Source organism: Lissotriton vulgaris, chromosome 4_1 (genome assembly GCF_964263255.1).
Source record: "Lissotriton vulgaris chromosome 4_1, aLisVul1.2, whole genome shotgun sequence".
Classification (NCBI taxonomy): Eukaryota; Metazoa; Chordata; class Amphibia; order Caudata; family Salamandridae; genus Lissotriton; species Lissotriton vulgaris.
The window spans coordinates 874,930,726-875,002,814 of NC_141691.1; positions in this window are offsets into that span (position 1 = coordinate 874,930,726).

Genomic DNA, 72,089 nt, shown 5'->3' on the forward strand with positions numbered 1-72,089 from the left:
CTGAAGATGTTGTCGCATCGAGAAATTGGAGCATATGAATGTTCTGATCGGTTATCATCAGCAAGTCTCTATGCCAAATCAAGAACAATATTTGGGTGAGTCTAGGTCTTGCTGCAACACGAAACCGAGTTTTGAAATCTGTACAAGAATTTGAATATTTGGCGGAGAAAGAACCAAACAGTACAGATATTTTGAAGACAAGCATGTTGGATACATACTATCCAAATAGAAGTACTCACCTTGAGAACACTTGTTTGTATGAAGTTCTGCAAAACTACAGTTATAAGAGGAACATCACAGAAGATATCAATAATAGAAAATATGCTGTCATTGGGTATGAAGGATGTCTAGTGAAGCTGAGAAAAGGCCATTTGATTAATCATCGAAAATTGAGTTGCGAAGCTCCAGACAAAAGAGAATTTTACTATTTAGCTCTTTTGCAACTCTTTAAGCCAAGGCGTACAGAAGAGGAACTACTTGGAGATTTTCTCTGTTATGAAGACTCTTTTAATGCAGAAAAGGGGGTGGTGATGAACAGAGTGTCTGAATTAAGCAGACCACTCTTACCCAGTCCAAAGATCAGGGCTTGATCCATCACCGTTTTTTAGCTCACTGCACCATCCCAGCTCAGAACTTGGCTATATGCAAATTAGTCTGACCCTGGCCCAGTGCATCATGGGAACAGGGCAGACCAAACTACCAAGCCAATTCTTATACTGGGAAGGAAGCAAGCTACCGTGGACCGGTTTCTGGCATTTCAGACGTCTTCGGCCCGGCTTGCTTGAATCCTGATGGTGCAATGAGCTAGGGACTCACATCTGAGTATACCCTTCCACGCTTATGGTGGACAAAAATGATTCAGAAAAGGGGGTGGTGATGAACAGAGTGTCTGAATTAAGCAGACCACTCTTACCCAGTCCAAAGATCAGGGCTTGATCCATCACCGTTTTTTAGCTCACTGCACCATCCCAGCTCAGAACTTGGCTATATGCAAATTAGTCTGACCCTGGCCCAGTGCATCATGGGAACAGGGCAGACCAAACTACCAAGCCAATTCTTATACTGGGAAGGAAACAAACTACCGGGGACCGGTTTCTGGCATTTCAGCCGTCTTCGGCCCGGCTTGCTTGAATCCTGATGGTGCAATGAGCTAGGGACTCACATCTGAGTATACCCTTCCACGCTTATGGTGAACAAAAATGATTCAGAAAAGGGGGTGGTGACGAACAGATTGTCTGAATTAAGCAGACCACTCTTACCCAGTCCAAAGATCAGGGCTTGATCCATCACCGTTTTTTAGCTCACTGCGCCATCCCAGCTCAGAACTTGGCTATATGCAAATTAGTCTGACCCTGGCCCAGTGCATCATGGGAACAGGGCAGACCAAACTACCAAGCCAATTCTTATACTGGGAAGGAAACAAGCTACCGGGGACCGGTTTCTGGCATTTCAGCCGTCTTCGGCCCGGCTTGCTTGAATCCTGATGGTGCAATGAGCTAGGGACTCACATCTGAGTATACCCTTCCACGCTTATGGTGGACAAAAATGATTCAGAAAAGGGGGTGGTGATGAACAGAGTGTCTGAATTAAGCAGACCACTCTTACCCAGTCCAAAGATCAGGGCTTGATCCATCACCGTTTTTTAGCTCACTGCACCATCCCAGCTCAGAACTTGGCTATATGCAAATTAGTCTGACCCTGGCCCAGTGCATCATGGGAACAGGGCAGACCAAACTACCAAGCCAATTCTAATACTGGGAAGGAAACAAGCTACCGGGGACTGGTTTCTGGCATTTCAGCCGTCTTCGGCCCGGCTTGCTTGAATCCTGATGGTGCAATGAGCTAGGGACTCACATCTGAGTATACCCTTCCACGCTTATGGTGGACAAAAATGATTCAGAAAAGGGGGTGGTGATGAGCAGAGTGTCTGAATTAAGCAGACCACTCTTACCCAGTCCAAAGATCAGGGCTTGATCCATCACCGTTTTTTAGCTCACTGCACCATCCCAGCTCAGAACTTGGCTATATGCAAATTAGTCTGACCCTGGCCCAGTGCATCATGGGAACAGGGCAGACCAAACTACCAAGCCAATTCTTATACTAAGAAGGAAACAAGCTACCGGGGACTGGTTTCTGGCATTTCAGACGTCTTCGGCCCGGCTTGCTTGAATCCTGATGGTGCAATGAGCTAGGGACTCACATCTGAGTATACCCTTCCACGCTTATGGTGGACAAAAATGATTCAGAAAAGGGGGTGGTGATGAACAGAGTGTCTGAATTAAGCAGACCACTCGTACCCAGTCCAAAGATCAGGGCTTGATCCATCACCATTTTTTAGCTCACTGCACCATCCCAGCTCAGAACTTGGCTATATGCAAAGTAGTCTGACCCTGGCCCAGTGCATCATGGGAACAGGGCAGACCAAACTACCAAGCCAATTCTTATACTGGGAAGGAAACAAGCTACCGGGGACCGGTTTCTGGCATTTCAGCCGTCTTCGGCCCGGCTTGCTTGAATCCTGATGGTGCAATGAGCTAGGGACTCACATCTGAGTATACCCTTCCACGCTTATGGTGGACAAAAATGATTCAGAAAAGGGGGTGGTGATGAACAGAGTGTCTGAATTAAGCAGACCACTCTTACCCAGTCCAAAGATCAGGGCTTGATCCATCACCGTTTTTTAGCTCACTGCACCATCCCAGCTCAGAACTTGGCTATATGCAAATTAGTCTGACCCTGGCCCAGTGCATCATGGGAACAGGGCAGACAAAACTACCAAGCCAATTCTTATACTGGGAAGGAAACAAGCTACCGGGGACCGGTTTCTGGCATTTCAGCCGTCTTCGGCCCGGCTTGCTTGAATCCTGATGGTGCAATGAGCTAGGGACTCACATCTGAGTGTACCCTTCCACGCTTATGGTGGACAAAAATGATTCAGAAAAGGGGGTGGTAATGAACAGAGTGTCTGAATTAAGCAGACCACTCTTACCCAGTCCAAAGATCAGGGCTTGATCCATCCCCGCTCAGAACTTGGCTATATGCAAATTAGTCTGACCCTGGCCCAGTGCATCATGGGAACAGGGCAGACCAAACTACCAAGCCAATTCTTATACTGGGAAGGAAACAAGCTACCGGGGACCGGTTTCTGGCATTTAAGCCGTCTTCGGCCTGGCTTGCTTGAATCCTGATGGTGCAATGAGCTAGGGACTCACATCTGAGTATACCCTTCCACGCTTATGGTGGACAAAAATGATTCAGAAAAGGGGGTGGTGATGAACAGAGTGTCTGAATTAAGCAGACCACTCTTACCCAGTCCAAAGATCAGGGCTTGATCCATCACCGTTTTTTAGCTCACTGCACCATCCCAGCTCAGAACTTGGCTATATGCAAATTAGTCTGACCCTGGCCCAGTGCATCATGGGAACAGGGCAGACAAAACTACCAAGCCAATTCTTATACTGGGAAGGAAACAAGCTACCAGGGACCGGTTTCTGGCATTTCAGCCGTCTTCGGCCCGGCTTGCTTGAATCCTGATGGTGTATTGAGCTAGGGACTCACATCTGAGTGTACCCTTCCACGCTTATGGTGGACAAAAATGATTCAGAAAAGGGGGTGGTAATGAACAGAGTGTCTGAATTAAGCAGACCACTCTTACCCAGTCCAAAGATCAGGGCTTGATCCATCACCATTTTTTAGCTCACTGCACCATCCCAGCTCAGAACTTGGCTATATGCAAATTAGTCTGACCCTGGCCCAGTGCATCATGGGAACAGGGCAGACCAAACTACCAAGCCATTTCTTATACTGGGAAGGAAACAAGCTACCGGGGACCGGTTTCTGGCATTTCAGCCGTCTTCGGCCCGGCTTGCTTGAATCCTGATGGTGCAATGAGCTAGGGACTCACATCTGAGTATACCCTTCCACGCTTATGGTGGACAAAAATGATTCAGAAAAGGGGGTGGTGATGAACAGAGTGTCTGAATTAAGCAGACCACTCTTACCCAGTCCAAAGATCAGGGCTTGATCCATCACCGTTTTTTAGCTCACTGCACCATCCCAGCTCAGAACTTGGCTATATGCAAATTAGTCTGACCCTGGCCCAGTGCATCATGGGAACAGGGCAGGCCAAACTACCAAGCCAATTCTTATACTGGGAAGGAAACAAGCTACCGGGGACCGGTTTCTGGCATTTCAGCTGTCTTCGAACCCGGCTTGCTTGAATCCTGATGGTGCAATGAGCTAGGGACTCACATCTGAGTATACCCTTCCACGCTTATGGTGGACAAAAATGATTCAGAAAAGGGGGTGGTGATGAACAGAGTGTCTGAATTAAGCAGACCACTCTTACCCAGTCCAAAGATCAGGGCTTGATCCATCACCGTTTTTTAGCTCACTGCACCATCCCAGCTCAGAACTTGGCTATATGCAAATTAGTCTGACCCTGGCCCAGTGCATCATGGGAACAGGGCAGACCAAACTACCAAGCCAATTCTTATACTGGGAAGGAAACAAGCTACCGGGGACCGGTTTCTGGCATTTCAGCCGTCTTCGGCCCGGCTTGCTTGCATGTTTAAACTACACTTTTGTATCTGTGAAAAAAAAGTTATAATTAGTAAAATATATATTTTAAAATAGAAGAAACAGGTCAAGAGGTAAAAAATCAAAAAAAGTGTACTAAGAAATAAAGCAAGAGTGAAGGATACAGAAACAGAAATAGAGTAATGTAGAAAGACAAAAAAGAGGGGAAAAGAAATAAAAGAAGAACAAATTACTGAAGAAAAGTAAGATACTAAAAGAATGTGAGATACCAAAACGAAATCAGGAAAGAGAAGAAAGTAAAAGGAAAATGAGTGAAAGGAGAGGAGTCTAAATGAGGATCCATTAATAAGAAAGAGGAATGGAAGATGACTGAGAGTGAGTGAAGGGGACTGACAGAGTGAAGGGATGAAAGGAATGAGGTTAATATAGAACGATAGAGGAAAAAGGAGTGAGGAAGTAAGTACACAGAAAGACAAAGGGAAGGACTGAGTTAACTGCAGTACAATGAGTAAAGAAAGGAAAAAGAGTAAAGGAGCAAAAGAAGGAAAGAGAGGGGAAGAGAACTAAAGCAGTGGTACTGAGAGAATGTGAGAAAGCTGAAAATTGGTGCAAGGGAGAGAGAAAATGCAGACAGTTGAAATTGGATTGAGGAGTTGTGAAAGAAGTGGAGCAAAGGAACAGCGATGAAACAAAGTTAAAAAAGGCAGTGTAAGTGAGTAAAGAGAGCTAAATAAGGGTGGAAAAAGGAAAATGAGTGTGAGACAATGGGAATACAATATAAATTACACAATGCAAACTATAGAATAACTTCTACAATATGTTACATTGTTTATTTTTGCTGTTCTCAGAATATATTGAATTTCACTTAAATTAGTGAGTTCAAACTCTTCATCATATAACAGCAGGAAAAAAAAACACAATCTAAAAGATTGTGTTTAAAAAAAACATAAAAACTTACAACTCATATATGTACACTAATCTTTGATTCACTTACTTTTCCGTGAGGCCAAATAGAAGATAGTGAAGGTCCTTTTGGTGGAAAAAAAGTCTGCTGTTCTCTATAACTTCCATTTCATCGACTTCCTATGAAAAAAGATCTAAGAACATCATACCTTACACTTTCCTTACGGCCAAATCATGTCAGATATATGAGTATTTTTTACTATGAGATCCACTTACAGTACCTATATGAGATAAATAATTTTAAACATTAGATTAACTAACTAACTTTTATTAACTATTCCCGTCTTCAAAGTCCAATTCCCTTTACTAAAACGTTGGTTTTAAAAACACTAGGTAAGAATTTTTAAAGTCATAAGGCAAACGTTGTTTATAGGTCAAATGAGAATCATTGCAGTAACTCCAACCTTTTTTACATTTTAAGTAGCATGCATAATGTCCTGATGTTGTCGAAGGACCGTCATGATAAATAATAGCTTCAGTTGTAAAGGTTCTTCCTGAAATTGATAACTGAGAAGCCACAACATTTTTGATACAAGTTGTCAATTTAGTTTCATCAGGTCTACATCGTTGGAAAACTAAAATGATATACTGACCATAACTTTGTATAAATAATGTGGATAGCATTGGACACTTACATTGGGTACACACCATATTATGATCTGCTGCTTTAACTAGATTTTTAAATGACACTGATTTACAGTCTGGTAAAGTCAAATATATAAATTTTTCAGTGTCTTTTCTAGTATTACTTGATAAACTACAATCGTGGCAGCCATGCTGCCATTGATAAGAAAGGCTGAAAAGATTATCTACATCTACACCTTCATCTTCCAAAACACCAAACATATACATTAAAAATTCCTGACAATCCTGCTCAATGTTCTGTGAAAATTTATCTTGACCAGAACACATATCTAAAATATTTCGAATTTCTGTTACACTTTCTATTTTTGCTCTATCACTGCTACATTTCTCAAACACAGAATTCAATAAACCACACAATCTTTGATCCCGATTTTCAACAATCTGTTCTTGTAAAGTTTGAAGAAAAAAAACAACATTAACCACTACATTAGCATAGCAGTTGACACCAGAACTATTTTCAAACTGAAATCCAACAACATTTTCATCACAATCCTTTACAGTCTGGTAAAGTCAAATATATAAATTTTTCAGTGTCTTTTCTAGTATTACTTGATAAACTACAATCGTGGCAGCCATGCTGCCATTGATAAGAAAGGCTGAAAAGATTATCTACATCTACACCTACATCTTTCTGTTTTGAATTACAGTTTCATCTACTTTTTGTCTTTTTGCTACTACCTCACTGCAATCATTCTCATTTCTTCTTTTTCGGCCTACCACACGTTTTTCAAACAGAGGATATTGAGGCAAATGTGGAGCATACTCTCCTCTTAACCTATTGTATTCTTTAACACAATCTAGATCTGCACAAATCTTTGTCTCATCACACTCAATCAAGTACAATCCTGATAAAGTTCTGACTCGGGATAATGCCACATATGCCATACCCTCTTTAAACACAGATCTTCCAATGTTCACCAAAGCACGATCTACACTTGAACCTTGAGATTTATGAATTGTTACTGCATATGCCAAACAAACAGGAAACTGTTTTCGGCGAACATATAAGTCTTTTACAAGTAAAAATCTAGCAGAACAACGACTGATTTGTTGTACTTTGTCAATACCATCAAATTTTATTTTTAAAAATTCAATTCCATCTCTATTTCTATAATTCACAAAATCAACAACATAACCCATTGCTCCATTTACCAGACCTCTTTCAACATTTAAATTCCTTCTCAAAATGATACGACAATTTAAACACGCATTCAGAGTCTTTTCAAAACCAGCTGTTTTAGATATACTCTTCTTTAATGAATCTAATTTTGATTTCAAATTTTCCATTCCCAATGTTGTTTGTCCTCCATTTTGTGTCTCGATTCTACCGAAACACAAAATTGAGGACTCCCGTAACGCTGCCGGTGCGCGTACTGGGGCGCGCACCAGTAAGCGCTCCCTAAAAAAAGGTGGGAACGTAATTTACAGAAAAACCACTAGAGACACTTTCATGAAACATAGAATAGGCCCAACTACATAGCAATCCCTACCATTTACCCAAATTTGATGGAATTCCATTGAGACATTTATGCTGTAGGCCGGACTAAATATCCTGAGGTAAATTAAATGACAAAAACACATATGAAGTGTTAGAATTGACAACCAATTAAAATGTTACTTTCATTTTCTACTATTATTTCATGACATTTGATTGGTTATGTACCTGAATATATATAAAGAAAGAGAGAGAAACACAGCCATTTTGACTACTACTTCCTGAAGTACATTTCAAGAGCATTTTCACTGACAACTTAAACTTCTTTTTGAAAGGTAAGATGTTATTTTAAAAACTGAAGTATGTTGTGCACATTAAGATAATTTGGAAAACATTTTCTGATAGTTATATACTATCCCTCTGTAATAGTTATAGAATAAGATAGACTTCTTTGTTATAGTTATGGATGGAGTTAGGCTTGTCTTGTATAATTATGATTTTACTTAGGGTTTATCACATACACTTTTTTATATTTCTACTTCCAGTCTGATACCATACACTGCCCAAAGATAAAATCACTGTTAAAAAAACCAAAGTACCTGTCTGAACTTAAACCCAACAGTGCCCTATCTCTACTGATATATTTTTTTTAAATGCAAATTACAGCACAAAAATGGAAGGAGGACAAAAAAATTCCATCGAAATTGTTCTGGAGAGCAACAATAATAAAGTTATTGAACCCAATGACTCAGAATTCATGGATGAATCACGGGACTATGAACTACTTCAATGTGTACAATCAGTAGATTTCCTGATTCAAAATGAGGACATTTCTGACAATCAAATATTAGAAGTTCTGTTAAATTTGGAAAAGGAATCTGAAAAATAAATTTATATTTAATAATTCAAAAATTGTTTGAGACATTATTCATTTTTATATGTATTTCTTAAACTAGTACCAAATTGATTATAATGTAAAGTCAGACTTAAAATATACTGTGCAACTTTTTTGTGTTACATAGTAAGTTTGCTCATAGTTACTTCCTTTCTCCCACTATATTATCTCCAATGTGTATTTAACATCTCTTTATCATCTCCTGCCTCCATATTGGTTCTGCTTTCCTGACAGACTATGCTATGAATTCCATATACCACAATAACTTCTGTAACAAAATGCAAGATATCTACAAAGGAGACGGTGTATATTACATTTTAGCCTCTGCATTGGTACCTACATGTTGGTACTTAAATAAATAAAAAAATAAAAAAACAACAAAAAGAACAATTAATAAACATACAATATTTGAAAAGTCTATCATTCTTTTTTCCCCATAGTACGCTCCCCGGTCCGCTTCCCGGTGCGCGTACCGGGCACTCCCCCCGCAAAAAAAACAAAAAAAACATTATTTTTTTTGCCCCGCGGGGCCCTTTTAAAGCCCCCACATCAAACCTAGGGGGTCAGGGAGGGTCTACTCTGCCCCCTTATGGTCATTTCCCCCTTTGTTTTGGCCACCTCTCATGTCTCGATCCTACCGAGACACAAGATGGCGGCCGCTCCGGACTGTTTAGAATGATTACAGACACCCGAGAGCCAATCAGCTTTCCGTGCGCAATTCACGTGGCGCGCCCGGTGTGCATACCGGGGCGCGCTTATAGATATATATATTTTTTTGAACCTAAATTACTCTAAATCCACTGGAGCACATATTTTGAGACATAGCAAAGGCACATCGGGCTACCAGTCCCTTTCAATTTTGCCAAGATTGGTGGAAATCCATTCAGCCGTTCGGGCTAAAAGTGAGGTCGACCGCCCTCTGGAAATTAACATGGGGAAAACGTGTTTTGGGACCCCCTTTTATCTCGGCCCCCGCTTGACGCATCCCCCCCAAACTTTCAAGGAAGGACCGGAGCTCGACAAGGCCATTTTGAGGAAATTTTCAGGCAGATTCGTCGCCAAAGTTATTCCAAATAGAATTTTGAGATTTAACATTGAAAAAAATCCTAACTATAACTACCTGCTGGCGACCGCCAGTAGGTAATATATATATATATATATATATATATATATATATATATATATATATATATATATATATATGTATATATATATATATATATATATATACAGCGAAACCGTTATTCCAAAGTCTTTCCTCACCAGAAAAGAGCAACGCTGAGTAAGCCCAAATTTAGTGAAATCTTCAGTGGTTTATTGTGCAAATAATTCGCCAGCCATCCGCCATGATGCGTTTTGCCTCCCAAACGAGGCTTGATCACATGACGTGACAATGAAACAGACAAGGGGTTACATACTCAAAATGAGGGCGTAGCATATGAGGCTTCATTTGAAGTGAACAGTGCATATTAAAATCGTTTCACAATGTCCTAGGTTAGGAACATGATTGAGGGCAAGTGCCCAATTACTCAATCCCCACGTGGATTAACACATAGAGTTAAATCCATCATTAATATATACATAGTTATTTACACATAAATGTGTATATCAAGAAATAAATACATATTGTTCTATAGAAAACATATAAATATAAATATCAAAAATATATTACTCTGTAGAAAACACATAAATATATACATTTAAAATTCATGTATATACATCTTGTGGGGAAAAAAATTCAAACCGTTCCAATCATCAGGCTTTTACATGAAAATGTATGCTGTTGCTAATCAGTTTCTTGGAAATGCTCAAGTGAGCGATTAATCCACAACACAAAGGGGAAGCCTTCGCCCCATCCGCCTATATTCTTTCCACAATTCACATGTATATTCTGAGAAGATGATAGTATATCCTAGTTATTTATGGTTTTTAACAGGATGATACTAACTTCATTATTTCTTAGTCATGTGACACATATTGGTTCTCTGTCAACAGGTTTTATCAGCAATGTTGAGGAATATTTATATTTTAACATATTTATTGATTTATGTTTTTATATTTATTCTAAATTGCTGCTTTTTGACTTTTTGATTAACCAAATTGTTTTAATCAATAAATTTTCTTTGCAAAGTCCTGCATATATCAGTGATTATGACAGTATGTATTCCATGTTTATGCTGAAACTACTGTTAAGATACGGCATGTTGTACTTTAAAAGGAGTACTCCTCCCTTTAAACGTTGTCATGTGATCAAGGCCTCTTTAGGCTGAAATGCGTTATGGCGGTTTGGTGTTGAGCACAGAATAAATTCATAATGCTCCAGTTCTTGGGTTCGCCTAGTCCTTGATGCCATTTGCCATTTTTGTTAAAGACGTCCTTTTGCTATATATATATATGGTATATGTATATATCGTGGTTCAGCCGAGAGGATCGCACCACCAGTATAGCGCGCCATTGCTGCCCGAAAGTGAACCGCTTTGGAGGACCCGTGCAAACGGAAAGGGTTCAGCAGGCGACACCGAAGACTGGCTTCGGGATGGTGTCAAAGCAGCCTTTCAAAGGAGGCATTGCTAGAGAATCAGCTGTGAGAAAGGAACAAGAACAAGCATTTTTTAAAATTAACGGCATCACCCACTGGAGGCTTTTAAATGAAACGTGCAACAAGAAACCACAAGTCCCAGCAGACATCTAAACAGCACACGAGTGAGCCCCTTTAAAAACAACAGGGTGGAACTTGTTAATTAACTGAAAGGTCTGTGGAATCCTGTCACAAAATCCTCTGAAGAAAGTCAATGATGACTGAAACGCGTCAGGATGTTAATGTGAGCAAATAAAAGATTCTTATCATTGCTGAGAGTGCGGCTCGTTTTCCCTGTCTCGAGGAGAAGGGTGTTGTTAATATATATATATATATATATATATATATATATATATATATATATATACATATATATATATATATATATCTCAAAACAAAACCCTTTCAGGCACAAAGTGACGCATAAATTATGCAAAAAAAGAAGGAGAGAACTCTGGGTAGTTCTCCAGTTTAGGGGGAAAGCAGCTCCTGTTAGAGCACTCTCAACACCAGCGGCACTCTAGATCTGCTCACCTCAAATGTCTGTTTTTCTATCAAAGTTTTTAAGCATAGGATTAGCACAGTGCTATCCATGCCGAGAAAGAAAATGACAAAGTCTTTTGCCATTCATACCGCAAAGTCTTCAAGCATAGGACTAGTACAGTGCTGTCCTTGCCGAGCTGTAAAATGAAAAAAGCCATTTATCACTCCAGGCACAATAATACAGCATTGAATTGGTAAAATACCAACTCAAGCCAACCTGAAATGAGTAAAAGCAACCCCGGACACAGTGTTTCGCTCTAATTAGAGCTCTTCAGAGAGGTATAGCTTTGTCAAGACACAAGGGAGCACCCAATATTAAGTCAAAACAAAACCCTTTCAGGCATAGAGTGATGTATAAATTATGCAAAAAAAAAGGAGAGAACTCTGGGTAGTTCTCCAGTTTAGGTGGAAAGCAGCTCCTGTTAGAGCACTCTCAACACCAGCGACACTCTAGATCTGTTCACCTCAAATGTCTCCACCATCTCTCCTATAGATGCCTTGCATGTTGTAACGCAAGTTGTTGTGATATATAGAACCCATACCATAGTCTCTGAGGAAAGCAGAAACAGACTTATTCACATGTTTCCTTGCTTTCTCAATCTGTGGACAAAATTGGTTGGACCAGTTCCATTTTTGCCTTTGGCATATATTAGAATATACCAAGGCAGTTTTTGGTAAAAGTGATATCAATTGCCCAAAGTTGTCCTTTAAAAGCATTTCCAGACCTACCACCACAGTGCACAATTACCACCCTACCAGACATGTATCCCATATGTTTGTGGTTCCAAAGTTATTTCCTCATCCCCAGCTTTTTGTGGGGGTAAGCCTCACCTCGCCCGGCAATTGCTCGGCGTATGAGGCTCCGCTCTATCCGTCGGTACCTCATCGCAGTCTGGGATATATGTCTGGTAGGGTGGTTAATGACCACTGATCCATTTTCTTTGTATTAATATATTATTTTTGTTCTCACATGAATTGACATATTTGCAGTAGCACACATCATCTCTTAGGTCCTGAAGAAAGCCGGGTCATTAACCCTCTCGGCTGAAACATGTTGACCTCACTCCTAGCCAAATGATAGTAAAAATTTTCCCAAACTATCAGGCGGTTTTTATTACATGGCATTAGGACAATCCCCAATAAACATATTTTTTGTCCTTCTAGTCATTTTTATCACACTTGCACTTATCACTTGCACTGCACTCCACCGGTCCTTACACCTTGGACAAACATAGAGGCCGAGTCATCCAGAGAGTAAGAGGTCCAGTACCTTTGTACATGTAGCCCGTGTACTATCTTGGCTATATGTGACCCTTCTCTCTTGGTTCTCCAGATGACAAAGTTCCGCCAAATGGGTGGGCTGATGGAAACCTTACTCTAGCCTGGGATGGGATAAGCTATGTATAACAGGTGAACTGTATGGGCTCCATCATAGGTACCTTCTGTCACACTCTTCAGACCGTTGTTCTTCCTTTAGTTAGTTAGGTTCGTACTTAGGGGTATGGAGTACAACTGGTCTCTAAATATTGCCCCCTAGACCCCCACCCACTTTTCTTGTTAGTTATGATTAAAGATCCAACAATAATAATACTATTAATAGCAAAAAGATATTTTTGTTTCTGTCAAAAGTTATGGTGCACTGAACTTTGAATGGCAAATCATAGGGAAGAAGCCAACTCCTGTGCATAATATTACACATCACGTATGAATTACCATTTATGGCAGGTAAATACAGATCACTCCTTGTGTTCTGTCCTCGCCCCCTTGATCTGAATGATGTGGTGGATCTAGAGAACCGCAATAGTCTGTTTGTATGTAGACAAACCCATTAAAGAGTAAGATAAACATGACTGAGGCAGAAAGACATTGTAGTCAATTTTGCAGTTGAACACTATAGGGACCTGCACAGATTGCCTCCACCATACCTCAGTGAAGCGGGGAACACAGCTATGTCCAGGAAGTCACTGAATGGTTGAATGCTTTGAGGGTGGAAGTTTGGAATGATTGGAACATCAGGGAAACTGGCAGGATGAGATTAGGCTTGTAGTGAAGATGTTTACCGAATGGAACATGACAAAGGCAGTACCTGGTTGCGGACTCAGATCAAGGATTTGCCTTTCACCACATGAATATATTCTGTTCACCATGTACTCTACTCTGCCCTGCTGTATAGCCTTCCTGTTCCAGTGAATCCAAACATAAGTAAAGTTAAAATGATTAGACCTTGACATTTCACCTATCCCATGATTTTGAAATAAGGCCTGTCTGCAGCCAGTTGATATATCCACCATCACACACAACCCACTTAGGCCTGTGCCACACAGGCTACCCCCTCAAAATTATACAGATAAGACAAGAGATACATATGCTCATCTCTTCAAAATTTTCTTTCACAGCCTCTTTCCATGCTATACTGCAAGCAACAGCTGCAAGAGTAGGAGAACCTCTACACAATGCAGAGCCACAACCAAAACTGCCAACCACACACCAATGTCACACAGGCAAACAAATTTCACTGCTATAACTGTCACATCCACTCACCTTGGCTACATGCAAATTATGTTTTTCAAGCTCCCAACTCTCCTAATTGTATCTAAACATGCAAAGATGTATGCAGTTATGTATATATATCTAGGTATGGATGTATGCATGTATATCTATATATATATATATAGATCAAACACAAAACACAAACTAAATGAGTGATAGGAGAGGTAGTTAGTGTGTAGACTATTAACACGCCAGAATTTAGTTTTCTTTGAACAGTTGATTCTTCATCTTTTTAATAAACTGAAGCAATGTTGGGATGGCCCTCATGGATATGGGAATGTTTTCCAAGATCCTGGGTGCATAGATGGGAAATGTCTGCTGATCCTGCGTGCATAGGTGTAAAAGACCTGCTGCCTTGTTTTTTTTCTATTTTTCACTTCTGCAATATGAAAGTGTTCTGTTTGAAAACCTACAGAGATGTTGAGCTTATCTGCATGATAAGTGAGGTTTCTGTTCATGATGGCTTCACAAAGGATGCTGCTGGCTTTCCAGAAAGTGCAAGTCAAAAATGAGAGCCAATTGAGTTTCGTCAGGACAGGAGTGGTATGATCATATTTCCTCAGGTCTTGAATGAGACGTCCTGTGCGTGTTGGATGCCCTGTATATCACTGGCCTATTGGTGAATGTTGATGCTGCTATTTTTGAATAGTACAAAAAAGTGATGGGTGGAATGTTTAAATTAATCTCAGTCACTGCCGATGACTCCGGGCCGAATCCAAGTGCAGTCCAGTCCAAGTTCTCCCTGAGCTGGAACACAAGCAACCCAAAACAGGTTCAGTTGAGTGTAGCTTGAATAATGGGTGGAATATTTCAATGAGATGGCATGGTATACAAATTAACAATGGTTTGGGATGAGGCCTGAATTAATTACTATTTGCTGTGATTAATTCAAGCATTCCATCCATCACTTTTTTTAAGCTTTGAATAGACCAGAAATCTCCATCAAGAGGTTGAAGACCTGGGGTACTATAAAGGTAATAAGAATCTTTACGGGCCTGTAGGTGCTCATGTGAACAAACTGGTGCTGGTTAGAAATGAAGAAGGAGAAACAGTGAAGGGCACTAACTGTGAATTCCATTCAATTCTCCAGGGTTGGATGGTCAACTGTGTCAACGACAGCTGAAACATCAAGCATCATCAGGAGGCAGAGATCATCTTCATCTCTAGTCAGACGGACATTGTCAGGGATAAAATTTGAGAAACATAAAACAATTGACAAGGAAAATGTCGATAAATACACATTTTCTTCTTGTAATTGTAACCTTCGCAGACCCTATGTTGCCACCCCATTTCCCTTGTCTTAACACCTCCATTGCAGTTACTTTGTCTGCTATAACATGTGGATTGGCCTCTTGCATCAGATGGATGGTGGAGCCTGGTCAACATTCATGTCTAACTAACTTTGTCAATAGAACTCCTTCATGCATGTGATGAAACTAAATCTGTTTCCTAGTCACTAGTAAAAAAAAAAGCCTTTGTTGTGTTGGTGTTCAGTCATATTGCCATCATTGTCAAAGTATTCACTAACCAGGTCCAAAGTTAATAGCGGTTCACTAACTATGATACACAGATGTGTTCCATACTTTCATAGTAATCCTGTAAAAAATACTATGTCTCTCTTTTCTTTACTTCTGTAAAAAAATATCCACTGGTAACCATGGTATGGACGACTCATCTGCCTGAGTCAAGGTACTCTTCTAAGCACCAATTTTGTCTGCATTGACATACACTAGTTTTGCCATCAGGGGGAGGCAGAATGTGGGGTTTACCATTTCCTGCCAGCCCATATGTCAAAGCTACACCCAAAGAAATCCAATCTTATTCATCACCTGCCATGGTGAATGACAATTTAGACACTAGGTCAGCCTGAAACCAAGGAACCTGTAAAGAAGATATCTTCAATCCTACCAAGCAAGGGCCATTCTGAAACCTAAGGATCCATGGGAATTTGGGGTAGCATGACTTGTATGGATTCCATCATGTTTTCTTAACCAACTTTATGTGTGAGAGTCAATATATGAGTACATAAACAATATTTTTCTCATGTTTATGAGACAGACACTTGGCTTGTCAAGAAAATAGTGCAAAGTCTTCCACCTTGCATTCGTACACGTGGGTGTGCATGAACTTCACATTGTCCAAGTTTTGCCCACCCACTCATATTGTGGGCGATAGGTCCACCCACACAATTGGGGTGCCAATTTAATTTGTAGAAGTGTTGGAACACTGGGTAGAATGACATTTGTCAATACCAACTGATCTGAAACTTTGCCTCACAGAAATGTGAGGAAAATCTGTTATTTTACCCAAATGTTAACATTTGCAGGACATTCTGGTTCATAAATTAATGTGGAATCCAAGAGAGATGCACCACACTGAACTCACCTGGGTATGTAGTATTCAGAAATGTATGTGGTCCATACATGTTTATCGGTGCTGGCCTAGTCCAGGGCCAAGTATAGCAACTAATCACATCACCAGAATGAGTGAATTTTCAGGAAAATTTCTTGACCTTTCCTTGTTGTGTTTTTGGGCCTATGCTGTTGCAGGTGATAGAGCCATCAGCAGAAGCTTGGTATTGCTTTTATTGGGAGAACTGGGGTAGCACAGATTAGTACAACATTTGTTATTATCAATTGAATTTCTTTCTATTTTGTGCTTTCAAATGGAAGCCTTTGTGCAAGAAAGAACACATTTTGCAAAATGGCTTCTGAATCACATGGGAATTCGAAAATGAGAGTTTTACAAATAACCATTGTAAGAATTTGGGTTTTTGGTTGAGGTGTGTCAAAACCCCACTTATGCAACAACCAGAGACATTGTCAGGGTGAATCACAAAAGTCACTAAATTAACCTGTGCTTAACCCTCTGGTAGCTTGGCACAAAGCAGTAAGGCTTAACTTAGAGACATAGTATAAAGTAATTATGTGGCACACAAACAGCAATAAAGTGAAAACATAACACAAGAAAAACCAATTTAGAAACATAGAGTACAATATATATAAATGTAGAAATACAATCATACCAGAGGAAATACAATCCAGACCGTAGAACCAGAGATATGCAATTTCAAAGGTTTAGGCAGCTAAAAGCACAAAGTGCTATTCACAGTAATCTGGTCATGCTAGACCAGGGTAAAGCCACAAGTGCAGGCTGACCACTATGGAGAGCAGGCCGACTAGTGCCCAGGTTAGTCCTGCTCAAAGAGTTACCTTCTCAAAGTCTGGTGCAATGAGTTCAGCTCCCTTTGGTGCAGGTGGCAAAGAGCCAGGAGAGCAATGCGGATATTCTTCGCTTCCTTGCAAGAGGTAGTATTCCACTGTGCATCTGAGGTTTTGCATCTCCTCTGCACCAGGTCTCACTACTCCCTTCCGGTGTCCTATCTGCATGCTAAAAAGGAATTGAGAGTGAGAAGAAGTTTCTAACGTGTATCTTTCACTATTTTATGTGTTTCATTTTACATTAAGTACTGTAAAGTAGACTCCTATTTACACCTTCTACACTACCCTCTCCCATGTAACAATGGTTTTCTCACAGGCCTCATTGTCAAGTGTGTTACTACCTTCAACACAAAATTATCTGTAGTACATGATGCTCCCCTACATACTTATTTGCAGGATGTGGCAAGTTACACAAATGCTGTTGGAAAATAAAACAGCTTCACCTGGCCAATTCATGTCATATACACACATAGCTTCATGATGGCGCACAGGATTGTAAGCCTTTTCTTCGAGGTCCAAGGTTAGAATGATGCATAACTGGGAGTGGTATGCCTGTTTGCTTGATGTGTAACCCTTAGTAACATGCAAGGTACACAGTTTGTGTAAAAACGCAAACCCGGATGCATGATTTTCACAACATTAAATGCACTTGTCATGTGCAAACTGCATAAGATCACTGTTTAGACAGATTTCATTAGGCACAGTTTTACTTCTCCCATTGTATTTTCACAACATACAAGCACAGCACTGTCATAAAAATAGAGGAGCATATTTACTAAAAAATGTTGGAGAGCAGTGTTACACCAAATGTGGCAACTCCACACTCCAACATTTATAAAACGCAGGGAGGCATTGTATATACGAAAATATGGGGCATCCCTGCATTTCCCGTAGAGCTGGCATTAAAAAAGCTGTCTAACGGCAGAGGAGTGACCCTTGTGCCATGTTGCAAGGGTGCCTGCGCTGCTGGGGCAATTGTTTATGTGCAGTGTTAGGTTTGAAAATCCCATTCCTGCAATGCACTTGTTTCATGCTACATTAGGTTAGCAGTGTGTGGCTAAATAGATGCCATTTGAATGCACGTTATGCAACCCACTGAGTTATCCCCATAATGTGCAGGCTTCAGTTAGCAAGTACGACTCTATTTTGTATTTCGTTATCCCTATTAGGCTGCTTAGACTGTGCCTGATCTAGGTCTCATTACTCTTATTGCTTGCCTCAGCAGAACACTGTATTTCGTTATTATTTTCCCTTTTGTTCAAGGCTGTTTCTCGACTTACTAATGAATAGGCCATTCTGCCGTCAAATACTTATCCGAGTGTGTAGTTCTTGGTACAGTCTTTTGGGCTTTCTTGGTTTGAACTTGATTGGTTTGCTGGCCCTTCTTGAAAGACACAGAGTGCTTGTGAACAATCTGCCAGGCCAACTGGTAATTTGGTCTTCTCTCGAAAAGGTCTGGGGCTAGAGCCTGTCTTCTTGAACTTGGTGCAGTCTCTGGACTGCAGTGGGCGTTTTTCATACCGCTTTTGGTTTGGTTTTTGAACAAATATTCTCTTGTTTATTTTTTCTTCTAATATTTTCATTGATGTTATACTTGTCCGTTGGGGACAGCATATGTGTCTTATATTAAGATGCCATGTTTAAGTAAGTTAGGATGTTTTGGATGTCGATATTGCTCCACTGATGCTCGATTGGAAGAGAGCCAGCCTGCGCCTACTGAGGGTTCCCCAAATTTTGACGTATTCGTCAAGCATGATATTGGCCCTATTATGTTTAGCATGTTTTGGCATAAATATATGAGGGACAATTCTGAGCTACAATGGCCACTTACTGGTTCATTTGATGAACAAAAACTGAATTTCTTGCAGGACAAATTATTTGCCAAAACAAGTAGGCAGTCGATGTTTGATTCTCTAAGGGTATGGCAGAAAGAAGCAAAGCAACGGCGTATGAGAGTAGAGGAAGAGGCCCGGAAAAGACAGACACAAGCTATAACACAGAAGGCAGTGGCCTATGAATGGGTAAAGATAGAGAAGGGCATAGAATGTGCAGACAGAAAGTTCCGATTACAGGCTGATAAATGTTATGTTACCAGAGAGGAAGGTGACGATTTTGTTGAAGAGCTATTGGATTCTCGCCCCCCACCTCCTTATGTCCCTGAATGGACATATTCAACAGTTCCAACGTCCCAGTCTTTAGCCCGTAGTGCCGCCCTCTCTAGTGTTTCTGTTTCTAGCACTACTGCCTCAACAACTGCCCCATTTCTCCTCTACCGGTGCCAGCCAATGGGGAAGAAGCCGATAGCTTTCCTGTCCTGTCTACTGGTTCCGTTTCGACTGCTATGACCCCTTTCACCCCTACAACACTGTCTCCCTACATGATGGTACCTGTGTCTGCATCTACTTTTTCCTCCTCGGGTGTAACACCTCAAACACTGTCAAATGTTGAAACACCTGTGTGTGGGATGCATGAAGCGGATTGGGCAGCAGCGCAAGACCGCATGGAGAAAGTGTTGGTGCGTTCTGCTGTGGGTGATGAGGAAAAGCAAATGGTGGTGAATCAACCAGCTCAGTGGGCTTGGAACGCAATCTATAGTGTGGAAGATATGTGGAGAGTGATAAAAGATTATGAGCCCTTCATACAGCAGCATGCTCTTAAACACGTCAGACACATTAATAGGACAATGGGAACAGTGTTTTCAGGATGTTGCACAACAGATCCTCTATGACAAACGGGACAGGGTATATGCTACAGGTATGGCTCTCAATGAGGTTTTTAGCATTGTAACAACGTTAGTGGGTTACCATGGTAAATTGTTCCAAAAGGTTCAGACGAAGGGGACCCAGCACCATATGAGGGAAGTCCATCCCATATACCACTCTGAAATACCAGAATTGCGCTACTCTACGGACTCTGTAATTAGACCATGGGTAGACGCTCGGTTTCAGGAACAGATCTATACTTTTTGGAAGAGGAGTGAGGTCCTATCCCTAAAGAGCCAGCTGCCGGACCCTCAAAAAAACCCTACTGTATATTATAAAGAATTGACAGAGGTGGCCTCCTCCACAGTGATGACATTAGCTGATATTGAGTTGTTCTTTGGTCTGCTGGTACCGGTAGATATATGGGGGCAGGTACATATGCAGGATCATGCAATGGAGTTGGGTGGCACCTGGGATGAGATCAAGGCATGTGATAAGAAGCGCAAGCCTGGTGACAAACCGAAAGCAAAGCTCCTAGTTTTGCCAGGGCGTATTGTCACTTACATGCACTCCCTTATCCCGTTGAAGAGAGTGGATTGGGATAAGCTGACTGTGTGTTGGCAGAAGAAGGATGAAAGTATGTCTGATATCTTTACTAGATTTGAAGGGGTGTTTTTAGGATTTAGTGGTCAGGACTTATCACAGGAGGGTGGTGTTTGTTTGTTTGTTAACAGGTTTGTCACTAACTTGCTTCCGGAGATTGCAACTAGGTTGATTTTGAGTATGGCACAGTACTACAAGCAAAGAGAGAATGAGGACAAAGAAAAGGTGGAAAAAATGTCAAAGGATATGAAGACAAGGGTGTTGATTCAGCAAGTTGTGAGGGGAAGAGGAAGAGGTTCGGGGTCTGCCCAGCGGCTCCCCAGGTCTAATAGGGGTGGTGCTTCAAGTGTACCCCTTGGGCTTAGCCAATGTGCATATTGTAAGCAGTAGGGACATTGGTGGAATGAGTGTCCGGAGTTGTTGCGGAAAGGTGAGGCCCTGAGAGGTTGAGGTTTTAGAGGATGCAGAAGAGGATGAGGAGGCTGAGGGGCGATGCAGTCAGAGAATGCATCACACAATCGACAGAGCGGGAACTATTTGGATGACCCCGTGAGTCCGACAGTACTATCACGATGACTATGACATGGACAATGTGATGGTGTTGTCCCATAGCTAGGACAGCCAGGGACAGTGTGAGGTTCCAGTTCCGTTACCTGTAGATCAGCGCGAACCCTATGTTGCGGCAGATTGGCAGGATACGACCAATACATTTCTTGTTGATACTATGAATAGCTCTGTTTCTGTCACAAGGGCATCTCTGTATGGCCAAAATAATGTGTTTGTAGGCTTTTCAGGCATGCCGGTTCTTAGCCCCATTTCCAAACCTCTTGCTTTGACTATTGGCCCCTTCACGGTTAATTCACAATTTTAATTAACATCAAATTGAGGGGAAAATTTGTTGGGATTGGATTTGTTAAAAAGGTTATATGCAATTATATTTTGTTCTCCTGACGGTGTATTCATGACTATTGGACCACAAGTGGCCCGTGCAAAGCAATGCTTCGCAAAAGATGCTCAAGGACGTGCCCTGCACATTGTGGCCTACAGGTGAGACTGATTAAGGGTCGCTCCAGATTCCACTGGTCTCCATCCAGATAAAGTACAGCGCCAAATTGCCACGCATTCCCAGGAACAAGATTTCACAGGCAGGAGAAAGGGCTTTATTGCAGATAATAAAGGCTTTGATTAAGCCTGGTGTGGTTGAATAGACTGTGGTGAATGTGTGTAATAGCCCTATTCGTCTTATTCCTAAAAAGACGCTCTTGGATTCTTCTGCTGCCCGTCCTGGTGTTTACTGTTTTGTAATCGACCATAGAGAGGTAAACAAAATAGTGATTCCCCAGTACTCCATGGTCCCAGACATTACCACAATCTTGACAATTATTCCCCCTTCAGCAAAATTATTTTCCGTGATAGATTTATAGAATGCTTTCTTCAGCATTTGCAATAGCCGGTCGGAGTTTTAGATTCAGCCGTGCTCCACAAGGCTATACCGAAAGTCCTAGTATTTATAGCCAAGCTTTGAAAGCTCAATTAAATTCTTTGGAGCTCCCCCTGCTAAAGGTGCTGTTGCAGTACATTGATGACCTTCTTGTGGTCTCAGACACTGAGGATGGTTGTAAGGAGGCCATAGTTAAATTATTGTTACATTTGTCACACCATTGACGCAAGGTGTCACTTTCCAAATTCCAATATTATGAACAGGAGGTCACCTATTTAGGGCACCTACTGTCGAAGGAGGATCGCAGACTAACACCTGTTCCTAAGACCCAATGTGAGGTCCGTGCGTTCATTGGTATAACTTTGTATTGTCGATACTGGATCCCTAACTATTCCCTAGAAACAAAACCCCTTCTTTACCTGACCACCAAAGATGTGCATGAACCCCTGCCTTGGAAATCTGCATGCCAGCAAGCTTTTGAGCAATTAAAGGTTGCGCTTTGCTCTGCTCCTGTGCTTGGCACTCCTGATAACCAGAAGCCTTTTGTGCTCTATGTACATGAGGAGGATGGTTGCGCGCTTTCTGTTCTAACACAGGGTTTCAGTTGTAGCAGAGACCCTGCGCGTATTTCTCTGCTATGCTTGATAACATCACCAGAACTCTCCCAAGCTGCCTGAGAGCTGCCGCAGCGGTGGCCATTTCTATCAGACAATCGGAAGGGCTCGTTCTTGATACTGATTTCACAGTAATGGTACCTCATGCTCTGGATATGCTATTGAATAAGACAAAGACACAGCACCTTACTAGTGCATGTCTGCCTGGATATGAATTGACCTTGTTTGCTCTGCACATTACCATCAAACGATGTGCCACTCTAAACCCAGCCATGTTACTACCCCTCCCTTCAGAAGAAAAGGACAATGATGTCCATGATTGTACATTTCAGACTGAGGGAGAAACAAAAGGATGGGTAGACCTGACTGATGTTCCCTTATCTGAACCCCCAAGGAGAACTATATGTTGATGGCTCTTGTTTCAAACTAGCAGATGGCACTACCACTGCATCCTATGTATTCACAATGTTACACACTGTAGTTGAGACATCTCGTATCCCTACCAATTGGCTCAAGCTGCAGAGTTGGATGCCCTCCTTAGGGCTTGTGAGTTGAGTGAGGGACTGTCTGTTAATGTCTATACGGACAGCCAGTACGCCTTGGGGTGGCCCATAATTTTCGGCGCCTCTGGGCGGGAAGAGGGTTCTTGACTTTGCACGGACTGTGAATAAAGAACAGCCCATTGATTCCTAGATTGCTGTCCGCATTGACACTTTCCAATACGTTAGCGATAATAAAATGTAGCGCACACATAGCCATCACAGACAATGTTGGGTGGGTAAATGCGTTTGCAGACCAGACAGCTGAGGAGACAGCTCGATCAAAGATGAAAAGTATGTGTGTTTTAGGTCCTGCTAGGTGGGTTCCAGATAATGGAATGTTCAAGGACACATTAGAAAATGTCAGGGAAATACAGAGTGAGGCGACAGTAGATGAACTGGCAATATGGGAGGAGAGGACAGGGTGTTTGGATGAGGATGGGTGCTGGACTGACTTGTGTGGGAAACAGCGATGGTTTTTGCCTAGTGCTTACAAGCTCCCTGTTGTTACCATGGCCCTTGATTGACACATTAATGCAAAAGTAATATGTAAACTACTGGACCCAGTATGGCTGAACGATAATATCTCTAAAGTAGGCACACACCTAGTGAAGCATTGTATCATTTGTTTGAAGCATAATCCTGGCAAAGGTACTCCTACACCCACTGGAAACGTTGCACCGCCTTCCTTCCCTTTCGAGGTTCTCCAGATGGATTTCATAGAAATGGAAGGAGTTAACAATTTGAATTATGTGCTAGAAGTGATTTGTGAATTCAGTAAATGGATTGAGGTTTATCCCACCAAAGAGAATACAGCTTTGGCAACAGCACTCTTTAAAGAGTTCTTTCTGCGCTATGGATTGCCATGTGTGATTTGGAGTGACAACGGAATTCACTTCAATGCAAAAGTCATTGGTGTGGTGTACAAAGGCTTGCATATTAAGCAGAGGTTTCATGCAGCTAACCTCCCCCTGTCAGCAGGCTGATTTGAGAAGTACAATGATACTCTCGAACTGAAGTTAGCGAAGATCTAAGAAAGCACAGGACTGCGATGGCCAGATGTGTTACCCTTGGCTTTATTATCTACAAGAGCAACAGCGCATTCTAGAACAGGGTTGTCACCGTATGAGGTAGTCTTTGGATGCCCCACCAATGTCTGGGGCATCCCAAGACCTAAGCGCTTCTCCGAGATAGAGTACCCCCTGCTTGTAGACTATATGTACGAATTAACTAAAGATCTCCATTCTATTTACCCACAGATTCATGCCATGCTGCAACCAGTGCCAGAGGGGTCCAGGCATAAGATAAAGCCAGGGGATTTTGTTTTTGCAAAGAACTTTCAAAGGAGGAACTGCCTGGAGCAGAGGTGGAAATGGTCCCACCAGAGATAAGGGCCTCCCCGGATAACCCTGTTTCCAATACACCAGAATCTCAATGCCAATTTGACCCTTTTTATTGATGAGACAGTGCCTGGAGTCAGCAGGTACAACCTGCGGCCACGAAGGAAGGACAGTGCACCAGCAAGACAGTCCAGGAGTTAGGGAAGGACTTGAGCTTAGGGCATAGGTGCTGTGCCTAAGGTGCCTGTATTAGATTAGGGTGAACAACACTGGTGCACTGCCTTGAACTCTGGACAAGATCGTTGAGGGTACTTGCCCAGGAGGGAGGGTGCCCTATCTTGAAAGAAGAGGATTTGTTTTACAGCAGGGGCTACGATTGTGCAGCTTCCCTGTGGGAGTGCTTCATAGCACCGTAGTTGATGAACAATAGGAGCCTGCCAGTGAGGCTCTAAACAGACGCTGGGTGACTTGTGCCCCTCTGGTCGGTTGTATTTTTGTGGCTCCAATTCCTAAGGTTTCTTTCTATGTACCCATTTGGCTGTGCAGTCCTGAAGGAGGAACAACCCCTGGTGGCCCCTCCTTTACAGCACAATGGTCCTGTAAAGTCTAGGTAGTCTACTGGGAGTAGGGTAGTAGTGGTTGTAGTCATCCTCATAGTAGCACTAACACTATTTGGGGTGGCCTGGTATTTAGAAGAACAGCGTCCTGTGCACACTCTGATAGGAACTACCCTGGTTCCACCTGAACACCTATTTGTTACACTGGCCCCACATAAAGAGAGACATAGACAGACTTATACAGAGAATGCTTTTCTGCAAATGCTTCATCAGGTACACAGTACCACTAATGCCATAAATTGTTAGGTGTGTGGGTTACTCCCCTCTGTTATGCACAAGAATGATTTGCTGGTGTCATTGCACTGTCATAGTTAGGTGGCTGTGAGTCATTGTTCCAATTACTTTCTATGGTATTCATGCACAATCATGCTGAGCCTATAAAATGGTACAGTCTGATTTTGAAGCAGTTTTGGAGTACATAGTGGTACACCGGGGATATACACATGGGGCAGATGGCAAGGAGGATCCCATGCATCCAGAAGCTTCTATGAACCTTTTCGATGCTAATGAGCATGCCACCTGGTTACAAAATGAAATGCTAGATTTCCAAGGATTTAATGTTACTGAACACTTCAAATGTTTCTGGGAATGCAATTTCACTGAAGACAAAGCCATGCCCATTCCTTTGATCAGTGCAACAAATAGTTTCTGTGTTGAAGGCTCAGGAAACATTCCTGTAAGACAGAGCAGTTGTAACTACACACATACCGACTGAACACTACTAGTAGCCGACCTTTGCTTACACCTCTGAATGTACACTTCATCTGTGGGGAACAGACTTATACCTGGCTTCCCAGGGTATGGTCTGGCCAGTGTTATGTCTCCTTCCTCTCTATGTCTAATTATCACAGGGATCATAGACTACAGGGTAGGGATCTCCACAAGCATCGAGTTAAGAGAGTTGGTAATACATACGATATTGATCAGACAGATACTTCCCTACTGCAATTTACTGACAGAATGAACAGTCCCATGTTTAATAGTCATAATAATCGTCACCTTGCCAGAGTAGTTGAGGGTGCAGGTACACTAACTAATATTACAGTTGAGCTTCAGGCTACAAGGCTTGTTGCTCTTCAATATTTGATGGTTTTAGACGTCATTTTGGCTGATAGGAGTGGAGCCTGCCACATCATCGGCAGTAGCTGCTGTGTGTACATTCCTGATAGCACCCCTAATATATACTCTGTAATACAGAAATTACACTGACTTGCTTCAGATATCCAACAGGATAATGGTTCATGGTCCCTCACAGGATGACTCTGGGGTCTAATGACATCATGGGGTTGGAAGATATTACTTGTCCTAGTAGCAATTGCAAGTGTCATCTTTACATGTTTCCTATGTATAATTTGCCTTATAGCCTGTTTCACCTATTGGGTGAGCAAGCTCACCCCTGCCCCTAGATTGTCAAGACTTGATAACAAGGTCTCCACTGTGATGATGCAGGATATCCAGGATATGATGTTCATAGATGAGGGCATTTTTGAGTACTGAGTGGATCTCTTTTAATACCAAGTGTGTTGCTTTATTCCTCCCTGTAACTTGAGTGACTATGCATTTTCTTTCTCCCCACTTAGAATTGTAAAGACCCCACTGGATAGCTCAATAAAGCATTTAGCCACCCATGCTACAAGGAGTGTTTTTTTGGTTTGAAAATCCCATTTCTACAATGCATTTGTTTCCTGCTATATTAGGTTAGCAGTGTTGTGCTAAATAGCCACCATTTGTAATCACATTATGCAACCCACTGAGTTATCCCTGTAATGTGCAGGCTTCAGTTAGCGAGTGTGACTCCATTTTGTATTTCATAATCCCTATTAGGCTGCTTAGACAGTGCCTCAGCAGAACAATGTATTTCGTTATTATTTTCTCTTCTGTTCAAGGCTGTTTCTCGACTTACTAATGAATAGTCTATTCTACCCTCGCATACCTATCCGAATGTGTAGTTCTGCTCCCACGTTAGGAGATTCTGAGGCTCATCGCAGTAAGTTTTAGTTGCCGATAGCATGTTCCCACCTGGCAGGTGGTAGATTATTCCTCTGTGCACTCTTTGTTTATGTTCGTCCCAGGCGGGTACCTTTCGACTGTGGGAGTGGTTGTAGGCTCTGGGGAAGATTCATTACATGTTGTAGACTGTTGGGGGGTTAGTCCCTCTGCAGACATTTTAGGATGCAGGTCAGATTGGACTCCTCTGCAGGGTATTGCTAATAAATGTATGTTTGTATTCTCTACTGTCTGACCGACTCTTCATTATTTGGGAAGGCATAGCAGGTGGTTGTAAGTAACCCGGGTGTCACCTAAGGGTCACTTCCTTCAGCAGGAAGAAACACCTTCTTGAACATAAACAATCAATAATGGCAATTTGCTCCTTCTGTGTATGCTGATTGCAGCACACATGGAACAAGAAAAAATAAGGAGGAATTAATTATTTCTCTGCGTATCACCATACCAAGACCAGGTATTACCTGGCCTTCATTTTTAGTTCTGCCCGAGTTTTGTAAATCTGGATGGCATCAACATAAATGAGCATTGCGGTGGAACACCCACTGCAGTACCCATTTCCCGCTGCAGCAGACTGCTGAGGAAAGGAACATTTTTACAAGGTGGTATTAAGCCACGATAAGTGGCTTAGCGCCACCTTGTTAATACATGAAATGGCACTACCCCACTGAAGCAGCAGAAAAAGTAATGTTCTGCCCCAGAATTTTGTACTGGAAATGCAGGCTAGACACTTCCCACTCACATCTGCACCACGACAGGAGAATGTGCAGTGCCTAAGGCAGCCTTGTTAGGTCATTAGTGCAGGGGATGACAGCATCTCATGCACTGATGACCTAACAAGGGAAATGTTAATATCCAACTTTGTAAGTCTATCCTTTCCCCCTCATTTTTTCAGCCAGTATGGCGATGTGTTGATGCTTTTTTCCCAGACTTCTTATGGGGATGCTCCAAATTTATTTGTGGCCATGTATAATCCACAGTATGCTTTTGACATGAGCCTTAACTTTGTCCCACAGAAGCAGACCTTTATTGGGAGAGGTTGCCATTATTTTATTTTCAGCTGATCTTAATGAATATATTTCTAATTACCATAGTGCCTGAAAATGTATTTAGTGACCATAATCCTCTCTCAATTTCTATAGGTTGAGGTGTACATCTTCATCCTGTACCCGCCCTTCAAGTTCTCGTGAGAAGTGTAAAAATAAAGGTGATGAAATGGTACCCTGTTGGTAAGACTGCCAATTTAGCGTAACTTGTATGAACTGACAATACCCCCATCATGCATTGTGTGGACTGTAATGTCTACGCCCAGTCTGCTTTTAGGACCTACGGGACTTTATGCAGTGTGGCTTTCTTCCATCATTGTCCTACTGATTCACTGTACTGGTATTCAAGTAGGGGGATAAAGGAAATCCCAGATGCTATTGCCTTTTCTGGCTTATTTATTGTACCACAAAAAAGGGTAGAATTCTTTCGGATGAGCTAGAGACATGGGCTGAGGAAAAACATATTTTGTTGGACCTGCAGTACGGTTTCTGCTTGTGGCTTGGGACCATTAAGCAATTTCTTAATTTGTATCTTTTGATCAGGAAATACTAAAGGCAAGTCGGGAAACCTGTATTTGGCCTTTGTGGCCCTCTGTTTAGCCTTGTGCCAAGTTAACAGCTTGAGACTCTGGGGTTTCCTGACTGACATGGGTGCTGAAAAGAACAGTGTGTGCTCCTTCATCTAGCCATCAGAATAGGGGATAAGTACTCGAATCCTGTAATGGCTGCCACAACATTTTTTTTTTATGCTGCAAATAGCCAGTAACAGTACTTGATCTAGTGGGAGTGAACTCCAGTAGGAAAGAGTAGGCCCAAGGGAGCTACCTAGCACAATCAGAAATATCTATTTTTTAAAGTAGGTTTTGAGGGACTCTTGGGAGAATCCCTCAAATCCAACCGCCCAAATATACAAATATTTTTGATCCCTCATTTCTCCAAAACGACTGAAAAGATTTACAATAAATAATAAACAGCACTCTTTCTGGACCAAGATCTACTTTCCTGACAAACTTGATATGATTCTGTTCAGCAGTTTTTGTGGTAGCGCTTTTAAAGAAAATGTATGGGGATTTTGAGTTTTGGGATTTCCCCAACTTCTCTGCGTCTGCTTGATGGATCACCACAAAACTTTCCTTGAAAAACTGGGCAAAAATGAGCTCTTTTCTTGAACTTTTTGTGAAGATTCGTCAAACAGCGCCAAAGTTATTAGTAAACCAAACAAGGCATTTCCTGTGGACACTCAGACCTAACTATACCTACCGAGTGGTGACTGTGGGGCATATTTATGAGAGGTTTGTGCCATGCTTGCACCACACTACATGGTACATGCTAGGCCTGGGCAAGTTCCCAGAGTTCTGCTACGTGGAGCTCTGCGAAGTGGCAAAAAATCTCTGCCGTGCTATGCATAGTTCCGTGTGCAGGCGAGTAATTTCTCACATTACAAATTACATGCAAATGACACTACACGGTTCTCATGTGTGTCCTTGCATTGAAAATCACGTGCGAACAGCACCAGGCAGTTCGCATGGGTGTGGCTATCTTGTTTTTCTACTCTCTGTTATTGTGCTGGGCCTAATTTTCAACCCCGCTTTAATCTATTTAATCCTCCCCTATCAAACTTATGTACCCCATGTTTTTATTTTTTATATTAGTGAGTGTTTTTGTGATTATGTATTTAATGGTTTTTAATAAAGAATTTGGGTATTTTTGTGACTTTTTTATTTTGTTTATTTTTTTCCTTAACGTCCCTTTTTCTTCTTTCCTTTCCTTTCCTTTCCTTCTTTACTTTTCTTTCTTTTCTAATCTTTCTTTACCCCACCCAGCTCATGGGAGAGGGTTATCTGCGTTTCAGGCGGCGCCACCGCGCAGGTGTGGAGCTCCAGTCAATCTTAAGTGAGGAGGAGGTGGCAGCATTAGATTTATTTTGTGCAGCACCATCTCCCCTGCATGCTGACAGCAGGCGGCAGGCCCAAAGCTCATACCCACTGCCGGAGCATCAGCTGCGCTGGATGACGGTGTGCCTGTGCGTGCTGTGCACCAGCTAGGTTTGGCACACCGTTCAGCAGTTGTCACACTGCAGGGCAGCTATCTTAGTCTGTGAAGAGGACCTACTCGACCTGCTAGGCATCAAGATTCCAGGGCTTGGTGAGTATTAACTATTTGTTGAATTTGTGTTCTACAATGCTAAAAATGCTGTACGCACTCAGAGGTAAGTTACGTTTAGTTTACGTTGGAATATTATTACTATGTGATCCAGTTTTTAGTTTCTGCTCGGCAGGTGCTCAGCCCTACTTAATCATACTCATCATTGGCTCTCTTTTTTGTTGAGTAAATTATAAGCCTTTGCTAACTGTCCTCCTGTCACCATAGTGAATCGGTGATAGAGTGTTCTCTCCGCGACTTTGTTATGTAGCTCATACAGTTCCAAGCTATTTCACAGCAATGTGTACTATGAATCTATGTATAACTAGTACTAAAGGTGAGCGGTTTTAGAGAAGTATGTTACTCCATGTGCCTGCCATAATAATTTTGTGGAAGTTACCTGAATCACTAATCTATTTTTTTATCTTCTTCATTTCTTTCATCAGCACCCAAGTGGAGGTATGTTGTAGAGGGACCGGGATGAGCTGGTCAGCAGTAGGCACCAACCACCAGCGCTGCTGCTGAGGGCTCTACCAACCCCAGTAATTCCTGCTATTTAATATTAATATTTCCCTAATGTTGGGTTTTATGATTGTTGTGGGCTTAGAGTCGAATCTTTAGGTATGGGAATGTTGGTGCTAGGTTCCAGGATAGGAGTTCTTGCCTGGAGGCTGGTGAGAAATAAAGTTGCTCTGACACCCTTACCTGCTGTCTTCTTTCCACACTGTGACAAGGACTGGACACAAACACACCTATGCACAGCACAGTGGATTCCATTTTTGTTTCATTTCTGTTATCCCTGCATTATCTTTTTCTTTCCTTATATTATATGTTTTTCTTATTTGGTAGCTGGCTTTCTCCAGACTCCGGTCCCTAGTCCACGTATCCTCTGCTTTGGTGTTAATCTTTCCCTCATGCCAATATATCTTGTGGTACTGTAAGAGTAAGCATAGCACATTTTTGGTGATCTACTGTCTACCCTGAAGATTGTAAGCCCAAGTAAGCTTCTATTATAAGTAATATTCACAATGTATGTTTGCTGAGAAGCCTTTCTTATTCCTGCTAATACTCTAACAGTTGAGTTCACAAGAAAATGGCCATGGTCATGGATCCCCCACCATGTTGTGTGCTGTGTATTCATTTACACAGTATACCAGCAGTTTTCCATAACAGTGAAGTAGTGCTGGAAATAGGTATGAAGTCCCACTCCCATTGCATTTGTCAAACAACACCATATGTCTTTAATTGACCATTATTCTTATATTGTGAAGCAACCAAATACCCATGGTGATATTTTGGTTAGAAGATACTGCAATGGTAACAAAACTGTAGTGATGTTTGGCAGTTGTATTTTTTTATTGAAAAAAATAAGGGGTCGCATAACTGGCATCTTAAATATGTATACTATGTTTTATTCTAACCACACAGACCACCTGTAATGCCGGCTCCAGTGCAACTACAGGAGGAGAGTCAGTGTAGGAAGTGGTGGCATTGATGGGCACTGGTAAGTTGCATAATGGCTTACTTATTGAAAATTACTATTATACTCACAAGCTTGTACCAGGGCATTATCAACTCATACCCATGAATACCACAGCTTTCTCAGCTGCAGTGGTAATTGAATGATTATGGCCTCTTCTATCTGCAACTCACCAAAGGCTCACATACTGAGCCTTGATGGCTTGAAAGACATGTAAAAGAACAGAAGGTTAAAAGAAAGTGTAAGGGTACATGGGTGGGTAAGGGATGGATGGGCGAAGGGATGGTTATAAGAAACGGTGGATATTAAATGAATGGATAATGGTTTTGAAATGTTGGTGAAAGACTGGATGAGAGAAAGTAAAGCCTATTTGTGCTGGCTACTGGTGAATTAGAATGAAAGGATGATTAATATTTGGATTGCTTCAATGAAGAAGCAAGGCAGCTCTTCTCATGGAGAGAGACATGCTACTCAACTACTTAACTTACTTTGTTTATGTAGGGTTATCAAAGCTATGGTTCAAAGTGGAGGGCATTTTTACAATTTTTATATTTGTTAGGTTAGCCATATGTATCCCACCCATCTTTCATCACCACCCGCCCATGTCATTTTGCCACCTATGACAAAAGTGCAGTATGGTTCGATTTGTTACTGCAGTGTTGGCTGTACAATGTGCATCTGCTTCAGTTAATGCTGCATTTTCAAAGTGTTCATTGCATTGCAAATCAAACACTCAAAGTGTGTTTCCCTTTGCTCACTCAGTCACCATTTAGTTCTTTACTCCTTTATTTTTTTCTAAGTTCTTCCATCCCAGCCTATCAGAAAATTGGAAAATCTATTCTCCGCATGTGCCACATTTGACTTTATACCATGTGAAGTGAAGTGATTCCAGAATATAAATATTTCATGGTTTCCCATAACAGATTTATTTTACACCTGGTCAGATTTTTACCTTTTGACTACGTTGACTACAATGACTAAATAAGCAAAAGATGGCAAATCGATGCTCAGTGTAGTGACTCCTCCATTCTATATCAAAAGCACTACCCTACAAGCCTAATCCCTCTACCCTACCTTGCAGTAGAGTAAAGAGGGAGTAAGTGCCTGATTTGATTTGAAGTTTGGCATATGGCATACACTGTGATGAATGTGCCTATTACAATCTATAATGCTTGTTCATTTCCCTGTAGTGCAGAGCCTCATTTTCACAAACATCTACCTACCACAACAGGATAATTAATATCTATATTTCATATGTGGGATTTGTGACATAGGGCCATATGTAGGTAGCTAAATACCGGTCGGTAACAGCCAAAATTCTGTAAATTTGCCGTTACCGACCTGTATTTAGCCATTTGAGATGTAGGAGAACAAAAGTAAGGATTCGGTAATTATGAATCGGTAAATACAGATTCATTATTACCGAATTCGAAATTACCGAATCGGTATTCACCGAATCCTCATTTACGGAATCGGTAAATAAGAAATGGTAAAAATGAGAATAGAGATGTAGGTAACTTCGAAAATACCGAATTTCATGAAATTCGATATTGAAGAGTCGGTAATTCCCATGGATTGAAAGCAGGTGGTAACCAGGTGCAGGCCATAAAACAGGCTCCAAAATGCAGCAGTGTGATCAGAATGGCGGCTTTCTATGTGATAGCAAAGCGGCTACGGCTACAGGCAGCAGGATAGTGGTTCTTGAGACGGAAGGAGCAAGTCCACAGACAGCGGATCACACTCTTCCAACTTACTGAGGCAGAGATCCATGAAAGGTACAGGCTACACCCCCACACCATCCCGGACTTGATATGGGACCTGCACCCACCCCTGGAGCACCCAACACCAAGGGCGCACGCCATACCACCACATGTGCAGGTGCTCTGTAGCCTACTCCTGCTTGCATGTGGCAGTTACCAGGGGGTGATAGCTGTGATAGGTGGGGTGTCCCAGAGCTGCCTGTCCCGTTTCTTCAGAAAGTTCCTGGAGGCCATGATGCAGAGAATGCATCATTACATCAGCTTCCCTGACACACATGCGGAACTGCTGAAGACCAAGACTGACTTTTACCAAATGGCACAGTTCCCACATGTCATTGGCTATATTGATGGCACACACATCCCAATCTGCCCACCTGCAGCCACTGAGTACATCTACAGGAACAGAAAGTCCACCCACTCAGTAAATGTGCAGGTAATCTGTGATGCTGCCAACATAAACACAGACATTGTGGCCAAATTCCCAGGAAGCACACACGACTCCTACATCTTCCAGAACAGTGGGATCTTCACACGCCTGGTAGCGGGGGAATTCAGAGAAGGATACCTACTAGGTAAAACACTGTGACACACCCTGATAGATATTGCAGATGTAGGTGTTGTTGTGCATGTGAGTAATGGCTCTCTCTTTTCCACATAGGCGACAGCGCATATGCTGTCCGCTCATTCATCCTCACTCCCTACCTGAACCCATTAACCCAGAGTGAGAGACGTTACAACGTGGCACACAAATCTACATGCAACGTCGTGGAGCACACCTTTGGGCTGTGAAAAAGCAGGTTCCGCTGCCTCCACATCTTCTGTAAAATCATTACAACTTGCACACTGCTGCACAACCTTGCCACTAGGAAAGGACCAGCAGTAGAATTAACAGATATTGAGGATAATGATGATGAAATTGCACAGCCTGAGCCCAACACAGCAGGAGTGGCGTCAGCAACAAATGGGAGACAGAGACGGGCAGAGATCACACGCAACTATTTTTAAGTGAGTAAGGAGACACAGCCAGGCGTTGCATTAATAACTGGGCACTACAACAATGAACAAATGGCACACCATGCCAGTCCAAATGGTGACAACCTTTTTTTTTTGTTTATTGGCATTTTTAAATAGGAAAACATACAAGTATGAATTAAGCAGAAAAAAACAGAGTAACAAACAAAAAACATCGACCATTGCACCACAGCATTCTCCGCCCCATCACTGTGCAATTACATTTTAGCCCCTGACAGTGTGGCACGCATGCTATCAAAACTTTACTCACATTGTTCTAGTGGCTGCGATTTCAGGTAGTCATTTAGATAAAACCAGTAGTCTTTGGGTCGTGATCTGGCTGGGAGTTCCTCCACATATGTTGCCAGGGTATTTTGCAGTAAGTTAGGTCTTCTATCCAGTGTCTTAATGTTGGACATCCTGAACCATTCCCGTGGAGCGAGATTCTACGCTTTGCCATTAACAGCTCTATAACACAGACTTCATTGCCCGGATATGAGGGACGATGCCCAGCAAACATGTACGTATCGTACATTCAAAAGGGCACCTCTAGCATAGCACTTAAAGCCCCAGTTACCTGAACCCAGTAGTCCGCAATTTTCGGGCATTTCCATGCCAGATGAATAAAACCAGCATCTTCCATTTTACATCGTTTACATCTGGAATCTGCACACAAACCATATTTATAGAGCCTTTGTGGCATATAATACATTTGGTGTAAGTATTTGTAGTGAATTATTCTCCAATTGCCGTTTGGCGTTAACATGTTAGTCAGCATACACGTTGTGGACCATTCTTCTGCAGATAGTGGTGCGGTCAGGGCATTGTTTCATTTAATCCTCATTTTCTCTGTGTTACCTGCAATATCCTCCTGCAATCTAGTATATAAGCGAGAGACGATGTGAGTTGCAGTAGGTGCTGTTTGTATAAACTGCAGTGAAGACATTTGCTGGGGTTCTACAGGATATGTTGGGTAGAGTTCTTTTATTGCCCTTTGTAGTCGGTAGTATGTGAAGTTAAACAGCAGTATTGGATTGCTAATTTAGCTCAGACTCTCTAATGGTTTATATTGACCCTCATCATAGAGATCGCCCATTTTATCTATTCCCGCCTGTCGGAGCAGATCCATGCCAACAGTCTCTTGGGTGACTGAGAGCGCCGGGTGATGTGGTAATGGTAGGGCCGGTGCGTATAATGGTAGTTTGCCCGCCTTTTTGCCCATCAGGTACCAGGCTTTATTAGTGGCGTCGATGGTGTTTATGTCACGAGCGTGTAATGGGGGTCGCCTATATGGTAGTATGGCTGATAGGGGTATAGGGAGCGCATCTCCTGTCTCAACAGCAACGTGCGTCATGAAGGGTATTTCATGGTACCAGTAGTGGGCAAATTGCGCTTGTGCACAAAGGTAATAGAGAAAGAAATCTGGTACTTTAAATCCTCCTTGTGCATAAGGCAAAGTTAACATCTGCAAGTCTAATCTGGACTGTTTGCCTGCCCAGATGAAATTAAGTACTAATTTGTTTATATTGCGGAATACTTCCGATGGTGGCTTGATGGGGATGTTGTTGAATAAATAAAGGAATTTGGGTAAAAGCACCAATTTTACTATGGCAGTTCTATCCGCTAGCGATAGTGGCAACTTGTTCCAGCAGTTAAATTTCTCCTTCAAGGCGGTAATGACCCTACCATAGTTTGTACAAATGACTACTTCGGGATCTCTGTGAAACCAGAGGCCTGGGTAACGCGTGGGCTCCTTTTGCCATTCTAACGGGTAATCCAGTGCAAAGGGAGCGGTGCTATCTGTCAGCGAGATAATCTGTGACTTGGACCAGTTAATTTGAAGACCAGAATGTTGGCCAAATGTTATGTATTCGCGCAATAGGGGATTGAGGTTTTGTGCCGGGTCTCTAACATAAAGCACCATGTCATCTGCATATAGGGATATGTGTAGGGGTCGCGTTGGGAATTGGAGCGCCGAGTAATGATGATGTTACCTGATCTTGCAGGTCAATGGTTCCAGCACCAACGCGAATAGCAATGGGGACAGGGGGATTCCCTGTCTGGTCCCTCTACCTATTGTGATTGGGTCTGATATGTAGTTGTTTATTTTTATGCGGGCAGAGAGGTCAGTATAAAGCATCAATACCCACTGTAAGAATATAGTCGGAAAGCCCATGCACTGTAAAACTGCATGTAAAGATGGCCATTCTATCATATCAAAGGCCTTGGCTTTAGTTTCAGGTATCAAGTAATGAGATAGTGCAAAGAGTGTTCGAGTGTTGTGTGTCGTGGATCGTTCTGGTATGAAGCCAGACTGATCTGGCCTAACCAGTAAAGGCATTAATGGCTTGAGTCGTGAAGCAATTACACTCGCGATGATCTTGGTGTCTACGTTAATAAGTGATAAGGGCCTATATGAGTCACTGCTTTCCTGGTCCTTACCCGGCTTCAGCAGCGCTATTAACATTGCTTCCTGCAGAGATGATGGTAGAATTTGCTTTTCATGGGCATCGCCGTACATTCCTACCAGATGTGGGGCTAGTAAATCCGAAAATGCCTTATGGAATTCACCCGTGAACCCATCTGGTCCCGGCGCTTTGCCGTTAGGGAAAGTGTAGATGATGTCAGTGATTTCTTCGACCGTGACAGGATGGGACAAATATGTCCTGTGCGTGTCTGATAGCCATGCAATTTCTACGTCTGCCATGTAGTCCATCATGTCATCTGTTGAGGCAGTAGGGCTTGATTCATACAGTTGACCATAAGTGGTTTTAAATTCGTCTAGTATTCCCTTTATGTCATATTTGAGAGTGCCAGCAGGGTCCCTTACTGTGTGAATGTAATGCGGGGCATGTCCAGTGCAAATTTTGTGTGCCAGAGCCTTCCCAGGTCTACCACCCTCCCCGTATGCCCGCTCCACCGTGTGTTTCGAGACGTAGTTAAGTTCATCAGTGGCGTACGCCGGGTGTTCTGATAGAACCGTTTTTATGTCTCCCAGTAGGGTGGGGTCTCGTGTGTGTTCATATCGTTGCTATAATTCACGGAGTTTAGTTTCCCGAATATGTAATTGCTGCCTGATATCTTTAAAAATTCCTGCAGTGGTGCAAATGCATTTAACTCTAATTGTCACTTTAAAAGCTTCCCATAAGAGCCCTGGGTCTTCAGTCGTTGGGGCGTTAAGTTCAAAGTAATCCACTATGGCCATGTGGATGGTGTCCGTATACACTGAGTCTAGGAGTGCCGTGGCATTGAACCTCCAGGTGAAGGGAGGAGGAGTGTAATATGGCATTTGTAGTGATAGTAATACCGGGCTGTGATCAGACAGTGTACGTGGTAAGTGCGTATTTGAGGTGGTCCATAAGGAGACCTCTCCCGTCCCCAGCCAGTAGTCAATTCTTGACCAGCTATTGTGTGCTGCGGTTATGTGCGTGGCTTCAGAGTGATCCGGATGTCGTACTCTCCAGATATTGTTGAGATGTAAATCTATCATAGCGTCTCGTAAAGCAGCGAGAGCTCCTTTGTGTGGTTCTGTGGTATTTGGTGAGCGGTCCAGCCCATCCCGCAGAGCAATATTGAAATCACCTCGCCACAATAGATTTGTGATGTGTAATGCAGAGATGGTATGCCACATTTTAGTGTAGAACCCAGGGTCATCTATGATTGGGCCATATGTGATGATTAACACTATGTTCTGATTATGTATAACGCCAACCACGATTATATATCCACCTTCTATATCTTTCAGGATACTTGTGACCTTGAAGTGGACTACTTTGCGTATAAGAATGCTAACACCCCGCGAATAGGAGTAGTAGTTCGAACTGTGTACTGTTTCTGCCCATCTATTACCTAGTACATTAGCTGCAATGTGTGTCTCCTGGAGAAATGCTATATCCACCTGGAGCCTATATAAATAAGCAGATATTTGGCAGATTTTTTTGGGTTGTTCAGGCCCGGCACGTTCCAGGTGATTAAGTTCAGCTGTGCTGATTTTACAACATTAGCGAATGATATACCTGTGATGTATCAACTTGGCGAACCATGTCAGAGGTGCTTTGTGACTTGGTGTGCTGTCAAAAACATGGCAATCAATAAATACGTTTATGTCATGTGATCTGGAGTTTTCAATGAGTCTCAGGCGCAGTGGTCTACAAGTAACAATCCCCCAAGCTCCCTCCCTCCCCCCTCCCACTTCAGCATCCCAACCTTGCCAAAGCCATAACCCTGATCCAACTAAACTGTAGAAGAAACTTTTGTTGGGGAACACCCACGTGGGGGGTCCACCAGGTACGCACATCTCCATCCACATTTTGGATGTGGACGGGTGCACAGTATCGAATGACATGTGAAGAAATAGTGCTGCAAACAATAAAACATCAAGTTCTATCGAAATTTCGCAATGAGGCATTACACCATGCAACATGTCAATATGGAGTCATATCTAGAAATAGTGCCGGGACGCGGTCATTGTCACAGAGCCCACAGTTAAAGAGTACCATTCCATGTCTTAGCCTATTTGTTATATAGTTATGACCACTGCTCATAACAACAAGATATCACCTGGGTGTACAACAATATCTGGATGTCTGTGATATGGCACATAGTGTTCTACCCAGCAGTTTTGTGCTGTCCTCTGCAGTCCAAAAGTGGAGTTTATGACATTTAGGTGTAGATCAGGAGCGGGCAGCGTCATTTGTGTATTTCGCCTAGCTATTGTAGACAGTTATAAAGTATTTTGGCAGTGAGCCATAGGGAAATGCAGGAATATGCATCGACCCTAAAGACGTGTGTGTTGGTGACAGTACACATCAAATGTGGGACATGACCCGCAAAGGGGTTGCAAGTTAAAAGGAAAATCAAGATCCTTGGCTCAGCTTACCCAGGAGGTGAACACAGTTTGTAGCACGATTGTTACCTTAATGGAGCTGCTCAGTCCTCATCACTCTGTTGGTCCTCTAGCCCAGCCACCCTACGTTTACGGCCTATCTTTTTTATAAATTCATGGGCAGCCTGCGGCGTGAGAAGGATCGTGGATCGGCCTGCGTGGGTCACTTTGAGCTTTACCGGGTAAAGCATGGCATATTCAATGCCTAAGTCCCGTAGCTTTTTCTTTGCTGGGTTATACTCCTTGCGGGCCCAGTTGGACTGCCATGGTGTGATGCGGGTAGAACTCCAGCTTATTACCCTGATGAGTGATGTCTCCCTTCTCCCGAGCCAATCTGAGGACTGTATCTCTGTCTCTATAATTCAGCATGCGGGCAATTATCGGACGTGGAGGAGCTCCTGGTTTAGGACGGGGAGCAAGGGAGCGGTGTGCACGTTCCACCAAGAACACCAGTGATAGCGCCTCAGCCCCAAACAGGTCTTTGAATAGGTCTTCCACATAGGTTTCAATTTTTCCAGTGTTCGTCGTCTCCGGAATGCCCTCTATGCGGATATTATTAGGACGGGACCGAGCTTTTAAATCTTCCGTCTCGTTGCGTAGCGCTTCCAACGTTTTCTCCATGCCTGCGCAAGTTTTTGTGGTGGATCTGGATTCATCCTCTACCGCCGATATTCTCGTTTCTGCCTCTTCAAGTCCCTGTCCGTGTTTGTCCAACTTGGCGGCCATGTTGTCTACTCTCTGAGTTAAATTGTCCAGTTTCCCATTCATTTCTTGCAGGCTTTGTTGTATTACACGAAGTACGCTTTCCATACCGCTTCCTTCCTCTGTATCATTGTCCCCTTCTGTCTCTGACAGGGGAGTAGCACCTTTGTTTTGTTTTTTGCTTCAAACTGCAACTTTGTCTGTTGTTTCTCCGGCTTTCCCATCGTGTCTGTGTTATATAGGGGCACCAGCCCCTATGCAGTGCAACTTTGATGTTAGAGAGTGCTCCAGGCACTGAAACCTCGGAGAACCGGCAGGGTCTCAGGGATCGTGATATAGTTATGATTATGCAGTTACAGAGGAGTGACAATAAACTTGTCTGATATGAGGGTTGTTTTGTGGCGCTCCGCTACGCAGGGACGTCAGAGATATGGGCCGATTGCATATATGGCGCAGTGCTTGGGCGAATAGCTGAGTCCAGTCAAAGCCTGTGTATGATGACGAACGCCATAGCGTGCAATTGGTGTGACAGGTAGTCTGGCATGCGCAGCACCTTGCTGACTAGGAACGTATGGTCCTTTTTCCATGCAGTGTGCCCCAGTTCTTACTTATTGGTATGGACAGCCCCAAATTCCGTTAGTTGACATGCAGGCGTGCATTGACCAGTACATCAGGATATCGCTGCTCATGAATGGCAATGGCTCGCAGTCTACATACGTTCTCCATCTCCTGTAGAAGCTTGTCAGTCCTCCATTTTGTACCTCAGCTTCGGGGGCTCGTCGCCATTTGTCCGACGTTATATGAAAGATCAACAGTTATCCCAATTCTCTGCATTCAGTGGCAAATCATAGTGTGCTGTATTTCAGTGGTTCCGAAGGTCATGGGAACAGTATTTTACTCTTCGCGCATCATGCATCATCTCTTCACAGTCCCCGCTTTTCTACATGTTACAGGCACCGCCATTTTGATGTCTAACAGCTTATAATACAGCGCTTCCCACAGTGTATTCATGAGAAGCGTTTAGTGGAGGTTTGTGTTCTCTGCTGCTGTTCTTGCCCTCCCAGTGCACCAGACAGTCTTTGGACGAGTTGTTAGTGCGGATCTTTAGCCTCGCACAATCGCCAATCATTCAGCATTTGTCCATGAATGCAGTCTGAAAGGAGGGACACTGAACTGGGTTGACACAGGTGATGGGTCGTAGCAATCCACAACGCAGGGACGCTATAGTCATGGGCTGAATGCGTGTGCTATGCAGAGCCTGAGCGGATATGTGAATGCAGATAGAGTCCGGGTATGGTAATGAACGCCACCGTGTGTAAGGATCAATATGGCCAGACAGGAAGGCGCAGCATCGCGCTGGTTAGAAACTTGCTCCTCTCCCACCACGCAATATGCCCCAGCTGTCACGAGTTGTTATGGCCAACTCCGAAGTGCGCTATATTACATGCAGTCGTGCAGCGTGCGGTTCACATGGGCACCGCTCCACAGGCATGGCAATGGCGCGCGATCCATATACTTGCACTGGTTCCCATAAGTGCTCGCCAGTCCGCCATTTTGTATCTCGTCTGTTGTGGCTCGTCACTGTGTGACTAATGCTATGGAGAATGTCGGCAGTTATCACCTCAATCTGCATGTAGTTACAAATCGCAGTGTGTGGTATTTCAGCTGTTCCGAAATGCACATGAGTCTTGTTTTATTCACCGCACACCATCTATTAGCTTTTCACAGTCCCGGCTTCTGTGCGTTTTGCTGGCGTCGCCATTTTGACGTATATCATCACTTATTGCAGCGCATTGCACAGTGTACTCACGGGAAGCGTGTGGCGCCGCTTTGTGTAGCCTACCTCCGCTCACACCCTCTCAGTGCACCGAATAGTTGCTAGGCATCTCCTTAGGGCAGTCTTCCAGCCACCGTGCAATTGCCCCAGTGACATAGCTTTAGTCAATGGGCACCGCCATTTTGGGACATCGGTCGTACAGCCTCCGCTTACTGACGTTTTTACAATGTTCCAGGCAATTATCATCACTTTGGGCACCCGCAAGGCATTGCACAGATGTTCCGATGGCAGTATCTACGATCAGAAGTGGTGAATATGCCGGCAGCACAGCGTTGTCAGAATTAACAGGCACCCGTCCGGCGGAGCTGCCTCAGGAGCCAGCCATTCGGCAGTGCGCCCTCTAGCGCCCCCCAAAAATGGTGACAACCTTAATAGGTAGTCATGGGTTACTTCACCCTAAATATGTTCATAAATGTGTGGGCAGCATTAACGTCTGTGCCCACGCACAATAGTGCTGAATGCCTGCAGCTGGCTATACTCACTGTGTGCTGAGCCAGGGCCCACAGCATGCCGGCTGCTGCTCCTGCGGGTGTCTGGTACAGGGGGGGTAATGCTGCTCCTGCTGGTGGTCTCATCACTCTCCCCCACACCTAGTGCACCAGCGTTGGCTGACTGGGTGGTCAGCAGCACTTCCAGTGTGGATGTCGCCTTCCCCATCTCCCTGGAGATATCAGTGCAGCAGGGCACAAGCCCCTCCTGCATTGCTACGGAGCGCCTGAAGAGCAGGGAAGTGGCAGTTGCCAGGCGGTTATCTGACCTGGTGTGCTGCTCCATATACTGCCTCTCCCTGCACCTTCTTGCCCTGTCCTTGTCCAGTTTGTCAAACAACACCAACAGAGGCTGGGACATGTCCTGCATGCCCTCTGCCATCTCCTTGATGCCCTCCGCCATAGAGCTGATGCCCCTGTCAATGTAACCATGTTCTGGTTTAGGTGCCGCATTTGTCTCTGTACTGACTGAATCGCCTTACCCTGCATGCGCTGCACCTTTACCATTCTGGCCTCCAGCCCTCTGAAGATCCCATCAACCTGCTGAGTTATGCTGTGCTCCCGGCCCTGCGGTGTCTCGTGCGCACCCTCGGAGGTTGACTATAGCCCAGCATTTGTTTACTCCAGTGGACAAGTTGGTGTGTCACCCCCCCTTGTGTCCTCAGAGGATGACTCCATGACATGGAGAGTGGCAACAGCATACCTCCTGGGCCTTACCGCTACAGGTGATGTTGCTGCTAGTGAGGCTGGGAGTTGTTGTGAGGCTTGCTGTGGTGGTGAGTCAATCAGCAGTGTCAATGCTGGCTCTATTGGTGCAGCTGCCTGTGGTATTGGTGCCAGTGGGCATCAACACCACTGGGTGCCCTTCCCTCCTTCTCCTGCACAGTCCTGCGCAATGACTATCCTGTAGACAGATATGGACATTAGCTCAGTGGTCCTGCAGCCCTGCATTTCATTATTCAATTACCTTCCGGTCACACTATCTTAATGTCTTCTGCTGCTTCTAACTGATGTGTGTGGCATGCCTTATTTTTTAGTGTGATGACTGTCATGATGGGTGTTTTGACGTAAATAATTAATTTACTCTCTTAATTTCTATGCAGGTAAGTACTTAATCAATAATAACTCAATCGGAAAGAAAGAAAACAGAGTCCGTGGTGTTAGAGTTCTTAGGGGTTTTATTCCTCAAAAAGGAATGGTCTAGACCAGGATATCATGTTCTGACCACCACAGGGGTGTCAGAAGGGATAGAGCGCTCTTTTATTACATTACATAGCTTATATACTTAATTCATGTCATAGGAAACAGTTATAATGGGCGTAACAGTTGAGAGAAGACAAGATAACAGTATACACGTGTTACAAGTACGTGATCAGAAGGCGTGAACTAGAGGTGTGTGCTAGAAACGTCACAGGTAGGTGTCACAAAGGGGTGGCACTAACAGAAATGTTGCAATGTCAGCAGAAATCGGAAGCTTGGATGCGCGCGCAGCTGCATGACGTGTGATTGACGTGAAGCTGGAGGGTGCAGGGGGCTTGACATTTGCACCGACGGAAAGAGACAGAAGTCTGGCATGTCAGATCAACTTGTGCTTCTATCATATCTGATATCTGGTGTTTAGGAACTAAGCTATCTGGGCGGAAAGGTCTCTAGGGCAGAAGCTATTCTATACTAACTGTGAGTGCGTATAAGCGCCTGAGTGTCTGTATGAGGAGCGTGGGGGCATGGGCCTTCCATGGGAGCATGGCAACAGAAGCTATGAATTTACTTGACTTAGTTGCATAGAGACAGGCCGGCCCTTTGGCTCTGCAGCTGAGGGGAATGTTTACTGAAGCTAGCAGGCAGGAATGTATTTTCGGGGAGCGGAACAGATAACTCGAAGGTTATAGTCAATCTTGGCAGACAGCAGGCTGAGCTGAGCGCGAGGGGCCGCGCTGAAAGTAAGTCAGAGTTCACGGGTACAGAGGCAGCCTGGGCAGAGGCCCTTGGAGTCAGAAGCCAGAGAAGAGGCTCGGTGGCAGAAATTCAGGGCCTACTCAGCTAGAGCTGAAAAACGTAGAAGTACACTTACAAAAAGACGTTGGCATAGCATACTTAGGAACGGGCTATCCAACCCATTCAGGGTGGGTCTGAAAGAGGACATGTTGACGTTGGACGCAAATGTATTTGCGTCTTCATAGCTGGTACAGGAGGGAAGTTACATGCACTTTAACTCGTACATGGAGACGGTGGGGTACGCGCTAGGGAACACAACTTGACCATAAAATTTACATTTCCTCATTCCCTCCTTGTTCCCTACGGACCCTTCATGATATATCAATCATCATAAATTGATCAGTTTGTTCTTGCAGCATCATTTGCTCATCTTTCTTTCTTTGACGGTTTAAGAGGAAACTGGAATGTTCAATGCACGATGTGGCACACAGTCCACATATCGCCGGCCCACACTGTAGGCACAGGCAGCAGCTGAATACTATGACAAGGCCAAAACCTAGGAAGGATAGGATCTTCCATCCCCAAGCAGTTAACGTTGTCCAGAACCAACCGGACCAAGTCCAGGTGCCTGGATTCTGATGTATCTGATTTGCAATTTTATGCAGACGGGTAATAGCTTGATGGACAGATGGCGCGTTTTGTGGGATGAAAACGCAGCAACTTGACCCGATGACCTTACAGGCTCCACCTCTATCTGCCAAGATGACGTCAATAACAAGACGATTTTGAAGGACAACAACCCGCATAGCAGACTGCTCCTCTGTTAAGTTACCTAAGGCGGAGGCAGTTTCATGTGCTACAGCTTCAAGTGTTCTAGTTAATCTACGTATTAATTTACTGTTTTGGACAGGTCCTAAAAAGAAAAAGAATCCTTTATTAAAATCAGTGTACTGTTCCCAAGCCGTTTCTGTATAGTCGACAAGTGGGATATCTCTTCTGGGTCTATTCTTTACTAGATTTGTATTTCTATGGTAATCAGGGGGAGCTAGAAAAACAGGTGGCAGAAGGAATGCAATATAACAGGTACCATCCCAATCTGGAGGCAGACGTATGTATGCGGTAAGACCACAAACAAAATAGGAGTGACTGATAGCTTTGAAGGACGATTTACCATGATCACTGAATTCGACCACAGTAGTGCATTTACTATGACCTAAGTGTACTGAACCTTTCTTTCGGACACATAATTCACCAGTGACTGGTAATACTAGCATATGGGGCAGGGCTGGTGCAGCCTCGGATTCGACAGTAAGGATCATAAGGCTAATTGTGTAGTTACCTAATCCATATACTTCATTTTCTAGATCAGTTCCTATTCGAGTGGGGAGTCCCTCCTTATCGGGGTAACAGACGTCGAGCAGGACTAAGTTCAGGTTTCCCCAAACCCAGCCCCCATCGAAAACAGCAATATCAGGATCTAAGGAATTAATTATTTTAAACCATGCACCACAGGAGCCATTGTGAGTGAACGGGTACGGAAAAAGGGGCAGAGCTCCCTTGTAATTCTGGTAGGGAGGGAGTCGGCCACATATCCAGCAGTCTGTAGCATTGTTAGTCTGATGGGAATGGTGTAACATACTAATGAATGTATTGTTGCGCAGCGCAAGTCTGTAAGAGAGTTCGTGTGGTGGTAACTCACTTAAAGAATGTTCAGCAGAAACATTGTAAACAGATTGTTCATGCCTGAAAATAGGCCAGTAGATAGGTAGCAGAATGCTAGCAACAATAACTAAGATACTCAGAATAAACATTATTAATAGTGTCACTATACAGTGACTACGGAGTGATTTACAATATGCACTTTTCTTAACTTGTCTCTCTCTCTCTCTATCTCGATCTAGGGGATACATGTCAGAAACTATTTAACCGATTCACCTAGGGGAGGACTTAAACAATTAAACTGTCTGACTTGCTAGATCGGAGTTTCAACCTGTACTCCTCTTGGGGAGTTTTTTCTCGTTCGGTAGCTGTAAAGTCTTTTGGCTCAACACAGTCTTTGGTGGGGGTGGACGAGTCTCGGTCTGGTTTCAGTTCATGGAATTTTTTCACATGACTCGTATGGACCCACCCCTTTCTCCCTTCGATCTTCACGGCGGTCCTCGTGGTGAGAAGGACGGTCTTCGGGGATTTCCAGCGGGGCTCCAGTGGACTCTTCCTGTCGAAATTTCGCACCAATACTAGGTCCCCAGGACGGACCTCGTGCGGCTTTACATCTGTGTTGTCAGGGAAGGCTGCGGCAACCTGTGAACGACATGATTGGAGTGCAGACATCAAGGAGGCAAGGTAATCTGTCAACATGTTACAATCAACATCAGTGATCTTTTTCGGAATGGGCGTCCCCCACATATTCGGTGGTCTGCCAAAAACCACTTCGTACGGGGATAGCCCTGATCTCGAGTGGGCGACCATCCTCATGTAGAATAGTGCCACTGGCAGGGCGACTATCCAGTCGACCCCTTTCTCCTGACATATTTTTGCAAGGCGTATCTTTAGTGTCTGATTATGCCTCTCTACAAGGCCTGCGGCTTCAGGATGTCGGACACAATGAAACTTCCACTGATATCCTAGCAGTAAAGAAACTTGTTTCATTAGCTCGGACGAGAAGGGTTGTCCGTTATCTGAGTACACGACACGAGGCAAACCGTATCGTGGGAAGAATTCGCGAACCAACTGCTTGGCAGTGGTCGGAGCAGTATAGTCTGAGACTGGGTATGCTTCGGTCCAGCGGGACAGAGCACAAACAACTACAAGGACATACTTGAATCCTCGACAACGGTTCATCTGGATATAATCCATTTGGAGGACTTCAAAAGGGTGATCGGGAGGATGAAATCCACCTTGCTCTACAGGGACGCTTTTACCTGGATTGAACTGACAACAGATCATGCAAGTACGCACTTTCTGTTTTGCGGCCACTCGTAAGTGTTTATTATTCCAAAGATTTTGTAAACTGTCTAACATCGCTTTCTCTCCTAGATGTGCTGGGCTATGTGCTGTATTAATCATGACTTGAACCATAGAGTCAGGGAGAAACCATGTAGATTTTCCCTTCGTCATCCAACCTTGATCTGTCTGGATCCCTCCTAGTTCAATCCATCTCTTTATTTCTTCTGGGGTAGCATGTGCCTGAATATCAATTACATCTAGAGCGGGATCCTTGACTGCCATACACTTTGTCGGTACTATTGTCTTTGTCACATCAGTTGTCTGGGTGTGAGTCAGTGCTGTATGTTTTGCTGTCTGGTCTGCCAGGTCGTTACCCTGGGAAACAGAATCTGTGACCTTAGTATGTGCTTTACACTTCATGACTGATATTCCTGAAGGCAAATGTATTGCTTCTAGCAGGGCTTGAATGAGGGGACCGTGTTGTATCTTGGCACCATGAGAGGTCAAAAAACCTCTTTCTTGCCATAACATGCCGAAGTCGTGTACGACTCCGAACGCATAACGGGAATCAGTGTATATGTTGACATTTCTGTTCTTGGCTAGTATACAAGCTCGGGTCAGAGCGATGAGCTCTGCTGCTTGAGCGGACAGTGTGTCAATACGATGTGTTTCTTTAACTTCAGTTTCAGTGGTCACTGCATACGCGGCCACTAATTCTCCTGTATGTGTTCTCAGGCATGAACCGTCCACATAAAGTGTCAGGTCTGGGTTTGTCAGTGGAACATCTGTTAAATCTCGTCTAGGCTTTGTTACTGCATTAATGATTTCTATACAATCATGCGGGGCTGGATCTGTCATAGTTGTAGGTAACAATGTTGCGGGGTTCAGAATACTGCAGCGCCTGATTTCTATGTGTGGCTGGAATAACGTTAATTCATAACCTGTCAGTCGTGCTATAGTCAAGTGCTGAGTCTGGGTTCTGTTTAACAGAACCTCTACAGAGTGTGGAACTTGTACTGTTAATTGATGGCCTAAAACAATTGAATCGCTCTGTCTGATGGCTAGTGCTGTTGCTGCTACTGACTTCAAGCACGCAGGGAGTGCCTGGGCTACTGAATCCAATGTACTTGAGAAATAAGCGCAAGGCTTATGTGAACCTGCTTGATCTTGAGTGAGGACAGACAATGCTGTACCATCACGTTCTGTAACAAAAAGTGTAAACGGTTTGCTGTAACATGGTGTCGCTAAAACTGGTGCTTGGCATAAGGCTTTCTTTAATTCTTCAAAAGCTTGTGTGTGTTCCTGAGTCCAAGGGAGGGCAGTCGAAGTCGCTGCCTCCTGTGTCGTTAACTGGATGAGTGGTTTAGCTAGAAATGCATATTGAGGAATCCATTGTCTGCAGTATGAGGTGAGGCCTATGAAGGCCCGCACTTCCTTTTGTGTCTGGGGTTGTGGCATATTTACAATTAACTGAATGCGATCGGGAGTGAGCTGTCTCCCCACTTTGGACAGCAAGTGACCCAAGTACACAACTTGCTGAACACAGAATTGTAGCTTCGAAGGAGACACCTTGTGTCCCTTGTCGGCCAGAAAATGTAAAACTGTCAGTGATGCTTGTTCACATTCGGGCTCACTTCGTGCGGTGATCAGTAGATCATCGACGTATTGCAGTAAAGCGGTGTTAACTGGCATTTGAATACAATCTAGTTGTCTTTTCAGTGCTTGACTGTAGATGCTGGGGCTTTCTGTGAATCCTTGAGGTGCGCGTGAAAATTTGAAACTGCGTCCATTTAAACTGAATCCGAAGAGATATTGGCTCTCTGGATCAATAGGCACGCTGAAGAAGGCGTTCTTGAGGCCAATTACAGTAAAGAACGTTGCTTCTGAATCAATAGCAGTCAATAGGGATGAGATGTCGGGAACCACAGGGTACTGTGGAATAATGCATTTATTCAGTTCTCGAAGATCAATCACCAGCCGATATACTGGCGGTGCATTGGGATCGGTACGTTTAAGAATCGGAATGATCGGTGAATTACAGACATTGGAGTCGGTCTCTACGACCACTCCTTGGGCAATGAGCTCTTCAATGATTTTCAGTAAAGCCACTACAGCATCGGGTGGTAACTTGTATTGTCTGATTCTCTGTAGTACAACTCCTGTCTTGAGTGTAACACAGTATGGTGTGATATGCATACAACCTACATCAGTTGGGCCTTTTGCCCACAAGTAATCTGGCACATTTTTCAATCTGACATCGAATTCTCGCAAAACATAATGACCCTTGAAATCCCGTAGAAAGAGTCTAACTCCCTCCGGGGAACAGCAGATTATAGCTCCTAGAGCCTTCAATGTTTTAATTCCTAACAGATTTTCCGGACATGATTTTGTAAGTAACAAGTCTGTAACACGTGATAATGGACCCACAGCCAGGGGGACAGGTTCTGATACCTCATTTACAATAGGCTGTCCTGAAAAACCAAGGGAAACATTCTGTGAGCCTGAGAGGGGTGCCCCTGGGACTTCATCATGGCTGATCGTAGTGCGACTTGCCCCTGTGACAATTAAAAACTTTCTGTCTTTTCCCAATACGTGACTGTGTACATAAGGACCTTCTTGATCTACAGGAATTTCAATAAGAGGCAAGCCACCTTCCCTCTCTAGGCTGTTTCATGTATATCGGGGGTAATCTGGGTATGCGGACTGGGCATACTGGTACATCTGTTGCGAAACTTGCTGAGACGCGGCAATGGGCTGTGGCTGTGGTACCGCTACTGTCTGTGCTGGAGGTGAAGAAGCATGCATAGGCTGTGTATTCTGTGTATTCTGTGAAGACTGATGCTGGTTATGGTCTTGTCTACGCGGATGCGGTCTTTCCTTAGTTTTACCTGTTGCTATATTATGTTTCAGGACTGGGCATTCATGTACGTAATGACCTGGCTGCTTACAGTAATTACATGTCCCTTTAACGGGAGCTGTAGTGTGACTTGTCTGGGTCCCACCCTTTCTCTGACCGTCGGCTGGGACCGTCTGAGCTACTAACATTTTCATCTTCGTGTCTTTCATGCGTTTCTGTTCCTGATCCTGCTCTTCTCTAATTCTGTTCTGATGATATTGGAGCATCTGTAACATCTGGGATGGTGTATTTGCCTGCCAAGTACTTTCAACTTTGTACACTCGGTTTTTAACTAATGGTAGGGAATTCTCGACTAGTTTTGATACAAAAAGGTGCGGATATGACTCGCTACTTGGTTTGAGGCCACTATTAATAATGAAACATTTCTCGAATCTTGAATAGAAGTCACTAGTATCTTCATCATGTTTCTGTTTACAGGACGAGATCGCGTCCCAATCTTCCTTTCTAGTTGTCAATAATCTTGGCAGGACCTGTACTATCAAACCGGGTAATGCTTTAGTCTTATCCCCAAGGCCTACCCCTGGGACACGTTTATTTTCTTCGTCTTCTATTTCTGCCCATGCAATCTTTGTGTCTCCCACCTCCCATTCCTTTTCCTTTAGTTTCTCGTAGATGCCCGTGGGCAACAGTACTTTTAACATTTTCATGATATCATCATATGTGTAATCCCCCATCAGTAACATGTCTTTAAGCCCTCTGTGAAAACCTGCGGGATCTTTATCATGACACGGTACTAGTTTCTTCATTTCTAACAGTTCTAACTTGGTCAGAGGCGTGTGTACATATACACGTTTCAAAAGGTGATCCGTACCCATAACAGGGTGTACTTCTCGTAAAGGGTTCTGACTTTCAATGCCACCCCCGCATTGCATGTGATACGTTTTTCTTTCTGGAGGCGGGGCGGGAACATATTCGGAGTTTATGAAAGTGTCATATCTACGGCGTTGTTCTAGAATTATTTGAATTAATTTGGTACTTAAGCCTCTCCATCTATCCATGAGTAGTGCTTCTAGTGTTTCGTGTAGGGGACCTGGATCAGAATGATGGTTTCTGTATTTGATGAGGAGGTGCTGAATCATGTATACACCTGCTAATTTCTGCTCGTCTGGGGAAAGGTTCAGAAATGTCTGCGCTACTGTGTCATCATTATATATGTCTGGATTTTCGGCCCATGATACGGCTGATCGGGCTAGTTCTTGTTCATCCATAGAATTGAGCACGTGGTACCCTACTCGATCTCGAAGCCTTTTATCAGTTTCCTGGAACTGATGTTCAGCAGAATTCGGGTTTGTCAAGGCAGAGAAAAAAACTCTCTTGCTTTCTGGACGGATGCCTTTCCTAAGGTAATTTCCCTTACCTACATATGCTATAGTATCTGCAGCTCTTTCTGGTTCTTCAGGTTCTTCTTCCTCCTCGGAGGAAGCTTTTTCTTTCTCTTTTTGGTGTACTGCTAGCACTGCTTTCCTAATTTTCCTGTACATAGTGGCTATGCAAGTCCCCTTATCATGTTTTCCTTCAGCTATATTTTGACCCCACTTGTTCAATGCATCTAATTCACTCTGATCTGTTCCAGGCCTATCTCGTTCTCTTATTAGACAGTTTATGAAGAATCGTAGTATCTGTGCTTGAATGTCAACTTTCTGTTTCTCCATGGCCTCCTTAATACTGTCAGGGTCTTTCCCTGTCTGAACAAACTCATATATTCTATCCAGACGATCCTTCATTCCTACATAACATAGCAAGATATCAGTAGCAGATCTTAACCGTAGTGATGCAATATCATTAGATCGTCTTTTCCGGGTACTGGATCATATCTGCAAACTGAAATGTTTTCTTTAAATGCGTCAAAGCGGGGTGACCTGAACGTGAGAGGACTCTGCATATTCCTGAGATTTAATCTGTGTGTCGATGGCGGGGTCCGAGGACCCGTGGTTGCACCTCCTGAAGCGGAGGCTTGTGCAGTATCTCCCTGTGGAGTCGGTATCTGAACTTGAATGTGTCGTTTAGTTAGATCAGGTAAACGTGGTTTCGGTAGGTCTATTTTGGGTGCGGGAAGTGGCGGGGCTGGCGGAACGGGGGAGGTCTGTCGCGGTACTGGCGGAACATGATCTGGGGGCGGGGTGCCCCCGTCCCCGTCAGTAGGCAAGGTGCGAACAGGCAGATTGGTGTAAGCCGGTGCTACATCCTCTAGATAAGAATTTAGGAATATATCTTTAGTAGTCTTATGCATTACTTTAGTTGGGATCAATGGTGGCGGTAAGTTTTTCGGTATTTCTGATAGGGCCTCAGGTGTACCCTCGGCCGCAAGATACATACCGTTTACAAGATTATGTCGTGCGCGGTCTATCTGTTCAGTTTTTACTCGGATCCCCTCAGTAACTAGTTCGTTTTCTTGGGCTTTCTCTGATTCTTTAAGTCTGTCTTCTCTACGGAGTGCTCTTTCAGCACGTTTATGTGATTCCTTACGCCAAAATTCTATGGCGTCTTTCTGAGATTGTCTGGCTTTCTTTTTCCATAGTGCTTCCTCTACCTTCATGATGCACTCGGCATCCCATGTTCCGTTAACGGGCCATCTGTGTCTTTCGTCTAGGTGTTTAGTATAGTCAGTCCATAAGTCTAGATACAATATGGCGTCTATGCCGTGCTTATGGTACATAAAGTTACCTGGAGTGTCCCTAGGGGGGATAGGAATTTCTTCCTCCAGTATCCCTTTCCTAGTTCCTATCTGCTTTAACTTGTTGAAAAACGGCATTTTGCTTACTTAGTACTGAATGCTCAATCCTTAGTTTACTTAATACTGGGTACAGCTAATTGTACAAGAAACACAATAATTCACATTAAAAACGGTCACATTCACATTCATACCACGACATTAATCACATGAAAAGACATTTGAGACATAGATGACTACCCCCTATACTGGATGTACTGCTAAACAGTACAGATACACTGGTGTAACAGTGCAGAAATTCAGAATTTCAGAATACTAGATATACTGCTAAACAGTACAGATACACTGCCTAAAAACAGTGCAGACCGGACTTGTGTACCCAAACCCGTCTAGATACGTCCCAGCAATGGTACTCACCGGGAAGCACGGAAACAGAAGGCCTCGGAAAACTCGACTGGACTCGATTCGACACTTCGGAAAAACTTCGGAAAACTTCGGAAAATTTCGGAAACCTGGTGGGCCTCTTTGACACCTCGGACCTTGCTTCTTTCGGCTAGGCTCTGGTCGGGATCCTCCGCACTCCTCACCGCCTCGTCTGGGCACTGATCGCAGTCTTCGTCACCTCCGTGGGTCAGAGGGAGATGCAGGAAATCCTGCCGGTACGCGTAGTTTCCATCTAACTGATGGCAGGGGACATAGCTTGCAACGCACCAACCGGCGCGTGAGGTGGGGGAGGGGTCCCTATTCGGGCGCCAAAATGACGTAAATAATTAATTTACTCTCTTAATTTCTATGCAGGTAAGTACTTAATCAATAATAACTCAATCGGAAAGAAAGAAAACAGAGTCCGTGGTGTTAGAGTTCTTAGGGGTTTTATTCCTCAAAAAGGAATGGTCTAGACCAGGATATCATGTTCTGACCACCACAGGGGTGTCAGAAGGGATAGAGCGCTCTTTTATTACATTACATAGCTTATATACTTAATTCATGTCATAGGAAACAGTTATAATGGGCGTAACAGTTGAGAGAAGACAAGATAACAGTATACACGTGTTACAAGTACGTGATCAGAAGGCGTGAACTAGAGGTGTGTGCTAGAAACGTCACAGGTAGGTGTCACAAAGGGGTGGCACTAACAGAAATGTTGTAATGTCAGCAGAAATCGGAAGCTTGGATGCGCGCGCAGCTGCATGACGTGTGATTGACGTGAAGCTGGAGGGTGCAGGGGGCTTGACATTTGCACCGACGGAAAGAGACAGAAGTCTGGCATGTCAGATCAACTTGTGCTTCTATCATATCTGATATCTGGTGTTTAGGAACTAAGCTATCTGGGCGGAAAGGTCTCTAGGGCAGAAGCTATTCTATACTAACTGTGAGTGCGTATAAGCGCCTGAGTGTCTGTATGAGGAGCGTGGGGGCATGGGCCTTCCATGGGAGCATGGCAACAGAAGCTATGAATTTACTTGACTTAGTTGCATAGGGACAGGCCGGTCCTTTGGCTCTGCAGCTGAGGGGAATGTTTACTGAAGCTAGCAGGCAGGAATGTATTTTCGGGGAGCGGAACAGATAACTCGAAGGTTATAGTCAATCTTGGCAGACAGCAGGCTGAGCTGAGCGCGAGGGGCCGCGCTGAAAGTAAGTCAGAGTTCACGGGTACAGAGGCAGCCTGGGCAGAGGCCCTTGGAGTCAGAAGCCAGAAAAGAGGCTCGGTGGCAGAAATTCAGGGCCTACTCAGCTAGAGCTGAAAAACGTAGAAGTACACTTACAAAAAGACGTTGGCATAGCATACTTAGGAACGGGCTATCCAACCCATTCAGGGTGGGTCTGAAAGAGGACATGTTGACGTTGGACGCAAATGTATTTGCGTCTTCATAGCTGGTACAGGAGGGAAGTTACATGCACTTTAACTCGTACATGGAGACGGTGGGGTACGCGCTAGGGAACACAACTTGACCATAAAATTTACATTTCCTCAGTTTCACTGACTACATCTCCCATAATGCATTGCTGGTGTATACTAAAACCTGCCCAGGAGTGTGAGTCACACAGTCACATTGGGGAATGGGGATAGGGAAGGGGGGGAGTATTGATGTGCATGCTTCTTATCTTGTTTTGTGGCAGCTCTGGCTAAGCTGTCTGCATCCCCGATTCCAGACACACTCTCGGGCTCCAGGATTGACTCAACCAGCTGCTCCAGGTCAGTGAGGGCAGGTGCCCTGCTCCTTCCTCCCCCTGTGAGACTGGCCTGTTTCCTCTGTGCAGCCAGCTTCCTCTTGGTGATGATCCAAAGGTCATACCACCTTTTCTTGAGGTCATTGATGTCCCGTGGGCTCACCCCAATAGCATTCACCTGCACCTGGATTGCCAGCCACATCTTCCTTTGTATTGCTTCTGCTACCTGCAGGGACTGCTTTCCAAAAAGCTGTGTGTGGTGTTTCACCACCTTACCCACAAGGACCCAAAGCTCACTTGCACTGAACTTCATTTTCCTTTTCCTGTCTGCTCCTTCCCTCTCAGATTCATTGGATGCCATCCTGCAGTTCTCCTCAGCAATGTTCAGCCAGTGGCTCAGTTCCTCTCCTCTGCACTCCCAGCTCTCCAGAAGGCTCTGATTGTCTGCACCTGCATGGGTGTGGCCACTTCCTGGTCTTGGGGTGGGGTGATGCACAGGATTGGTTGATTCCTCAATTACTTGTTTTGTTAATCTCCGATTCGGTATTTACTGATTCAGTAAATGCAGATTCGGTAAATACTGATTCGGTAAATATCGATTGCGTGCACATTTTCCGAATTTTTATGAATCAGTAAATTTTACCGATTTTTTACCTACATCTCATTTACCGAATCCCATATACCGAATCAGTAAAATTCGGTATTTAGGAATCGGTAAATATAATTTACCTACATATGGCCCATAGTATCTTACTCATTGTTCATCTGCCTCTTTGGAGTCAGGGTTGAGTAAGGGCAACATTTGCGAATTCGCGATACGTGAATTTGCGCAAATTCGTACTCGCGGTCCGTATAATTCGCGAATCGGTGCGAATTTGCGGATTTTTTTACTTTGCGTGTTTGCGTTTTTTTTTCATTGCAGCTACCGCGAAGTTACCCATGCGGTCGTAAATGGGCGCAGCCACCTTGTTTTCAGTGTTCGAGTTGCGTATTTCTGTTTCTGGGCGTAAGTTACATGCTCGCGTGAGGCATTTTCTACGTGCGGGCGCAATTACATGATCGCGTCCGTTTTTGCATGCTCGCGGGGAAAATATTGCACGACCTTACCCATGTGGTCACAATGGGCGCGGCCATCTTGTTTTTCATTCATTGCTATGGTTCTGGGCATGCTTTTTATATCCTGCTTTAATCTTTCCAATCCTTTGTTTGTTTCAACTTTTTTTTAATCTTTTTTACTCATTATCTATCCCTCTCTTTTTCTACATCTATATTTTGTGTTTTTTTCAACTTTTCGTTACTTTAATAACTACTTTTTTTGTTTAGCTCTCTCTTTTCTTTTACTTACCTTTTTCCCTATTCTTTTCTTCTTTCACCCAGGACCATAGCAAAGGTTGGCTTAAGGGGGAGGATGTAACTGCCCGGGAGATCTTTAGCATGGTGGAGGTGGCCGCACTGTTTTTTATCATCCAGCCCCACCTCCCCAAGACCATACTGGATACGGCCCCCGGGAGCGCCGCCAGCTATGGAGGAAGGTGTGCCGGGCCATGTATCGGGAGTCTGGGGTCCGGTGAATCTACAACCAGGTGACGCACCGGTGGTCCGACATCCTGGACCGGGAACACGACCTGTTCGACCTGCTTGGCGTGGGAATCCCTGGGCTTGGTGAGTAGAAGTAGCTATTTAATCACTACTTTGTTTTCTCCTGCTCTGTGTTATATGATATTGAAAATATTTGTTTTTTTTCCGAAGAGCAAGAATGCTGCTGATTACATTGCAGGTAAATTATGTTTCAAAAGCTTCTGTGATTGCAGGTGCTCGCCTGCTCACTGGCAGTGCTACTATGCTTACTAGTTTTCAATTTTGTGCGGATTTGGCCTGGTTGATTATGTATGCGTGTACTCAACAGAAGTGCGTAATGCTGGACACTAGAGATTACATTGCAGGTAAATTATGTTTCAAAAGCTTCTGTGATTGCAGGTGCTCGCCTGCTCACTGGCGGTGCTACTATGCTTACTTGTTTTCAATTTTGTGCTCATTTGGCCTGAGTAATTATGTATGAGTGTACTTTACAGAACCACGTAATGCTAGACACTAGAGACTCAAGTCCAGATCTTCCTTTGTACTCCTGCCACTAAGAAGAGCTAGTGTTGGTGGATTGATAGGTTAAGTATATTATGACTGGTTATTTACTATTTAGTAGGAAACTTTTTAGTGGTCCGCAATCATGATGGACTGTGTCTGTCACTTCGCGTGCTGCGGAGTGCTGCCTGCCAGTCCTGGTAGAACCTTTTTGTAGTTGGTTTATTGAGTTACATAACTTTCCAACTAGACGGTCAGCGAATCCAGCAATACTAATATCCTAGTAGACCACATCAGATAGGTCAATGAATTTAGTGCAATTGTTGTCTATTTCCCCGAAATAATTTGTTATTGTTTTTTTAAAATATTTGATTTGGTTAACAACAATCATCCATGTTTGTGTCTTTCTTTCATGTTGTACATCAGCTTCCCCCAGGGGCAAGAGGACAGAGGAGGAGGAGGTAGCAGCACCAGCGGAGCAGGAACAACAGGAAGGCCAGGATAGGTCTGCCGAGGGCTCCTCTGCTGGCCCCAGTAAGTTTTCCTGTTAATATTATTAATTATACTTCCCTATCTTTTACAGCACCTATTTATTCCAAACGGTCCTCATAATTCTATGTTTTCATAAATCGTTTTTGATCTTCTTGTAGACTGTTTCTAAATTCTTATCCTGCCTCTACTATGACGGTCTGTGCTACTACTACATTATTATTAGTCTGTCTGTGTAGCTAGCTAAGCTTGCACAGTTGGCAAAAGGTGTTAAACAAAACTCCTAATCAGCAATAGCTCTAGGCACTGAGTGCAGTCCTCTGGGCTGTCCATAATGTTTATTGAAGTCTTCTGAATAATTATGCTTTGAAAATTCCCAACAATAAAATGTCAATGGCCACCAAGAATAAGATACTGGTTTACTTTTTGATTGGATAGGAGGATATACTACTACTTTTGCAGGGACTATTCAGCACATACAGAACTATGGACAAGAAATAAGGCATTGGTGATAATAGGCGCAGTTAGACTTTCCGCATACCTTGGTCATAACAGAAGTTGAACCCCCAATCTCCTTACTGACTAGCTAGTGTGTCAGAGTCCTTATTTAGCTCCCGAATGCAGCGATGATCCCCAATGATTATACAACCCAGAACATAAGACTACGGAGTCGAGTCTTGACTCACATGCATGACCAAAAATCACAGTCTATGTAAGTTTTAAAGCTTTAATAAAAGAAAAACAACTAGCTCTGTGTGTACTCTGTAAAAATTTAAATTGTGCATTATATAAAAACATTTATGAAAATCAACTTATATAAGATAAACGGTGAACGACTGAAAAGTGGCTGCTTTCACACATTAATTGTGGGAGAGCCCTCACCTGTTTGGAACATAAAGTCTTGGTGGGGATGAATCCTTGATGACTCTGACTAATCATGATCTTGCTCTTGTTCATAGAAGGGAAGCTTCTGTCCGTTAGGAGAAAAATGGTGTGTGTTCAAAAACAAGCATTCATCAGTTGTGGCAAAAAGTGTAGCATCACATGTTATGGCTAAGCATAAATAAAAAACACCCTTCCCTGAAGAAAGGGAAATTTTTAGTTTAGACTAGAGAGTCACAAGTTCTTAAATTTGTTTATGTAGTACTAGTAACATTTTTTATTTCTAGACAAAATAGGGAGTGGTGTATATGGCATCTAAAAATATTAAATGTATTTTCTAGGCGTAACACCATCGGCCAGCCATCCACCAGTGCCGGGGCCAGCGCGGAGGTGGGCACTCCAGGGGCAGATGCGGTGCCACAGCCAGCATGAACTGCTCTGGGGGATGCCACGGTAGTGGTGGGCAGTGGTAAGCAATTATATTCCTTACTTATTGAGATTGCAAAGTGGGCTCTCTGCAGGGGTGTATATATGTTGTAAAGTACAAGTACACTTTACTGTTAAAAAGACTTACAAATTTAAAACTAAGTTTTTGTCAACCAGGTAGAAGACAGTCACCCTTGACTTCTCATTAGCAATAGCATTAGCGGCAGGAGTTGACCACTAACCAATGGCCTCCTCTAAATTTGAAAGTTTTATCGAGAAGCCAAGTCAGATCAGAGATTAACTTGATGGATGGGATGAACGAAAAGGGAAAGAAGGGTGTAAGGAAGGACGAGCAAGTTAAAATTAATGACTGGCAAAGAATGATACGTGTTTTTGAATGCTGACCGAGGTAGCTGGGAATCTGATGCATGGCCAGTTGAAGGCTAAAGCAAGGATGGGTGGAAGGAGAAAGAAAAGAGTACTGCCTGGGTGGGTGAAATAGAAACTGTGTGTGTGTGCAATATATCCTTTGGTTCAAATTCAATTGCAAGTCAAGCACGAATGCATGGCTGGCGGTTTACAAAATAAAATAAAAAGGTTGTTTTTCGGTGAGAAAAAGTAAAGTTTGTCCAGTTGAGACATTATGAAGAGTGATTGACCTTTACTTTGAATGGATGGATGCCGGGATGGTATCTTCCTCATAGGTAGCATAGGTGTATGTAGACAGAGTAGACGGTCACTGGATGAAGAGTGTTACTTTGAAGAGCATGTAACACCGTACCTCCATGCCAGAGTAGCAAAGCCGAGAAAAGAAGTTATAATTTTTTCACAATACTACTATGACTAGTAACAGTAGTTTGCAAGCACAGCATATATCCGGCGATTACGGGGACCATTCACGACCTCTGTTAATTTTTTTTTTACAACTCTGTCATTAACATTGATGTGTGGCCTATCGGTGTTTAGTCAATCTAAACAAAGCACCTAACGTATTCCAATATGTAAGCAAATATCCTGTGAAGGGATAGATGATCATATTATCTTCTTCATTTTTCTTTTGTATTAGTCAGGGGCAGGCCAGGCTGAAAGATAAATGAATTGAGCAGTAGCCCTTGTAACAGAAAAGTAAGAGCTTCACCACCTGCATGTACTGGACTGGTAACAGTAAAGCAAGTCTGTGTCATCATGGTTTGCATCTGTTTTTCTCAGGTGCAAGTTGACTGCGCTGGCATTATGCCGGCTTCCACAAGTTTATGTACCAATTTTGCTAAACAAGAGAGAAGAAGAAGACTGGTGTACTGTCTGAGTCTAATGTAATGAGTCCATATAGTGCTAGTAGAATTCCTGAAACTCCCACTAATGTTATAGCAGAGGCCGACGAAATGGGAGGTTAGATAGATACATGCCACAAATTTTATGTACTGTGCTTGCAAGTTGCTAGTGCTACTGTGACACAACTTTCTGCTGAATTATTTTGTGTTAATCTTGAAAAGCATTGGTTACAGTATGTTTTTCTTTCTTCATATAGATACTCCTTCTAAACTAACTAGGAAGGAGTTGGCTAGATGGGCCCGGCAACGGAAGCTGGAGGCAATTGTCGCCGAATATCGGCGGCTGGTGGCCCAGGAGGAGGAGGACACGCAGTCTCAGTCAACAACAACATCCACGACAGCTGCATCCTCCTCCGCTGCCCCTGGATCACACGGTCAGCGCAAACCTCCAGCGGTACTGAGCCGCGGTCCGGCAGCCACCCTCCACCGCCAAGCAGCAAAAACAACAGCTCCCCCCACAGTACCTGCAAGTGCAAGGGTCGTGTGCACCGCTTGACCCTGAGAGTGTCCCACCTTGAGCAGGAGGTGGCAAGGCAGAAAGCCCTGCTCAAGGACCTCTGGCGAGAGCTGCGTGACCACCTGGCCAAAGGACACCGCCGGCGGAAGTAGAGAGACTGTCCCTTGCCCCTTTTTTAAAGACTTTTGGGGGAGGGTGGGAATTGGGCATTGGGATTTTTGAACTTTTGGGGACTGATTTGATTCATGGAAATTGGTTGGGCTTAGGGAGGGGGGTGGGTCGGGTCTTCTTGTGGGATAGTTTATTTTTGTTAGGGCTCCAATAATTATTTATTTCTCTACTTAAACATAGCATGTACAATTTTTTTACTGTTTTGTGGGGGAAGCGGGGGTAACTAGACGTTTGTTTTCCTGAAACTTAACTGGCTGGTTGATTCAAATTTTCTAATCGCCAAAATTTGTACAAAAGTGCCACTGACAGTGTTAGTGAATTCAATTGTCCTACTACTTTACTAGTACTACCGTCAGTGTCTCCTCTCCTCCTACTCCATTATTCTTCCTCCCCCAAAATGCTTATCTTACCTGTGATTCGTGTTTGAGAATAGGGCTAGGCACAGGGATGGGTGTATGGCAAATGTCGATTAAGGTTGGCTATGGAATCCTGGACAGATGAAATGTCATTGTTGTGGTGGTAGTAGTAGTGGTAGTGGTAGTGGTAGTGGTGCAGTTGGCAGTAGCGGCATATGAAAAAAAAGGAAATTAAACATTGAGTGGCCTGAGCGTAGCATTAGAACAGTACACAAGAACAGTGCCATAAATTGTGGCCTAAGCAATGCTAAAGTATTCAAAATATAAGTACTAGTTGCGTGGAGTATGGCTACTACAAGAAATAGTACTGAAGGTGAAGGACATAGCAGCGTAAGCATTCGATTCATCAAGTGTAGAAGGAGGATGTTGTTGATGATCAATCCACTTAAAATTTCGATTTGATTTGCAAATACTCATGGTGGGTGTGTGTCAAGCAGAATAAGAATAGGAATATATCCTCGGATTCCTTCACCAGCCTTGAAATTGATTTTCAGTTGCTTTGACCTTATCCTCCCCAGCAAGTGTGCGGAATTATTGTTGTCATATAGTCACACCTCAATGAAAACCACACAGCCCGGGGGAAGAGGGTTAGGGTTTGAAAATTGGATGGGAATGGTTTTTTTTGGGAAAGTTTTATAGAGAGAGGAAAAAAACACAGCATGGACAAAGAACAAATGAAGAAAAACAAATCTTTCGATACGAAGATATCTATAAATCTTTTAGGGACATAAAGGAAGTGCACTACTACATGCATGAAGTTGTTTGCTAAATGGATGGTTAGGTTACTGAAAAGTAGTACTTACTACAACTTACCAACTATGAAGAAACAATTTGACAGTACAGGGCTGCAGTAATTACGCAATTTCACTTGCCTATCTGCCCTCAGAGAGAATAAACACTTATTAGTACATTAAATTAGTTTTAAAAATAGCAAAGAAACTCATGAAATAGCTGGAGGTATGAATTTGAAGCACTAATAGAAGTTCACAACAATAACTTTATTGAAAAGATAAGGAGAAGTGAAGAGGATACTTTAACTGTATGTTGTAGTTGTCCTGTTCAATTTGGGAAGTTGCATGCATCCAGCCATTCCTCTTATTCGCGGTACTCCTCCATTCCATCTGACGCTCCGTCCATTAATCTTGGTGACCAGACAGACACACTGTCCACTGCCTGCCTGGCGGACGCGGAATTGCGGATCGCTAATGGTAAGCCTGAGTTAATCGTTTTTTCCATCGCACAGGGTAAAGGCCGGCCTGTAATTGTTGATGGAAAAACAGGAAGTGATATTAAAAAACACCACGGAGAAAAAAATATAAGGTACGGTATGTAGTGCAAAAATAACACTTTTGGTTTCAGAGGCGAAAGTATTTCATACAAGCATCATTTCTAAAGTGCGTACTCTGAGTCTCCTTTTCAAGGATAGTAATTAGCACAGAGCCGGCCAGGGCCATGCAGACGGTCAAGGCAGGCACCACTGAGTGAAGCAACCTGATGTAGCATACCTCTTTGACACAGACAGACAACGCATATCTAATTGTATGCAACAAGCCACATAGCTGTAATTTTACATGAACTGCTGTCTGGACTCTGGCATAACAACACTACACTGGCTCGACCACTCCATAGCAAGACTAGACAGACATGTAGTTCCGCTGTAGTTGTTGTTGACTGGTTTAACTGTTTGCCACTCACGAAATGGCCATAGTTCTTCCGTAAATGATGATCCATCCATCCCAGTGAGTGACTGTAAAGAAAAAAGAGATATTATGTAACTTTGATCATCAAGACTCATCATCATCATGGTATATTGGCAAACTCGGTGTTGTTCATGTAGGCGCAGTCTACACACACAGTGAGTCCAAGGACATTTTGCATTTAAAAAAACGCAACGTAGTGGCCCCTGCAGTAGAAGTCCAATTTGAATTAAACAAGGTAAAAAAACAGAGTAGACTTGAGTTACATTTAGTGTGTAAATGATTAAATAATAACAGAAGACATATGATTCATTTAATGCACAACAAACAAACAGCAATTGCTTTCATCAGAGCCAGACAGCCAGTGCTGTCCACTGCATGCCATCTCATTATTCATTACCTGTTATACTTTTTGTCTGCATCTTGTTCTTAAAGTGAAGGCCCACAGGGCAGCCTCTCATGTCAATTTCAGAAGTATCTGTCAGCAATCAGCATATAGTCAGTAATTCCAGTCCAACTTCTTTTGAGGGGACTCGTCTACGAAGCGACAGTTTATTCATTCTGCGTAATCCAGACATCTGCCTTGAAGGAAATGGATAGGGGGAGTCTGGAGGAGGAGGATAGAGGAGCATGACTGAGTTGTAAACTTTTGAACTTCAGGATTGCAGACAGCAGCACCTTCAATAAGGAAATAAGACGAAGACAGTTCTGCAGATGGATTTGTTGTGATTAGAGTTTTGTTGTGGTAAAAATTGCAAAACAAAGAAAGACACACAGGAGTAAAAGTTAATAAGGAGTCAGGATGGAAAAAAAGGAAGTCAGTTTCAGGCCGAGGTGTCAGGGAAGTAGAGCTCGTCCTCAAACTCTGTGATTTGAGAGTAGGTCAGCTAACAGAGAAGAACTTCCGTCACCTAAGTCGGTGTCCTCTTCTTCCTGCGTGGATTCACGTATTTTGTAATCTGGTGGTATGAAGTGCTGATTCATCTTGATCATTGTTAACCTCTCCACATTTTTGAGCGAGAGACGGGTCCTTTTTGAAGTTACAATGGCACTAGTAGCAATGAAAACACGTTCAGAAGACAAGCTTGTGAGTGGGCAAGACAAATAATTTAGAGCAAGCTTGGTGATCAGTGGCCATTGACCCCTTTTCCCATACCAATACAGCAATGGGTTGTGTTCAATTTAGACCTCTGTTGGGTCATCCAGATAGGCCTGCACCATCCACTCACGGTCATCCAGGGGTGCTGAACTTTGCGTACCATCTGAGGCCTTTCCATCAACACTGGAACCAGCAAACCCTTGATGAGTTATCCAATCCGCTTCCGACAATATTATGGCTGGATCTGGTGTAGGTGAGGGTGATGATACGGTTGCTGGTGTCGGTAACGGTTGTGAGGGAAAGTGACTGCCTTCGGCCACAGAAGTGGACCTTGACGCCAGATGGCCTGCTGATTCAGTAGTATTTCTGTTGGTTCCTTCAATTTTCTGCTGCTCTATTTCGAACCGAGTGGCTGACAGAGATAGCCAATGTTTGTACTTTGAAACATCTGCTTCATTAAAAGGAATGAATGCTTTGCTGGCCAGTGCCTTTTTATACCGTGGATCCAGAATAGTGGCACAAATGTACTGTTGTTCTGTATGTATTTTTTTAAGCCTTTCATTGTCAACTAGGCGGGTTAATAAGCTCTCTGCCAACTGATATGCGTCTTGCTTGTCAGTAACATCTTTGAACGTTGAAGACACCGCCTTCAGTTGGTGCTCTAGCATGCAGAGCAATGGGATAGCTGTGCTCAAAATACAGTCCTCCCTGCTGACTGCACGCGTGAAGACCTCAAAAGGACGAAGCATGTCTGTCAGGCTTTTAACTAGGTCCCATTCCTCCAAGTCTAGCCTCATGTCTTTCATAGAAGAACCCCGTGCAAAGACATACTCATTGATTACCAAGCACTGCTCAGACAGACGCTCAAGCATGTAGAAGGTTGAGTTCCAACGTGTTACCACCTCCTGGATGAGTCCTCTGACTGGCACTCTACGACCACTTTGAATGATCCTCAGCTGCTTCCAGGCCTTAAAAGAATGGCTGAAATGTGTGCAGATTCTTCGGCCTGTGGTCGGTAACTTGCTGACTTTGTTTTCTTTTTTCAAGAAATCTTGAACAACAATGTTAATACTGTGCGCCAAACACGGCACTCTGAAATAGCCACCATCATTCATGGCCCTAACTATATTACTGGTCGAGCTGGATGAAGGTCCCTGCCGGCCCTTCTGACGAGAAAATATGGAAGATGTAGGTCGTGTTGGTGTAGTAGTTACCTGTGTTGGTGGTGGTACCAGTGCCACGCTGTCCACATCACCCTCAGCAGCAATTCGGGATAGGGTCAAAATGTCTGTCTGCTGCATGCCCGCTGGGGATGGAGTGTCGACTGTAATCACAGGGTCGTCATCATCAGACTGTTCATCAGAAGCAGAATACGCCACTTCTACTTCTTGTTCATCGTCATCACCCATAAGTGAAAGCCTTGCGGAAACCTTCCTTTTAGGCTTATCTACCGTTGTGGACTCATGGCGTGCCTCCCTCTCAGACTGCATTGGTGAGTTCCAATCAAGATCTAGATCATCAGAAGGGAGGGGACTTGAAGAAGAACTTGTACTAGCTCCCCTTTACCTTTTTCTTGCTGGGATCTGGAAGACAATGGATCATCAGGAGGACTGGCTTGCTCAGATGATACCTCCGCTTGAATCTCGATTTCCTGATGTGCTCCTACTTCTGGAGGAACAAGCATTGTGGGCAGTTGTGCCTCCCCATGCGCCTCTCCATGCACTTCTACTTGTGCCTCACCATGCTCCTCTCCATGCGCCTCTACTTGCGCCACTCCTTGTGCCACTTCTTGCGCCTCTCCTTTTACCTCTCCTTGCGCCTCTCCTTGTTGCACCTGTGGTTGTCGTTGTGGCTGTGGTTGAACTCTTGTCAGATGAGTTACACCCTGCGTTGATTGGATGCTACTTTCTTGCGATGAGTCAATGCCAACAACACTGGTCGATGGTGATTGAGCAATTAAAGTGGCTGCCTCTGCGGCACTCATGGCCTTGGGCCTAACTTGGTATGGTGGCAATGAGACCAATGAAGCTGAGGTGCTGCTCCCACCGCTGCTGTAGGCGTAGTTTTTTCCCCAAAAAAGTGTCTGTGGGCACACCAGTCTCCTTGGTAAGTGGTGCCACTTGCTTCTTCTGCTTCTTCTTACTGGCAGTGGCACTGGCAACTTTCTTGGTAGAGGAGCAAAGGCCACCTTTCTTTGGGCCCATCTTCTTCAGATGTCAGAACAGCAGGACGCAGTTGCAGAGTTGTCTGTGGCCACACATGACATCAAGTGACGTTGTGCTGCACACACCACAGCAGGACTTCTTCCTGGCACTGATGATGAACGATGAGGATGATTCGTGGTTCTCTTTGTGCACCTAAAAGCAAAGGAAGCCAGAGGAACATCAGTTAAATAAATGTTGCATATGTCGTGCTTCAATTAATATTTGCAACTAGGCATTTATTATTATTACAACACACCCAAATACGAAAAGACCAAAAATAAAAATTGCAATTATTTCTAATCAAAAATGGATATTTACATTAATAGAAGAGAGACCACAAAGAGAGAGTTGTTTCATGCACCACTGAGTAACCCTGGGTATAATGTATGAAAGCAGGGCAGACTGGGTGCAGGCCTATGGCACAAAGCACCCTGCCTGGCTTCAAAATGGCCCCTTGACCCCCACCCACATGGCCAGGTCCTGCCTGGACCAGGCCTCAAAATGGCCACCACCCACATGGCCAGGCCCCAACACCACCCCAAAAAAATCAAAAAACACACAAAAATCACCACAATCCAATGCCATCCTTGCCCTAAATGATGTTTAAATTCAAGACACCCCACAGAAAGACTTGGTCCATGCACCACTGACTACCCCTGGGACTACTGGCTAGTGTGGCTTTACACGCACCCCAAAATGTAAAAAAAATCCATTAATAATAGTGAGCTATTCAATTTCATGACATAAATGATATTTAAGTTCAGCAAAACTCACAGAAACAGTTGTATCATGCACCCATGACTAACCGTGGGCCTACAGGATACTGTGCCTACCCACAATATATTTTTTTTAAAATTGTGAAAAAGTTTAAAAATTGTAGTTGCAGCAATGTCACAAACAAACAACACCAACTTACTTCTAAAATCTCAAATCCAAAAATAATCCAAAAGTGATCCAAACAAAAAGTCCTCAAATACAAATATCCAGCAGCAGCCACAAAAAGTAATCCTTCCAGCTCCAGATGCAAATGAAAAGTGACCCGGACATGGAAAAAGCACTGGGAGGAGCCTGCTGGACAGGAACAGGAAGTTGGGGACTCTGGGGCGCTTCCTTCCTCCCACCCCCCAAAAATGGACTCCTTGCACAAAAAAATGCAGCCAAATGTCAATCTAAGGAGTTATTCTGATCCAAATCATCGTTTTCAGAAGATTTATGCTGCCTGCGGTAGATTTCTTTTGCAGAATTTCCATTTTTTCAAGTTTGGGAAAGCAGGCTTCATAATGCCAAACTCGATAATAAGAGGTTATCTCTTTTTTCACTCAAAGTATCTATTTATAGTTACTTGAAAAACCTTTATAATAAAAAATCAAATGACAGTTTTTTAATCTGCTGTTATTCTGCCTTAATACTATTCTGCCATGCAGTAAGTGGTTTTTATGCAAAGCATGTGTGGGTAAAATTTAAAATTGGCCTTGTGACTCTTCCAATCAAAATCACATCAAATTCCAGTGGCCCAAGGGGACCAGCAATGTACTGCTAATGTGCCACCCACTAATGTGAAACAATTATTTGTACAGAGCAGAAATTACAGTCTGCCTTTTTCCTTTTTGTTTTTCTCAATATAGCTACTCCTGCTGGTCTAACCTTGACACCTAACACCAACAGCCAGGAGAAAGTGGCCGGTCAGCGCTGGCAGAGGCTGGACCACATACAACAGGAACACCAGCAGCTGGTGGTCCTGGATTTGGAAAAGAATTAAGTAGATGTCTCTTAGCAGGGCCTCAGTGCACCCGGTCCCCCTCAGCCTCCGGCCATCCAATCGCCTCACCACCGCCAGTTGAAATCAACTGCTACCGCCCCCTTATACACTGACAATAGTAGGCTATTAATGCAGCAAATCCTGCAGCGGCTGAACACCATTGAGAGATTGCTCACCCAATGTAGCAGAGCCTGGACCAGCCCCAGACCCAAATACAGAATGCCCTTTTAAAAAAAGGTTGTTTCAGTGGGAGGGACTTCTTGTGGTGGAGAGGGTGGGAAGGGAGTTGAGACAGGTTTTTTTTATCTGGGCATTTCAGATTTTTGGACATTGGGGCTTGGGTCACTATGTTTGGGAAGAGGGGTGGGCATGTTGTGTGGGTGGAGACATTGGGTTAGTTTATAAAAAGTTTAGAGGGGAAATTATATTTTATAGAAATGTATGCATGTGGTAGTTTATTTTACCTTTAATTTTACAGTGCTGCATTCAGTTTTTACGCAGCCAATTTATTTCAAGAGTGTACCTCTTAGTTATAGAGTTTTACCTCTTGATCTATCTTGACTATGAGGGGGGATGCTGCCATGACCTATATTATCTATAACAACCTAGATAAACGATTAATTGAAGTAACAGATAGTTACATACTTACTAACTGAGCTAGTTCACTTTACTCCATAGTTGTCTTACATGAATACAGATGCAGCAATAACAGGGAAGGCATCACAACTTCACCCAGGTGAGATCCAACTGTAGGATAAACCAGAAGGACTATCCATTGTAGGCAACTAAATGGAAATAAAAACACTGAGTTAACGGGTTATATTAGTGCTTTAAAAATAATTGACACCAAACTACTAAATGACAACTCAACAAGAATTCCTGATAGACATAAAGTAACAAAAAATTGCAATAAAAGTAATTTGGCTAATGGAGAGCTACTACTAGTAACTCACAAAATCCTTGAGTCATAATAAATGGACTCAAAGTCTGGAGCGGGCAATATTAGGTTAGGCATTGATGGTTACGCAACACAAGGCCTGGATGATGCAGGGGTGGGTAAAAGGGGCCAGTGTGGGCTATTATTTAGAAGGGCCTGCAGTGTGTTGGTGTTGCATTCACCACATCCGCCCCACCAAGTCCATTTATGGTGTAAATTAACCCACACCCCAAAAACTCACACAGCCCAGGGAAAGAGGGTTAGGGGTTTGATGAATGGATGGGAAAGGGGATGGGGGAAAGGTCTGAGAAAGACAAACACGACACAAGGACAACATTAATCTAGGCACTGAAAAGCACATCATTTATCATCAATCTATTGTGGAAGAAAATGAAGGAATGAGTCTGCCCGAATACAATTAACAGATATACGAGTACAATGTAGTAGGACCCGTTGATTTCAATACACTGTTCAGGAATAAGACTTATGATTTATATAATTTGATTTATGCACTGTATATAAATAAATATGTATTTATTGCACTACAATCTTGTACAAATATGTAAAGTATTGTTAGAAGAGAAACTGTATGTATTTCAACTCAGATATCAATACAAAAAAACAAAGAAAAATTAAATAATTATGAAGTAAAACTTTACCAATGAAATGCTTAAATTGAATATTGACTATTCTTCAAATTGATTATGTTTTGATTTGCTTGTTGACTCACAAAAAATAGTGGGTATGAGAAATACAGTTCATTAGTTGAACAGCAAAGTAGTAAAGAGACTCTTCCTACTTTTGGAATAATATGTTTTGAATTTATGGTCATAGAGTCATTTTTCAAACCTAACAAATACACTTAAAACTATTCCAAACAGTCCCTCTGCCCCTGACTCCCAAGTTATCTGATATCTAAATATTTTGTCTTCTAGGGGTGGAGTAAATCCACCAATCCAGTTCTACTAATATGATTGTTAAAAGAAAAATTATACTGTATTGCAAAATTAGGAGGTGCATCTGCATTCTCCTCTGGAATGTCCATCACTCCTTGGTGCCTGCCTGGACTGGTCCCGTAGGCAAGCAGGAGTGTTGTGTTCAGTTTTCATCTTTTGTTCGTGCAAGAGACTAGAAGGTCTACAGATTTCAAAACAAAAACTGTATTTTAGAGTCACGGAGAAGGACAGCAGGAAGGTAAGAGCAGTGTAACAAGAAGACTCAAAGGCAGAGGAAAAAAAACAAGAAGGGACGCAAAGGTTCACTTTTGCCACCAGTGCAACACACACACACACAGAGCAGCATTTCAAAAATAAACACACCTCTTTCCATTCCACATAGCTGAGTACTAGGCCTCGAACTCTTGGTTTACCTTTGATAACTTCTTCCTTCTAGATATTGATGAGGTAGCCCTGCCCTGAGTCCTTACATGCTCCTCATGACTCTGAGTAACTCCATCCCAGACCAGTCTTGACCTGAGCAAGATAGTTGTGTAGTGCACTGCTGTTTAAGAACAAGTAGAAAAGCAGAATTGCAGTATTTTTCATAGGTTTTTATTTGTGAACTAAAGTGACTGTTATGATCTCTGAGGAGCCATAAAAAAGGTGAAGACCCTGCAAGTGTATCTGGCTAAGTGTGAAAGGACCATTCAACATCAGGGAAAATATTATTGCCCATTACTCAAGCCCTAAACATCGCAAATCAATTGCCTCAAGCAAGTTCCCACATTGCAGTTCAGAACCCTCCCTCACTGTCTGCCACCATATGAATCATCAATCATCATCACAATCACTCGATATTCAGACCACTCATTGGTGCAATATTTACCTGTTTAAATCCAAGCACAGTGGTAGGTACACTATCCCCCCCATTTGATGCAAGCAACAGATTGGAATTTGGCTGTCATATAAATCAAATGATTGTCTGGGGCAGACATCCTAGATGATGAAAAATACAGAAGGATCATATGAGTGGATTGTACGGATTAGTTCTAAGTAAGTCTGTAAAGGGTAATCACCTCCAGGCAAAAAATTATTGCCCATAACTCAGTCCCTAAAACATTGCAAATGAATCATCCCAAGCAAGTGCCCACATTACAGTTCAACACACCTCACCCACTCTCTGCCACCACATAAATCATCAAACATTATCACCTACACAATCAGTTACTCATCGTTGCAATAGTTGTATTTAACTCTTCCGATCCAGGCACAGTTAGTTTTGGTATTAGGTATTCATCGTTGATGCAGGCAGCACATTGGTATTTGGTATTGGCACTCTTGTAAATCCAGGATTTTCTCGGGCAGACCAGTAATTGCTAAGTGGTGCATAAAGGGATAGGCAATAGGCATACGAGGGAGCCAGTCATTGTCTCCAATGTCAGGAAAGTGTTGTGGAGGCTTATTCCATGCACACTGGTCCAACTGTAATCTGACAATATATGTGACTGAGAGATGGTGGGGTAGCATAAAATAATAATGTTCCTCTAGCTACTCTGTTTTCCTTTTTTTTAAAGATAGAATTTCAACGAGAAATAATTAAAAACTTCTATGGGGCACTTGCATACTTAATCTGGAATATAGAGTTTGTCCTCAAGCTCAGGTATAATTGTGTTTTGTGAAATGATGGGTCATTTTCATCTTATTCAATCTCTCGACGTTTTGAGGTGAGAGACTGGTCCTTCTCACTGTAACACCCACATCAGCTGCACTGAACACATGCTCAGCAGACACACTGGCTACAGACCAAGCAGGTTACTTTATTGCAAGCCTTCTGTGCTTAAGTCATGGGCGCAAATTCCCATACCAATATATCAATAGATTTTAATCCACATAGACTTCTTTTGGCTCACCCAGATACTCCTGGAACATCCTGTGGATGGTCATTGGTGCTGCTACTTGCTCAACATCTTTTGGCATCGCCTC